Source organism: Malus domestica, chromosome 14 (assembly GCF_042453785.1).
Source record: "Malus domestica chromosome 14, GDT2T_hap1".
Classification (NCBI taxonomy): domain Eukaryota; kingdom Viridiplantae; phylum Streptophyta; class Magnoliopsida; order Rosales; family Rosaceae; genus Malus; species Malus domestica.
The window spans coordinates 26,258,424-26,315,135 of NC_091674.1; the positions used below are offsets into that span (position 1 = coordinate 26,258,424).

A 56,712-nucleotide genomic window follows, 5' to 3' on the forward strand; every position below is an offset into this window, starting at 1 on the left:
ACATCCGGGGAGTTTGTCTGGCCATTTTCCCTTCTTGTTGGTGAAGGATTTCTTGAGGCAATTGAGGATCGTCTTTTTGGATGTTTCGGCCCGCTTATTGCCTTGAGGATATCTCGGCGTGGACATATGAAACACCCCAACCCCCCCTTTTTATATTTTAAAATTTGTTTAGTCCTTAATTTGTGAGCCCGTGGGACCCACCTTGTTTTATTTTATGTTTTCTTGTCTCCCTCTCTCTTCTCTCAGTTCTCTCTTCTCCCTCACCTCTTCCGCAACTCTCTCTCCCTCACTCTCTCGGCCCTCTCTATCTCAACCCATCCGAGAGTTTTTACTACCAACAAACATCGCCATCGTCTTTATCTCGTCGCTACGAACTCAACCATAGTCTTGGCATCTTGAAAGTCAAACCATGAAGCCCCGTTCACGAGCTCCGGTGAGCACCGTCCCTTTCGAGGCCATTTTCGGCCAAACCACGGCGAGTTGGCCGGCGTGTAAGGTATCAATCTCTTCGTCTCCCTGAGTACTACAACTTTCGTTTCACTCAATTTCATTGAGTATTGAAGAAGTTATACTCATTTGAATCTTTCCAGTTTCCGGCGACCTCCGAGGCTTTCGAGGCATTTTCCGGCCAAACCACGGCGAGTTAGACGTCGTGTGAGGTATCATTCTCTTCGTCTCTTCCAGGGCTACAACTTTTGTTTTGTCTCGCTTGATTTCGTTGAGTAATAAAAAGTTATGGCCGTTTAAAGTCAGGTAGTTTTCCGGCTGAATTTCCGGCCTTCTCCTTCGACAAACCCAGGCCATCCAGGATTTTTCTCACCCACGGGCCTTAGCCCGTTTTGGACCAACCCAATCCCCTGGCCCGTTTCATTTTTATTTTTATTGTTTTAAAGACCCAAATGGCCTTGGGCCGGTTTATTTTAAAGGGCTTAAAGCCCTGTCCTTTTTAATAAGGCCTTAGGGCCTGTGTGTATATGTGTATGGGCTGTGTGTGTGTAGCCCGTGCATGTGTGTGTGTGTGTTAGTGGTGTATGTGTGTGTGTTTGGGCTTAAGCCCAAACCACAATTTTTCATCCTAACCCTTTTTAACCAAAAACCTTAGAAAACCCAAAACCCAATATATCCTAATCCTATTTAACCTAAACCCTAATCCGGATTTCAAGCCTAAAACCCGTTAGACCTAATTTGACCGTTGACCCCCGGTCAACGTTGACTTTAGGGTTGACTTTTCGGGTTTTCGTCCGAGACTCTTCTTAGGGTAATTCGACGTTCTGAATCCGTTTCCAATGTCCATTTTCCCAAATTCAATAGCTATTATATAGTTTTATTTATTGGGCTCTTTATGTGCTTAGGGGCAATTATTGTGACGTTTCCGTCTTCGCTAGTGGCGCAGCTTTTGGCAACTAAGTACTGTGAGTGGACCCCTTCTAAAATTACATGATTTGATAATTTAATTGCATAAATGATTAGCATGCCTACGGATTTATGATTTGATTTATGTGAAGCTTGTTGATTTAATATATTGATTTTCGTCTCGTGTTTTGGTGAGGAAATAATTGTTTGCCTATATTGAGCTATATTTTAATATATCATATTTTCTATGAAAACCATGAACTGGTAGACTATCTGATAGATGACGATAGGATGCTAGAACATGTTTTTGAACCCCTCTTTATAGTGTAAACAATGATCGGTAACCTATGCTATGAAGTGGTTATTTGTGAGAGACGTAAATATTTGTGCGTACCTAGTAGACACTATGCCGCCTGGGGCGAGGATCTGGTGTTGGCAGTTAGGCCGGGAGAAATAATCCCTAGCGAAAGGCTGAGGGACACGGTGACAGGCATTGGGCCGAGAGGGAGTTATCTCTGGCTATGGGCACAGAGACTTAGGTGCAGGCATTGGGCCGGGAGTTATGTTTATTCGGTGATCTTACTAGCAGCACACCGCGTTTACGAGACGATCTGTGAGACGATTCATGCTTTGGTTTTACGCGATGATATTCCGCGATATGGCTTTTGAGATATTTTGGCATGCTAGGATTTTTATTAAATCCATCACTTATTATGCTAGTAGTTTTCATTATATATAAACTTTGGGGGTTAGTACATTGATAATTGTTTTATTATTATTATATATATAAACTTGGTCCACTCACCTTTGTTTTGCGCCCCTATTCAGGACTTAGAATCAAGGCACCTAATCCCGGCGTGAAGGCACTTCCGCAGCAGCATCTTCGAATCCTCTCGATGTAGGACCCATTCCTTTATTCATTAAATTTTATCTTAATTCTTTTTAGTGATTAGGTTTAGTTGTATGTTCTGAACACGTTCCTAAATTGTTAATTCATTGTTTTTAAATTCATAACCCTTATTTATTTCTTATTTTTAGTTTTTGTATCAATTAATGGCTTTCGTCACCCTCGGGTGTCGGCCAGCACGTGTCGGTCCTGGTATTCGGGGAATATCAGGGTCGGGGCGTGTCCGTCTGAATCGTGGTCGTCATGGGCTCTACTTCTACCTATTTGGTGAAGTAGTCAGTTGCCACGATCATCATGCCTTTGCCCCTAATAGTATGACTGGTGATTAGTTGGGAATCAGAATGAATTGAAAGCTTTTTCACCGCCAAGTCTTTTTTCATTCGAAGGCCTGCTAGTGGAGCTTCGTACTCTGCTTCGTTGTTAGATGCTTTGAAACTTAGAGTGATCGCCTGCTCGAGCATTGAACCGTTTGGGGTGATAAGAACCACGGCTGCTCGCGAGCCTTTGTAGTTGGATGCGCCGTTGACATGCAAATGCCAGAAATCTCAATTGAGGGAGTAGGTGCGGCTAAAGTGTGCTCGACTGCCTTCGGGGCGTCATTAGGCTGCTCTGTTGCGTTGTCAAGGCTAGGCGTGAAGGCTCGGCAGGGAGCCGTGGAGCTAGGGCCATGTTACATGTAGCAGGAGATGCTTAACTTTCGATATTAGGCCACTCTAGAGCTGAATAATGGAGTAAGGGTTGGCTAGGGCCGTGTGACGCACGGCAGAAGATAGTGCTCAACTGCCGGTACATGTTGCTCTTATGTAGAATCTTCTGGGACGACGAGGATAAAACTTGCTTCTAAGTGTTCCTTCCAATGTTCTTCTGCCCTTGGCGTGTCTTTTAAGCTGAGTTGTTGTGTTCGTCAGAAAGCTTTGCATCCACTAAGGTCTACTCATTTATCGTCGCACGTCTGGATTCAGCAGAATGGTGCATCATGATGATGACTGCGTGCGTTTGAAGGTAAAACTTGAGCTTTTAGGTTACAACAACTATTGCCAAAGTTAGCTTTTGAATTTCTGATAACATCAATAAAAGCTTTTAAACTGTGGAATACAACTAATAGCATCGATGAGAGCTTTTAAATTGTGGAATATAGGTAGTCGGGCCCCCAGCTCTTTTCGTATGATGGTAGAGCTTATTTCTGCTTCAGATGTGACTACTTGTCCAGTCAGATTTTGAATCTCCTTCAGAGTAGTGGGGAACTTCATATTCAAGATCGTCGAACTTCGTCCCAAAGTGCATGCTTTTCTGCCAGAGCGAAAGAGTCTGCCAGAGTTAGATATTCTTTCATTATCAGTTTTCCGAATAGTAGGTGGTCCGCTGGAAGTCCTTTTTGGAAGGCTGCTCTAGCTATCGAGTCGTTACATCCGACTATTTTTGCCTTCTCTATTTTGAACCTCCTCACATAGTCTCGAAGCGACTCATTTGGGTTTTTCTTGACGTCGAACAAATGGTCGGACTTCTTTTTGATCGAGCGATAAGATGAATATTCTTTGGTGAAAACCAAAGAAAGTTCGTCAAAATTCCGGATAGATTGTGGCGGCAGGGTGTAAAACCAATCTTGCTCCTCGCCTTGTAGAGTGGTGGCAAATATCTTGCACATGAGACCGTCGTTGTTTCGATAGAGGATCATTGTGCTTCGGTAGTGCTTTAAGTGTCTATCCGGGTCTTCATCCCCTTTGAAAGATGTGAAATGTGGCATGCTAAACTTGCGTGGAGGCTCTGCCTGCTCGATCTTGTCCGTGAAGGGTGACCTGCTTATGTTGGTCATGTTCCGTCGTAGTGCCTCGTCGATGACCTCATTGCGTTGGAAATTGCGCAATCGCTTGGTCAAGAGTCTCTCTACTTCTTCCTGAATTTGTTTTTGTTGAGGTAGTGGAGCTCTCGGCTGCCCCCAACCGTGACTTGCTGGTCTAGGCTGCTCTTCCATGTGTTTGGCTTGTTTATGCCCCGGATGCAGTGCATGTAGCGCGTTCCTAGCAGGCGAGCGAGTTCTTCGCAGGCTGCCGGTTGCACTTAATCCGTATTGAGTGACTGTTTCTCTCCATCTGTCGGGCTGCCTACTCCGATGTGAGGTGGATGATGCTCCTTGAGGGCTTAACCGCAAACGAACACTTCGCCTGGAAGGCTGCTCATGTTGACTATCGGAGTGTGACCCTAACCGTGAATGTATGCTCGTCTGTGGGCCTAGTCGAGAGTGCACGCTCCTCCACGCTCTAAGACGGGAGTATACGCTATCTCGGGGGCCCAATCGGGAGTGCACACTGCCTGAACGCTCGGTTCGTGGCTGGTCGAGTGGCTGCTTACCGAGACGCTGCTGAAGAGGTTCTTTATCTGCCCTTGTCCTACTTCGGGACACCTCGTCTGGGGCACGTTGCATCTCGGTGCGCTGTAAGAGCCGATTCACCAAGGTCGTCTGCTGTGCGATGACGCTTGTCAACTCTATGACTTGTCGAGACAAGTGTTGTTCTCCATTTGGGTTGGAAGAGCTTGGAAGGAATCTGCCTTCTTGGGCAATGGAAGAGTGGTAGACTCCGGGCACGAGATTTGAGTTGGGAAATGTCAAATTCGTGAAAAAATGTGGTGAGAATGCCCCCGGCTCGATGGTAGGTCTGGATGGTTGAGATAGTCTTGGGCCGACTTGGGCTGCTTGGAAAGCCATGGGAGCAGACTGGGCCACATGAGCAGGCTGGGCCTCGAGAGCAAGCTGGGCTGCGAGAGTAGGCTGCTCGGCAGGAGCAGGCTGGGCCACGGGAGTGGGCTGCTCGACTGGAACAGGCTGGACCACGGGAGTAGGTTGCTCGTCGAGAGCAGGCTGGGCCACGAGAGCAGGCTGCTCGGCGGGAGCAGGTTGGGCCACGAGAGTGGGCTGCTCGATTGAAGCAGGTTGCTCGGAGTGTGATGCACATGGGTGCGAGGTTTGGGCTTGGCTTGGCAACGCGTTAAATTCACGTTGGGCTTGGAGTGACATGGCTTGGGTCGTGGCCTTGGTGCCGTGAGCCTTGGATGGCACGGCTCGGGCCGTGGTGAAAGCATCATGGACCTCACCACGGGTGACTACCGAGGTAGCCACCGCGGTGGTTCCCGTGGTGGAAACTCGTGGTGGTGGTGCCGCTCCACTTATTGTCGCATTTAGCCTCACAGATCTCCGCAATCCCATTTCTTGAATATTAGAATTTTCACTTGTGGAATTTTCTAAATTTCTAGCCATTATATTTTTCTTATACGTTTTATCAAAGAAACTTTGCAAGTAAAAAATTCTAATAATAAGAACGTATGAAAAATATTCAAATGGACTAGAAAATAAAGAAAAAACCTTTTTGTGCGAGAGTCTTCTACGAGTATGGATTTCAACTCTCAATGAAAGCACCAATTTGTGGATGCAAATTTTCTCCTCCTCGATCTTGGACGATTTTGCACCTACAAAACAACTAGCACCTTAGGTTAAGGCCAAAAGCCTCACGCGCCCACGATGAATGGGGGGGGCTTTGGCCGAAGAACCTCCGATGCCAAAGTTAGAATTTTAGAGAGAAATAGTGTTTAGAGTATTTGGGATTTTTTGCAAGAGGTTTGGAATGAGTGTTTGGTGAAAAAGGGTCCCTATTTATAGGATTAGGTTGGTCCACTTTTCAAAGGAAGTGGCCGGCCACTTTGTCCATTTTTTGGTGAATTTGTGGTTTAATTAGCCACTTTATTGGCTAATAAAATATGATAGAAATAAATGGGGGTTATCAAATTGAATGATTAGCTTTATTTAGGTAATAAAGTGGGAAAAGATAGGGAAGGTAGAAAGCTAAGGGGATGGCCGGCCATGTAGTGTTTTAGGGTTGAATTGGATGTATTTTGTGGTTATTTGGATATAATGGATAGTTTAATTGACAATTAATGGGTTAATTAGGCAATAAACCCATTAATTAGCCAATTAACATAATTTTAAAAGGAATGTGTTTGGGAATTACCTTGTAGAAAGGATTTGATGAGATGGACTTTGAATTGTTACCTATTTTGGGCACTTCTGTCTTGGTTGAAAGAGGGTTGCCCGCTGCTTGCGCGTAGGAACCTCGTTGTACTGCAAGGGTATTTTTGTCTTTTTTGTCCAAAAATCCACGTGTCGCCTTGTGAATATTTTTGGCTCCACAGCAGTAAGTCTAGGCAGAAAGATAATTTTGTCATATACTAAGTGAGAATTGCCACGCCCGCATGTCATTGATTTTACTAAATAATATTGAATTAGCATTTGAAATGGTAAAAAATCAAATAATATTGAATTAGCATTTTAAATAGTAAAAAATCAATCACATATTAATTTGATTGAACAACCAAAGATATGTGAAGAACCAACCACAAGAAAGGTTTAAACAATTGGCGAAAGAGACATGAGAATGGTAGGTGAGAAAATAAGAATTGTCGCAGATATGTAAGCTTCATTATAAAATATTCAAAAATCAAGATTAAAAAAATTGTAAATTACTCTACACCTCTAAGACTTTAAGAGTGCGTTTGTTGTAACAGATTATCTCGGACTGGACTAGCTTTAAGGACTAAGCTAGACTGGCTTAGATTAGATTAAGCTAGACTAAATTAATGAAGTGTTTGGTGTAGTGTCGGACTAAGAGGTAGAATAATGAAAAAAATATCTCAATTTGGTGTTTGCTCGGAAAATGACTAAATTAATTTTTATTTTAATTTCTTTCTGATTAAAACTGTTATGAAGATTAATATTATTGATTCCATATTTTTATGAAAAATTAATCTTGTTGATTCCAAGTCTTTTAATATCAAACTAAAAAAAAAAAAAAGTCTTTAATATCTATCTTGAAAATATCCAAATCCTTCTCCATCTTGGAAATATCAAAAACAAAAATAAAAGGGCACATCCCTCTTCTATGCGAAATAGTGCTATACAATTAAATCGTGTGCGGCGGGGCCAAAATCGACGACGGCTTCTAGAGGGTCTGCGGTGCCATTTTCGTGATGCTCAACCACACCGTGCTATTACAAGGCTTCTATTTCTCCGTCAAAGAGGGCAGAGGAAGGTCTCCGTACAACCACCTAGCATTTTGACGACTACCCACTTTCTATCTCTGTAATTACAGAGCCTTGAAAACCCTAGAGGGAAACTGAATCTTATGGATTGATGTGAATTTGGGCAGGTTTGATGGGGATTCGGTGGAAAATAAGAAGAGGATTTTTGGGGGAAATCGGTGAAATCAAGGTTTTGGGGTTCGAATTTGTGGCAAGATTTACATACTAAATGGGATTCTGAAGAGAAGGAGGGAAACAAAACTCAGTCAAGGAAGCAAAGAAGGAGGGAAACAAAACTCAGTCAAGGAAGCAAAGAAAGAGGCGCTTAGTGAGGTCCTTAGCAATCCCATGGTTTAGCAGGGGACTTATTTGACAACCTAACAAAGCTTTGAGTCCAAACGAGTGAAGGCTAGTCTCATTTAACTTAGTCTCCAAACATAACAAACATGGGATAATAGTCCTAGCTAGTCCACTCCAACTTAATGCTCATGAAACAAGAAAACTCAAACCCGGCTGACCATCTTCACCTAAGGGTGCGTTTGTTGCATCGAACTAAGTCGGACTGGACTAGCTTCATGGACTAAACTGAATTGGCTTGTCATGGACTAAGTAGTATAAGCATAATGAAACATTTGGTACAGTGTCGGACTAACCTACAGACTAAATTATTTTCATATAAAAATAATCCTTTTATTATTTTCTAATTAATTTATTAGTATTTTATTATTATTAATGTCACTGTTTTTTGGCTGAATACTCTCTTCCCCTCTCTCTACTTTCCTTTTCCTTTTCTTTATCTTCTTCGCATCCAGAGAATTCCTTTCCTTACTCTTCTTCGACAAGCTTCAACCCCCGCTCCGCCGTCATTTTCCTCCTTCAATCTTTCTTGGTTTGACAAAAATTCCAACTGTTTCGATCCCTCAAGTGCTATCCACAAACCATTCTTCCTATTCATGTCAGATACCAAAAGACCCTTCGTGCTTGACGAACTGGCACTGGGGGCGAGTTGTGTCTGGCGGCGGTGCGACCGATGAAGACGATGAACTCCTGAACCCTAAACCTTTGGAAGTAGCCGAAGTGGCTGATATCAGAGGTGTTGGTGATCAGGTCAGATTCGTCTGGATTTCACTTGAGGACCAGCAAGGCCGTGATTTTCATCTTCCTGATTTTCTATACGCAGGTGTAATCACATAGTCTGTACGCTGTCGGGGGAATTAGGGAAGAAACTAACCCGTTATTAGAAAGAAATGAAGCAGGTGTTGGGATGTGAAGGAGAGTAAGCGAATGTCTTAGTAGTACCAACATTTTCGGGGGGACTCGCTAAGACCTCTTAGTGAGCTACTTAGTCCACACGAGTCTTGTTTAGTACCATTAAACTTAGCCCATGTACAGAACAAATGCTGGACTAGACTAACAACTAGTCCAATCTAGTCCAGTGAAAGCTAACGAGGCCAAACAAACGCCCCATAGAAAATAAAATATTTAGATGAGATTGTCTTTGAGCAAAACATTCGAAAAGTTTTTCAGTATGACCGACACACAGCCTGCTACACCAAATATAATAGTACAATTTGTTGGAAACTTGAAAAGAAAATATTTCAATTAATTGTATTCTGACACTTGTATTGTACCTTGTATTTTACAATAATTTTCTAATAAAAAAGTTCGAATCTCGTTCTCTGCTGTATTAATGAAAAATATATTTACTGTAAAATATTTTTTAGAAAATAAATAAAACCAAAGAAAATTGGCATGGAGAGCAATGGAGGCTGCAAGTGCATATCTATCATTTTGTATCACAAGTTAAACCAGTCACACACCTCCACACCTGAAACGGAAAAAAAACTGAAAAAAACTAACTTCGTCTTCTTCAATTCTCTCTCTCCCGCCACTTATTCAATCCTCTGCAACTAAATCTCCGATGCCAAACTCGCTTCACAATCTGGTCTTTCCAACAACTGCGCTAAAGTCCATCGGAGCTCCACCTCCCAATCCAATCACAACCGTCGGTTCCTGTCAGGTCCACTCTCTCTCTATCTTTCTTTCCCTCTGAATTTCATAAATTTCGAACTCAAATTTATGATTCATTGACTTTCCAATGATTGATGGAGAGACGACTGCCGGGGCCTCCTCTCCGGATCCCTCAATCCCGCTTGATCCCAAATCGGACGGTGTTGGTGACGGCGGCAATTTCGATGGCGATGTTTCGCCCCGATCGCCTCCGTCGCGCTACTCCTCGTTCGGGGAGTCCGAGTACGAGCGCTATTGTAGCGCCAACTCGATGATGGGCAAGCCGAGCATGTGTAGCGCAATCACGGTTTTCAATGATTTCCCGGAGCCCAAATTCGGGTCGTTGAAAAGTTGGAGACTTGGGGAGGAGAGTGGTGGTTTGGATAATTTTAGTTTGGGAGGGAGGATTGAGAGGAATCGAGAGGATCGGAGAGTTTTGAGTAGTGGTAGGATTGAGTTTGGGAAGGAGGATGGTAGTATTGGAGGACGGCGGACTGCGAATTACGGGTCTAGTGGGTCGGAATTGTATGGCAATGAGGATGCTGGTGGAGCTCATGATGTGGATGAATTGATGTCTTGGAAGCTTGAGAGTGGATCGTCGGGTTTAAGGGGGGGTTTGGATGTGAAGTATGGTTCGGATAATAGTGACGAGGACAGTGAAAAAGGTACGGAAGTTTGGAGGGGAGTTGTGGGAAGTGATAGTGTTGGAGCTGGTGTAGCTGCCCAAGAGACCAATGATTCGAAAGGGGTTGGGATTGGGAACCAGTTTGTACCCAAAGTTGAAGAATTAGATGGAGGAGAGATAGGTAGGGAGGAAGGGACCTCTAATGAGTATTCAGAGGAAGAGGGGTCCATGTACAACTATGGTTCGGATGATGAGCGCAAGAGTGGATTTAGTCAGCAGAGGAATGTCCACCATTATCAGCAAGAAAAACCCCAGAATGAAAATCCGTTTCTTATTAACACATCTGTAGCCTTTGGCTCCGATGATTGGGATGATTTCATGGAAGAGACTGGAGGAAGTAATTTAGATTCTTTCACGAACATATTTGAGGACCGGAGAGGAGAGAAAGTTGAAACCAAAAGGAAAGTTTCGAATTCCACTTCCATCACTTCAGTTGAGCATCAGAATGCATGTCAAACTGAGCAAGGAAATGACTTGACAGATGTGCAGCCTGGATGCAAACAAGTTCAAGCTGATAGTAAATCGGTAGAAGATGTTAACAGTTCCATGAAGCTAGCTAGTTCTCCAAGTTTTCTTGAAACCGATAGAGTAGAAGATGTGAAGGACATTCCTATGGCCAGTTATCAAGTTCAAGCTGTTGCTGATTTGGTTGAGTTTACCAAAAGTTCTTGTACTACCCCGACTGGTTTTCAAAATGTTCAAGAACCAGGGCTAGAAGATTCAAGTGATATTCCTTTGACAAATAATCAAGTTCCAGGTTCTGATGAATCAGCAAAACATAATAAAGATTCCTTGGTTGGCAATGTCCTTGAACTTCAGCCGGATCCACAAGCAAAAGAAATTCCTGACAAAAAGGGTTTGAGCATTTTGGATAATGGTGTTTCTGATGTGCATACATATATGAATACCGGGGAGGTCCTTGGGACTGATCATGGCCAAGATTTAGAACAGAAAAAGTTGGGGACTTTAAAAGTTAAATTGGACCCCCTTTCGAATATCTCAACTAATCAAATTAGCATCTATTCAACCAGAACTTCTGGAAATATGAAGACAGAGTTCCTTGAGGACCATAAGCCAAGTACACTGCCATCAACTTTTGAAAATAATACCACGAAAAGTCCTGTTTCAGAAGATATCCTTGAAGAATATCCTATGCCAGTTAAGGTTAGTCATGCTCAATACACTTTTTTCTTTTGGGTGGCACTAAATTATTGTAATTCAACTTAACTATTTTTTGCATTTGATTGGTCTAAGCCACGTGCGATTTCATGTCTCTGTGAATATTGAATGCATATTGTGCTGCTTGTGATACTCTGAGAAGTATCTCTATTTTTATATTCTGTCCAGTTCTTCATACTCAGTAAACATATAGCAGTGTTTGTCTTCGAAGAATTTCAAGTCTTTACCCGGATGGTAGCTTATGTTATACTCTTATTTAATCGTGAGTGGAGCTTACCAGTGCTTGTTATAAGCAATGTGTGTATATTAGTTGTTGTACCACCTTTTGCAAGTGAATTGCTGGTTAATGACATTTGTAGTTATATGCTATGACGACCTGATTTTATCCGTATAAGAATATTTTTGTGTCTCTCTTTTAAGTTGTCTGTATCTCATTTTCTGTATTGTTAATGCTGCAGACGGATAATTTTGAGCTTAATGAATTCTATGATGAGTTTGTTAATGAAATGGAGGAAATTCTGCTCGACTCTGCTGAGTCCCCAGGGGCAAGGTTCACTCATAGCAACAGGTTCTTACAATCACAGCAATATCTACCAGTAAGAGATGGTGGGTCGACTGCTTCTACTTCTGGTACAGATGATGCTCATTTGTTCAATCAGCATTCGTTGAGAATTGATGGGGTCGAAGTGGTGGGTGCAAGGCAGAAGAAGGGAGATGTCTCATTTAGTGAAAGACTGGTGGGAGTTAAAGAATACACTGTGTATAAAATAAAAGTATTGAGTGGCGAGGATCAATGGGAGGTGGAACGTCGATATCGCGATTTCTTTACACTCTATCGTCGATTAAAAACATTTTTTTCTGACCACGGCTGGGATCTACCTTCTCCCTGGTCTGCTGTAGAAAAGGAATCCAGAAAGATTTTTGGAAATGCGTCTCCTGATGTTATTGCAGAGAGAAGTGTTCTCATCCAAGAATGTCTACGGTCCGTTCTCCATTACAGGTTCTTTTCCAGTCCGCCAAGTGCATTAGTATGGTTTCTCTCTCCTCAAGATTCAGTTCCTAGCTCCCTGGAATCATATACACCTGAGTCTCTAACTAGAAGAGCAGACACAGAAGATATATCCACTTTGGGAAAGACCATATCACTTATTGTTGAAATTCGACAATCCAAATCTTTGAAGCAGATGCTAGAAGCACAACACTATACTTGTGCTGGATGCCACAAGCATTTTGATGATGGAAGGACTTTGATACAGGATTTTGCACAGACACTAGGATGGGGCAAGCCTCGACTTTGTGAATATACTGGTCAATTATTTTGCTCTTCGTGCCATGCAAATGAAATTGCAATCATACCAGCAAGAGTGTTGCATAACTGGGATTTTACGCAATATCCTGTTTCGCAATATGCTAAATCTTATCTGGATTCTATACATGACCAGGTACCATGAAGACTAGCACACCTTCTTTGTGATTAAATTATGTATATGTTATGTCAGTGAATTGCAGCTGCATGAGTAAGCAATATACTGACATATTTTTAACATTTTACATCCAACTTAATCTTTATAGGATCATTTGTTTTGCAGCCCATGCTCTGCGTCAGTGCAGTTAATCCATTCCTTTTCTCGAAGGTTCCAGCATTGCTTAATGTTATGGGTGTGAGGAAGAAAATAGGAACCATTCTTCCTTATGTTCGTTGCCCATTCCGTAAGTCAATCAACAAAGGATTCGGGTCTCGAAGATATCTTCTAGAAAGCAATGATTTTTTTGCACTGAGAGACCTCATTGATCTTTCCAAAGGAGCCTTTGCAGGTTAGATTCTAATAACAAGCTTTATCTCATATCATGCATGTCTGTTTCTTTCTTATAACGGAAATAAGACAGATTTATGAATTTACATGTGATAGCCTGACCTGATATGTATGTGTGCGCATATATATTTTTTGACGTGCCATCTTTGTGGCAGTGCTGCCCGTGATTGTGGAGACTGCCTTGAGGAAAATTCTGGACCATATAACGGAGCAGTGTCTCATATGCTGTGATGTGGGAGTCCCCTGTGGAGCACGACAAGCATGCAGTGATCCTTCATCTCTCATTTTCCCCTTTCAGGTGGGCATCAGCAGTAATATTATACGATATATGGTTCCTGTTCATGTGGATAACAAGACCTTTCGTGTTTGTCTGTATTTCGGTTTTTATATGTTCCAAAATCTTTATTCTCTGGGCTTTTGGCCAATAATGTTAGTGGGCACCGTGCGACAAACCTTTATACCACTCCTTTTCTCCTCATCTTGCAAACCAACTGAACATTTTGTTTCCCTTACTAGGAACCCTTGAATTCCATATATTGCGTGATGAATTAGTAACCGTAGTTGTTATAATCTGACTAAAAGTTATTGGCAGGAGGATGAAATTGAAAGGTGTCCGTCTTGCGAATCAGTATTCCACAAGCCTTGCTTAAGAAAGGTCATGGACTGCACTTGCGGGGCACGCCTCAGGGAAGACGAACCAGCACAGCTTATCAAGAGGGCAAGCTCCGGGGTCAGTGCTGAGATCAGTGGACTTCTGGACTTGTTTGGGGGAGGGTCAGGTTCCGGATTACTCTCGGGTCTATTTTCGAAGGTGAAGCCAGAGAAGCCGAGGGAACATAAAGACAGCGACAACGTCATTTTAATGGGTTCGTTACCAAGCACTTCTTTATAATCACCTGCATCTGCATTGTATTATATATATATATATATTCATTTTGGCTTGATTTGAAATATGGAAATTTCATTGTTTGCACCTGGTATTGAATAATCATAAGATAGCGGCCCAACATTGTGTAGCTAAATCCTTAAGGTTGGACAAGAATATATTCTTGTTGGCTGGTCCTTGTATTGTAAATTTGAACTTTCAGCTCCATCGTTGTAATGTTAGCGGTAAAACCCGCCTTTTAAATATTGTCATTTGGGTGAGATTCTTCGGTTTCACTGACCATGATAGGCACATAATTGTATATAATTGGCACTATTCTAAAAATCTCTGCCTAGGCGCTAAGCGGATGACCATCGTCCCGATTAATGCCTAGACGTTTGAAATTAAGAAAGGGTGCTTAGGGGTGGTTTGGGAGTGAGGTGCTTAAAAAAAAAGCACCTATGAAAAAAAGCTGTGAGGGTTTTAGGTGTTTGGTAAACTAAAAAAAAAGGGTTTATTTTAGAAGCTGCTGTGAGAATAAGCTGAAATCAAAGGAAAAAGCTGAAGCTGCTATTTGCAGCTTTGGAAAACTGGTTTTTTTTCAAAGCACACAGAGCTACAGTTCTCCTTTAATGAAAAGAACCACTATCGGACTGTTTTTTTTTTCCAAAAGCACTTTTACAAAAAAATTTACCAAACACTCTGCTGATTTATTTCACAGCTGCTTATTCTCACAGCAACTTTTTTTCATAACACAGCAATACCAAACCAGCCCTTAGACTTGCTGAGGTGCCCGCCTAGACCATCTAGGCACCTGCCTAACTCGTCCAGACCTGCTTAGGTTGCGACTCACTTAGACAGAAAATAGATAACTTTTATTTTTTTTCAATAAATTATAAGAGACTTGTCGAATACTTAAATAAACGTACATTATATGTTTGTTCTCCATGTTTTCATCATGTTCCAATACTTTATAATAAATATGTCATTATATTTTGTAGTTTATGATGAAATTATATATATTTTAAGTATAAACAGACACTTATTTACACGAAATATAATAGATTTACTTAAATCCGCCTAGGCGCTAGGCCCCAGCCCGCCGCCCGACTAGCGCCTAGCGTCTTTTAGAATCTTAACAACTGATATTAGGGCATATTTTCTCTCTTATTTCATTGGGTTCCAACAACACATCGGAATTCTCATGGAACGAGAATATAAATAAAAGATTTATTAGTGGGGAATTAACAAAAGCAGATTAATTGAATGGTATTAAGGAATAAGATATATAGAGTATAATTTCTTTCTGATATGCCTAAGTATATGCAGTTGCAAGTTGCAACCTACAAGTATATGCCACTAATTAGGGTAATGCTTTGAGCATCCAAAACTTAATCACCAAACAAACGTTTTCCTTCAATCTGTTGAAGGCATTGAATCCATAATTCTAAAATCTCATCTCTGGACTTCTGTTTGCTCTCCTTCTACAAAGAATTTCGGCAGTATATTTTCTTTCGGGATACTGTACGGTGTCTGGCTTCAGCTTGCCGCCTGAACTACCTCGCGCATTGATACGATTCAGGCCACCACGTCGAAAACAGATGGTGTTTGAGCTTCATTATCAGAGCAAAAATGCTGTAGCATGGGATGTGCAGTAGACCGACGGACAAGTACCACACCGGAGCATATGGCGATGACAAGTCTAGAAATGGATACGGCCACCTGTTTTTGAGAGGCGAAAATCGTCACTACAAGTAGAAGCTTATGGCGCAGCAAAATGATACGAAAATAGTCTGCAATATGCGAAACCAAAGAGATGATGAATTTACCAGAACTTGACACAAGCATGGAAGAGCCACTGGAAAACTACGTAAAAGACTGTCCACAGGAAGAAATACCCAATTCGGAACCAGGGAAAGGGCTGAAAATCGAGAAATTTATGGATATTAATCGTCAATGTATTCATGATAAGAACTGGAAACCCTTACCCTGCAGTGAATTGGAAATTTGAGCTGAGAAGGGCAACTTACCAAGCTGTTCAAAGCGGTATCGCCGAGCAAGAAAACTGCATTGATCGAGTGCATATTTATAATGAACTGTCAAAGAAAGGATTAAACATGTTCGTTTAGTATCATAATCACTGCTTACGTAAACTAATCACGATATTATGAGATGATAGAAAATCTAAAACAGACAGAGAAGAGCAGGGCAGAGTATTATATGGCTTATTGCACTTACAAAATTCAAGTTGTAATCTTTGATTGCAAGAAATGGAACTAGTATGAACCAGAAGACGAAATCTGTGAGAAGAACAGCACCGGCGTTCATCTGTTTACATGTAAAAATGTGGCGATTAAGCGAATTAAATAATATTATGCTGCACATTCTTGAAGACCAAGTGATAATTACAAGTCCTAAAACATTTTAATAACCTGGAAAATTATTTGGAAGACATAACCCGAAAAGCCAGCAGGTTGGCGAGGTTGAGGTTGTTCAACATGGGGGGCTGAGGATTTCTCTGTGGTTGAAGTACTACAAGAAACTACGTGCGAAGGAGTCGCACGAGTAGAGCCTTGCTCTGTATCTGCCTCAAAACTATCAACCCTATCGCCGGCAGTTTTCTTATGGTAGCGGTAGCATCCCCGAATGGAGAGCAACGATCCAAGCTGCACATGAAAATCGACATCAGCAGAAATCGAAAAATACTTAAAAAAGGAGAACAAGAACATTCAAGCAGAAAAGGAACTTACCCCAAAATAAATTGTGATCAATGCAAAAGTCCATCTGTCGAAAACCAAAATAACATCACTAATCAGAAGCCAAATAATTCAAAGATTTGGAGAAGCACTTTTCGGAAAAGCTGGACTCGTATAATCACAGATAGACTAAAATGCTATTGTGTTCATCAAATGGCTTAAGAGATGACAACTTACTGTGTGTAGAAGAGAAAAATGCTGCCTCCATCCACGAAAGCGGTGACGATGAGCAGAATCAAGAGCACAAAGAAAGCGAAAACCCGAAAAGCCAGAAGCCAAGCTGGATGAATTCCCTTGAGGCAAGGTCTCCAGGTTTCATCCTCAAACAATGCTCCTGCAGGCGTTTGTTGCTGTGTTTCTCCGCTGCTACCGCGGTTTGAAATGCCCCTTCTTGCTTCGTATTTGCACACCACAAACACCGAAAGAGTCATCGCAATCGAAATCCACACGGTGCAGAGCAAGACCCGCCAGTTGAGCCAGTAACTTGGAGTTGTTGTGTCTGCAGTCATGTTTGGCTGCCAAGAAGAACCTTTTGGAACTCCTGTTGTTAAACTCATGATGTTATAACCCTTTTACTTAATTATCTGATCGTTTTTTCACTCAAACAATGATTTGGGTTGCCTGGAAATTTGTCTTCAAATCGTCAAATAGTAAGAAACTTGGTTAATAAACAAAATTTTAGTTTACAAAATAAAGAATTGTTGTAAATTATTTTACAGGGGAAACTTGCAGGGAAAGACAAAAAAAAGAGGGAAACTTGCAGGGAAAGAAAAGAGAGAGAGAGAGAGAGAAGAACAGCTGAGGAAATTAGAAATTCAATTAAATAATTTGAATTTTGAGATATCTACAAAAACCCAAAAGGCAGAAGATGTTTTCGAAATCAAAGAACTTCAAAAATCACAAGAAAATTAAAAAAATAAAATAAAATAAAAGAATAAAGTGGAGGAATAAATAAGGTGATGAAAAAGTTAAAGTCGAAATACTCAAAGGAACAACCAAATGACAAACAAATTTACGAAAATCCAGATCCAGAGAGGAAGAAGAGAGAAGCAAGATAATACAGTACTAATGCAAAGAAACCACATTTGCAGATGAACTTGGTTGTTGATGGGATTAAATGCAAACTCAAAAGCCAGAAAACAAAACCCTACTCATATATGAACACATTAAGGCTTGAGATTAAGCAGAGATTCCAAACTTTAGGTAGATTTTTGCAGAGAAAGGCACACAAAACAGACATTTTTTTGATAATTTTACTATAATTATACATAAAAATGGGATGAAAAGAAGCAGCAGCAGCAAAATTCTAAGCAAAGGAAGGTTGATACTTACAAGCGAAAGCAAAGAAAACTTGGAGGTGTTTGAGAGGTATTAGAGATGCTTTGCTTCTTTGCTGTGGAGGGAGAGAAGTCTAGAGAGAGAATGGAGGGGGGGGGGGTGGGGGGAGAGAGAGGAAAAGGATGGAATGCTTTGAGCAGAAGGCACAAGGCTTTCACTTTCCTAATATATATATATATTCAGCAAAATCTTCCGAAAAAGACCAAAGTCCTCTGGAGTCTCTCTCTCTCTCTCTCTCTCTCTCTACATTTCCATGCAGATATTAAATTACTGATAAAATGTAAGCTTTCATCAACTTTCTTGGATAATTATATTTTTATTAATATTAAATCTTTAATATTTAATAAGAGACCAACCAGGGAACAATTGTCTGAATTTTTTATTGGAATTTGGCATTAATGCTTGAGGATATGCTTTTTGAGTACCAAGACTGGTTTTTTGATCAAGGAATAAAGCAAACTGTATTTGGGTCGATTTGAGTCAGTTAACCCATTCAAAAGCAACTTATAAAAAAACATAAAAAAGTAACCGTCCCTAAGTTCTATAGGGTGCATTTTTGTTCCCCACTCTCGAGAAAAATTTTCAATGTGCTGAGAATATTAGTTTAACCAATTGTATTATGATATTTGTTGTACATGATTGTGCTATCCGCACATTAGCACCTTCAAATGGTGGAATGTACACCATCCTTATCAGGTGATGGGCAAAAATATTCCCTTTTCCGAAGCAATATAAATGTTTTCAAAAAAAAAAAAAAACACTTTTAAGTACTTTTAAAAAACCACTTAGATTTAAAATAAGCATTATTATAAAGAAAAAAAAAACTTTAACAAAAGCACATACAAGTGTTTTTTACCTAACAATTTCAAACCAGCTCTAATGTATCTGGATTAATAAATGTATGTCAAAAGGAATTGGGTTAATTGATTTGCCATGATTTGTGATTTCAACTTAGTTTTTGACCAATGATTTGGGACCCATGAAGTCATGATTATTTCGATCAAATTAGATATCATAAAATTGGGAACTAGGACCCATTAATTTCAGAAACTTGCATGGCTTGTTGAATCCTTAATGGGTGGGGTCTCTAATGTGTAAAGAGTAATGATTGTGTTAGCTTTCAGTTAAAGCATGAGATTCATAGCCTCACAGATTGTGTGACCTACCTGACTTGCCTGTTAGACCAGAAAATGCCACCTATTTTAATCACTATATCTCATCTTATTGGTTATTGGTTATGCATTATATATCATCCCGTGCCGGAGTAAACATTCTCTTACTTCTAAATTTTCCACTTTTAGTTTTTTTATTTATTTGAACGCTCATGATTAAGAAACATCAACATATTTTGTTAACTTTTTATAGAGAGAAAAAAAAAAAAGCAAGGTGAGAGAGGAGGTGGGGGAATGGAATTTGGAGAGAAGAGAATTATACTCTTACGAGAAAATCTTCGATCAAGTTGTCTAATCATGTGAATTGTCCGACTAACATTACAAAAGAATGAGAATTTCAACATTTCAATCTTATCCGAGTTCATGCTAGTCCCACCCCTTCATTCTGTCCTATTCCAACCAATATCACAAAACCGATAAGAAACTACACCACTACATATTTATTTTCATTCGATCTCACGCTAGTATTGCCCATAAAACTATCCTATGCGGCAGCCCTACTTAAGAATGTGGTGTCTACTAGTTGACGGATTGTTATGTTTTATAAAAGTGGAACACAAATTTCACCGCCCTGAATGGCTTTATAGCTTTCATCACAAGTTATAGAACAAAAAAAAAGGAAAGAAAAAGACACCGAAGAAACAAAATACAAAAGAAAAATAAAAATAAAATTGAGAAAATTAAGACTGGTAATTAAATTAATTAGTTAATATCCCATCGATATCCCAAAACGAGTGAAAGTTTTGCAGAACAGTTCTTTTTAGTTTTTATTATATATATATATATATATATATATTGGCTTTTGATTAACGCGTTACGTAATATGAAGGTGAAATTGACAGGTGCATTGCAAAGAAGGTGCAGAAAATAGTCGTTTAGTTAAGACGGTGACAAGCGTGGTCGCCAAGCAAGCAGAAATCTTAGGCGGACACCACTAATTGCTTGGACAATGGGCAACCATAAATCAGGGGATTTCACTCATATATTGTCATAAAATCACAATCTGAGGGACTGAAAGACATTCACGTAGTATTAAACTATGATTGGACAACAGGCTACAAATTCAGATCATTTAATGTTTGTAGCGTTTGAAACTACGTAACATGAAAAAGTTTTCCAACTTTTAAGCGCCCACAAAAAGATAAATTCTAGCATCTAGACCACGTGTACCAAAGTGTCAAAAACACAAAACACCACACATACTCCACCCTCCTAATTTTAAGGCTCACACACCTGTCCCAAACTGTTATCGCACTCTCTCTCTCTTTCTCATTGTCCTTAGTCTGATTTTCAGACAGAAGAACGTTTCTCACACAAAGTAGGATTCTCTCCCCTTTTATTCTCATCCCCTTCTCTCTCCCCTCCTCTCACACTCTCCTTTTTATCTTACTGTCTTTATATAAAAATTATATAAGATGTTGATGTGACTTAATTATAGCCATTTAAGTAGGAGAAGAGAAAATGAGAGAGAGAGAGATTAGGAGGGAAGATAATCCTCCTCCCTCTGGCACAAGGGTTAGAGAATAGGATGAGGAGTGAGAACATGTTGGTCTCTAACAACTAAGTATGGTAGTTAACATTATAATTAAAGTACTAATTAAGTACTTATTACAGACTATAAAAAATGATTAGATGCCGCACCTCAAGACCCATTATCGTCACCGCTGGCTAATTGGTTTATTATTCGAAATGAAAACACTGAATAGTTCAAATCTGTTTTGTTTTTGGTGGATCGTGAAATATAAAAATTTGTTAATTATGCTAATGAAGTTTTAGAATATGATTTAGGTGGCAAACAAATCATTCATTCTCCACACGTCACAGCTAGTTTTGTTCAAACAGAAGATTCCTCTTCAGTTAGTTCATGCCAAAAAGATGTTTTAGATTTTGGCCATTACCATTCATGATTTCTAAATAAAAACTCATCTACATATAAACGTCCAATAAAAGCCTAAATTTAAAATCTGCAGCCACATCGAAACACTATTGACCTACTAATACAATTTATTTACACCCATGCCACTTTCCCAAATCCCTAAATTTATTCCAAATTAAAAGTTGTAGAAAAAGTGAAATAAAATATATAAACTGTTGTATTGCATTAATTGTATCCATATCATACCAAAAATTTACCTTTTTGTGATATGTATATTTTGCATTAATTGGGAAGTAAATTAATTTGTTCCAATTATTAAAAAAAATATACTAAATCCATATTATATATTTTGAATCAAATAACACTTCTCTAACTTGTAGGTAAATTATTTTTCATGTATTGTTATATATATTAGGCACGTTTTATTCTTGTATAAATATAGGTATGACACAATATTTTTCAATGTAATACATCAAATTACAGTTCTTCTTGTTATGGGTAAATTATTCTCCATGTATTAGTGAAAAAAATATATTATATTACACACGGGGTATAATTTTTTCGTAAGTAAATTATTGGAAATTAATTTGTTCCAATTATATAAAAAATATATATACTACATCTTGATTATATATATATATATTTTTTTTTTTTTGAGAAAACCTAGATTATATATTTTGAATCAAATAACATTTTTGTATACATGATAGGTAAATTATTTTTCATGTATTATTACATATATATTAGCCTATTAGGGACATTTTTTGATAAAAATATATAAAGTAATATGTATATGATTGTTTGTAGGTAAAAAGTTACAATCAAAAGCATGATCCAATTCCTAAGTTTATGCAATAATTTGTTGTTGGTATACAATATTTTGCATCATTGGAAATGAACATTTCAAATAGTAGGTAGGTAAATTAATATGGTCTAATTATATAAAGACACACACACACACACACACATATATATATATACAGAGAGCTTAAGGGGAGGGATCCCCATTTTTTGAAAAAAATGGGGATTAGGTGTGGGGCCCACTTCACATCAAATTTCAACGATCCGAACCATCTATTTTGTTAGTCTCGATTCATAGACCATCCTTGCAAAAATTCAATTCAATCCGAAACCATTTGCCTATTTAATTATCAATATCAAATTTCATATTTTCTTATATGACAAAGTATTCGTTCATTTCCTTGAACCCAATTAGATGTCTTAAACATTTCCAATTTAGCTAATATTTTGTAAGGATGATCTATGAATAGACACTAACAAAATAGACGGTTCGGATCGTTGAAATTAGATGTGAAGTGGGCCCCACACCTAATCCCCATTTTTTTCAAAAAATGGGGATCCCTCCCCTTAAGCTCTCTGTGTTATATATATATATATATATATATAATTTATACACATTTTGAATCAAATATATTCTTTTTACAAAATCATTAACTCTCTCCTTACAATCTGCATAGAATTAATTGTGCACATCAAATATGCAATAGGGGTATTTTAGGCATCTAAAAATGTAAAATGTGTAAATTAATATGTAATTAATGAATTCACTTAGGTGGATCCTAGTCACAGTTTTTTTTTTAGTAAAAAAATTATGTTGGGTTTTATAAGGAAAAAAATTGAAGGGAGTATTCTAAACTACTCTTAGTCTATGGAGAGAGAGATTCGAATACGGGGTTAAAAAAGCATGCATACGGATGATGCCCGAGCCAACTAAGCTAATTCATAAATGTGGCCTTTTTAAGCATTTTTTATATTCTACACTACTCTTAATCTGCCAAAGTGAGAGATTCAAACTTAGGTGCAATGAGGCAAGCAAACAGCCCAAACCAACTAGCATAACTCATTTATTTGCTAGTTTTCGAATTTCATAGCGCCATACAACCTCAAAACAAACTTCAAATATAACAGATAATAGTTCAATAAATCTAACAAAAATCTTCTTTTCCAACCTAGTTTTTGTCCTTAATGGGTGCAAGTGCAAATGATTCAATACCAGACCCATGATCAAAACATGATGAATATTCCAACCAAAGAACAATGAGAGAGAGAGAGAGAGAGAGAGAGAGAGAGAGAGAAGCAGACCGATTATGAAGCTTCTCATGGTGACGAGGGATCCCAAAAGTGCTTTTGTAGAGGCAGCAGCCGATGAGTTAATCACTTGAAACGAGTGACTACTATTACAGAGATTACAGAATGGTCATGGAAAGTGTAGTGGTATTTGTAGAAGGAAGGCTAGCAAAATGATTGGTTAGAGAAATTTTTTAGTGTGCCGAAAACATGATCCGATACACCAAATATAATAATACAAATGGTTGATAACTTAAAAAATTTCTCGATTGGTTAGGTGTACATGCTGTTATAAATACAATCTACATGATCATGAAAAAGGGGCGGAAATTAATAACAATAATTGTTGAGTATAAGAATGTTAAAAGACAGAAGATGGGACTTCCAGACACTTGTCTATCCCTCTTTTATGGGAAATTTCGTGTTTCAAAAGCCTCCTCACACTACACTTATTAAAACCTAACCAATGTGCCGAGAAAACCTAGCATGTCCCGAGGTGTATATTCTTTTAATGTAGCACTCATCACGTAACTTGAGCCTTACGTGAAGAAGAGGTATGCACCCTCGTGTAGGTAAGTTGTTCTCCTATATGCCCCCATCCACCTTGTCCAAATAACGATATTCGTTGCTTTGTTTGATTTACTCAATTTGATGGTCAAAAATAAAGAGGAACGAGTATAAGGAGAAATAAAGTGTGATTATCATTTCCCAATATTTTCATTTTCGACACGAATATTTTAAAAAAAAATGGAGCTAAAAATATGAATGGTGAAAACTTATCATTTGACTCCAAAGGACACATGAGCTCCCCAAAAGCCAGTAAATACATGGTGACTTATTGTCACTGGTCATGAATATATTGAGGAAGGTCCTATTTTTACCTCCCTCACATCCTTGTTGATTTTTAGCCGTTTATCTTCTTCAATACATTCCATCTGACAGCCGAAAATTGAGAGGAGTGTGAGAAGTAAAAATGGGTATGTGGATAACACTACCCTACATTGCAAGGACATAACTAATAAGCGCGAGGCAACACAACATCACACCAGCAACAGCATCATAGGATAGAAGTCAAAGAAATTAACAGATTAGAACTAACAACTTAAACACATACGTGATACCAGATGAACAACTAAATTCGACATTGCATAAACAACAAACCTGATTCTTCATCCTGCAATTCACCGAACATACTCGGCACTTTCTGTGTTCACATCATGCACCATGCCACCGAAACATTAAGAACGATCGAGCGTACGATGCCAATGAAGAATGACTGTCATATAAGCCTACTAGATACCTAAGCTTGGATTTCAAACTACTTGTATCCATCCAACCTCTAGGCTACTGAGAATCTTACACAAACATATTCCCTTACAAAATTGTCACAAAACCTATATACTTTCATCTTTACCAATGAATCATTTTCCTAAATCTGCTACGTAGAACTTTACTTGTTTATGTACCAATTCCTCAGGAACAGAAATGATTTTTACACTTAAATTACTGAATACAATATGGAATAAAATTCCGCTGTCCTCCGTAGGGATGCCACAACTTACTTCTCACAATTCAAAAGGTGTCAATGTCATCTTCCAATATCGAGAGGGCAAAGGGAGCAATTGCCACATTAAACGATTGTGAACTTACCCTATTGATGTGTTTCATCTCAAACTCACCTTCCTGCATTGTATGAAAACAAAATATGTATCAATTTCTTTAAAGTTGCATTTGGATTTGTGGATTTAAAACAAAGGATATCGATGTATGTATGTTTAATTTAAGTTTGTCTGCATCAAAAGTTCAAAACATAAAATGAAAACATTGAAGCTTCGGCTAATAATTGAGAAGAAAAACTCTATTGAATGATTTGAAATAGCACTTTTTCCATGAGTAAATTCTCAGCCATTTCAAACATCATATTCATATCCGTCACAAACACACCAAACAACAGTTAAATTCATATCCGTCACAAACACACCAAACAACAGTTCTAGGGTCTCTAGCACATTTGCACTACGAAATCAAATCCCAATACCTTTCTCTAAATCCACAAATCCAAAAGCAACATAAGAGTATTTTAGTTCAACGAAGAAGAAAATCAAATCATTTGGAAACCACAGTAAAAAGAAAATTGATCAAATGAACTATCAAACTTTTCTCCAACAATGGAAGTACGTGAACACAGGTTTTAACCCAAGACTTTTCCTCCTAGGTGCATTCACTGCTCATAGAGCTTATAGCGATATATAAATTTCCATGATCACTAGCTTTAGACAAAGAAACCTTTACTATAAGAAAAACCGGGGGCCAGCCTCACGACACAGCATTGCTGGAGGCGACTCGTAAGTGCAACATGCCAGGTGACTTTTGATGGGGTTCACACCTATAGGTTACTCAATTATGAATGGATGGATTCATACTCCATCATACATATGCCCAAAAGATAGGCAAATCAGTGAACGCTGTAATTGGAATGTGATAATGTGATTGATAAAAAACTAGGTACCATCTTGAAATTCTTTCTAATCGTATTTATGCACTGTTGGAAGCATTTTGAAAAAGAAAAAAAAAACTCAAAAAGAAAATAACATTTTCGTTTTAATTTCTCAATGTTCCAGCTATAGAGATGCCTTATTTGAAATATTCATAAATGTAAAGCTTCACCGTAGATATGCCGTAATCTGCAACTGAAAAGGGTATCTCACCACACAAGCCACATTAAATAAAGCTTGAGCCCTTCTATTTCGGATTGTATCAAAGTACAAAACCAATTAAATGTATTTTATAAATATGATTTCATGCTTACCATTCTGCCACTGGGAGTGCTTAATGGGCAAGCTGATGAGTATTCAAAACTCGTTTGAGGAAGAATAACTGGCTGTTCACCAATAACACCAATCCCCCTACGATGAGCAAAAGTAATACACAATATATTTGGTAAAAGAAGAAGAAATATCCTACCATTAACTGCGAGCAGGAAACCGAAAATAAGATAATCCAGAAGAGGTAAGAGATATCACAGAAAAGAAAACTAACTCACCAGACATTTTCGGATTTTCCGTTGGCATCCGTGATAATCCAATGCCTTCTAAGAAGTTGAACAGGACGATCTGAGTTATTGGTAATTCGTATTCTATATGCAAAAAAGTGTTGCCCCTTCGAAGGCTGACTTCTGCCCTCTATGAATACACTCCTAACTTGGACCCGAATACCCTGAAGAAACAAAGATTTCATTTCAAATTCATCCAATTAAATTAGCATGTGAACTTTTCCATCAAAATTATTTTTCTTTTGCTCACATTCTACCAAAATTCGCGTTATCCGCTCTAAAAATATCTTATTTCCCAATTGAATTAATGCGTGCAGTAACGATAACTACAGATCTCAAAAGTTAAAGAAACAAATTAAATCAAAACAGCAATGTAATTATGTGATGAAATACTGCATATTCTCATACCAAAGTTGTTGCATCACTTGAACATTTCAAGAAAGAGTAAGGGGCAATTTCCTTTAGCTCATCTCGATATTTCGCGGCGTCCTGGGCACATCAAATCAAGACTTTTAATGAATTTGGTGTTGCATTTTTCAGCTCAACGCTAATTAGCAATAAACACCCTCCAAATTAACTCAATTTATTTACCTCAAATCTCTCTTCAGCAATTGCCTCCTTTATCCTTCTTCGGAGCCACAAAACCGGCTCCTCCTCTTCTAACAACTTCAACGAGTCCCGGATCCTCGCCGCCTCCTCGTAATCCTACAATTTCAAGCTTAAAAACCATAATCCTCTGTTTGGATTCCGAGCAAACGAAGGAAAGTGCGAGAAAGTTTAAAATTTACAATTTACTCACCTCAGATTTCGACGCGACCTCCATTTGCTGCTTCAACAAAGCCCAGCTCTGACTCCGAGACAGAAATGAACTCGGTTTCTGACCCGCACCAGAACTCGGACTCGAACTCCGACTTCCACTCCACTCATTCCCCCCGCTCCTCTCCACGGCGCACGCCACGACCCGACACGATTTCCCGAAATCCCCATGCCCCGACCCGACTCTCAAGTTCCGGACCTCCGAATTCGCGACGCCGAAGCTCCCCCGCCCCGGCGAACACGTCCTCGTCGTCCCCGGACAGCAATTACTGCAGACTTTGAGGCTTAATGAATGCATTATCTTCTTCTACCTCCGATTCTCCCTCACTTTCTTTCTCTCTTGGAAAATTTGAAAGATTTTCTCGGGAAAATTTTTATAGTGAGCAATTTGGGTTGGAGGGTTCCGAATTGGAGCGAAAACTGAGGGGAATTGGAGCGGTGCTACATTCCCACTGCTCGCACGTGTTTTTCAGGATATGCTTAATATCCTAATTAATTTTCATTAAAAAAATCGTAATTAATTTCTATATTAGCTAATTCGTTTTATCCATAATCCTATTTTTGGACTTCAAACTACTAAACTAGCCCTACTAAAATATGCTGACGGCCGTACCTTGGACAGCTTATAGGGGTATTTTGGAAAATTTGAAATTAGGGGATATTTTAGGTTTTGCCACGTGTGGTATTTGAGGTGTAGTGTGTATGGGAATTGGATGGATCCCTCCTGAGCAAATAGTGGGGATCCTCATGACCACACAACATGGACTGTTAAATTTTGATCCAACGGCTACAAACAAGGGTCCCTCTAAAAATTATAATAATTGTAGTCATTGGATCAAAATTCAACGACCCGTGTTATTTGGTCATGAGGATCCTCACCATTTGCTAAGAAGGGGATCCAATTTCGTGTGTATGGACCTCAGATTGAGGGGTTGGGGATTTTTTTGCTAATTATGAAGGAGGCCCACTGAATGTATTATATCCTTCATGATGTATGTATTCTGCTTCTTATAAATGAACATCGTATTTTTTCCTAAATAAAAAAATTATAGAAGAAATGTTACATGTGTGTTCAATTGGTGTATCTTCTTATTTGGGTTTCACACTACTTCCCTCGCACGTGCTCTATCAATATGGCACGGGTAAGTTATTATTAGAACATTTTATGTCAACGATACAATCTATTTAAAAGAAACTTATATATTTCATTGTATAATTGCCACAAACTATTACGTTAGTGGCAATAATCATGTTGAGTAAGTCATTATCTTGCAAGATGAGGGACTTATTTACGCCTCTAGAATACCGGTACATTAATATGGAGATACTTTAAATAGTAACGTGGCAATACTTTAAATGTCTAGCACAATGCCACTTATTTCCATATAAGAATGTATTTAGTTTAAGATATTGTCACAATGATTGACCTAATGCATATAATGTGGAGCTAAAAAAAATCCCAAAAATTGTAGAGGTGACACGTGAATTTTTTGACAAGAATGAAAAAATTACGCTTGAGTCACATTAGTATTTCCACGCGTTTGCAACGGACAATAACAGTTCAATCAAGAAAGAGTCAAAGGTGATCAATATGGTATTTATTCAAATCCATCTCATCACCCCTCATCAATCCCTTATTGATTTTATTCAAAATGTAACTCTCAAAACTTTCTATTTAATTTATAAATAATTACCATGTTAATTGCAAGATATTATTTCACATAATATCTTGCAATTATTCACCCAATTACACCATATATGGCTGGTCATTCTCCACCAATAAGGCCAGCCACCTTCCTATAAATACCCCACTTATCCCACTAAAATGCTAGGTCATTTGCTACCCACAAACTCCTAGACACATTCTTTCCAAAATTCTAAATTTTGCATCGGAGATTCTTCGGCCAAAGCACCGTCCAATTCATCGTGAGCGAGTGAGGCTTTTGACCTTAATCCTAGTTGTTATTATTTTGCAAGTGCATTTTTGTCAAGGGAGAAGATGACGGAAATTTGCATCCACAAATTGGTGTTTTCATTGAGAGTTTGATTCACACGCTCGAAGAAGACTCCCGCATTCAAAGTTTCTCATTTCTTGTTCATTCATAGATTTTTCGTACGTTCATATTCCTATAATTTTTTTTATAAAATTCTTTTAATAAACGTAAAAGAAAAGTACAATGATGGAAATTTTGGAAACCACGACGAACAGAATTTCCTGCGTTTTGAGATCCGGAACAAGTGATAGAGATCGCTACATAGCCGCACCACGACGATCCACGATGGCTAGAGGATCGGCACTACCCTCACGGGGCACCACTATGGCAGACCATGGCGAGCCCTCTGTCTACGGTGAGCAGGCAACCATGCAGCAGCAAGCCCAGGCCTGCTCAACCTTGCATCAGATGACCCAGCCCATACCATAAGGTAGCCAGCCTAGCGTGAAGCAACACAAATCGTTATGCCCTAGCAAGCCCAGAAACTGTAGGCCCAAGGCAGCAGCACCCAATGCCAGTCCAGCCCATGCCTATGGTAAACTAGTCCAAGCCGTGCCAAAAGCAGTCGGAGTTGCGACTCAGCATAAGCCCAACGCGAGCCTAATACACCCTTGGCCTAAAGCCAAGTAGGCTAGACTGCACTGCACCCACATACCTCGCACGTGGCTCGGCCCACTTCTTTGGCCTAACCTGCTCCCGCCGTCCACCTAGCAATCCCGATTGGTCCAAGATTGATTTAACTTCCCCAGCTTCAGATTTCTGGATCGACAATTGAACCATGGGTATTTTCACCCTGATTTTCTGCAGATTTAACATATCCCAACTTAAATCTCGTACCTGGAGTCCATTACTTTTCCACTACTCAAAAAGACGCATATCATCCAAGCTTTTGCATCTCGTATGGCAAATAACACTTATCTCGACAAGTCATAGAGTTGACAAGCACCCTTACATAGCAGATGACCTTAGTGAATCAGCTTTTGTAGCGCATCGAGATGTAGTGTGCCCCATACAAGGTGTCCTGAAATAGGACAAAGTCAAACGACGACTTTTTCTAGCAATCCTGGCAACCCACCTCTCGACCAGCCATGATCCGAGCGTTTTAGCGGTGTACACTCCTGCCTGGGTTCCCGAGATAGCATATACTCTCATCTTAGTGCGTGGAGGAGCGTACACTCCAAGTTAGGCTCCCACGGACAAATGCATTCACGGTTGGGCCAACACTCTGAAAATCAACATGAACAACCTTCCAAGCGAAGTGTTTATTCGTGGCTAGGCCAGCAATGAGCATCATCCACCTTACATCGGAGTGGGTAGCACATCGCATGGAGAGAAGCAGTTACTCAATCTGACTCAAGTTTATTTGGCAGTTTATGAGTAACCCGTTCGCCTGCTAGGAACATACCACATACATTGCAATTACAACATTGACGAGCCAAGTACAGGGAAAATCAGACTAGACTAACAGGTCACAACCGGAGGGAGTCGGAAACTCTGATGTCCTAGCAGAGGCAAATTCATGAAAAAGTTTTTGACCAAACGATTACGCGATTTCCAGCTCAACGAAGTTACTGACGCGGCGCTCCAACAAGATATGACTAACATAAGTAGGTCACCTTTTATTCATAAGATCGAGTAGACGAAACCATTTCACATACACTGGTAGCTACAAAGATTACTTTTGTCGCAACAACTCAGCCTAATGAAATGGTACTAGAAGGACACACCAACCCAACCACCAAGAACTAGTGGCATATCTTTTTTTCATCTCAAAACGATTCAATACTGGAGTAACACATCCCTAGTAGCCGAGCACCGCATACTTAGTGGTCCAATTGCAAACAACCTAGCCCAAGCTGACCTCAGTTCTGCGCTCACAGCAGTGCTGATCTTACACCACAGCTCCAATCCATGTCGATCTTGCCCTGCAACTTCTAATCGCGCCGACCATGCCCACGATACTTCAAATTTTAAAGCATCCAACGACGAAGTAAAATATGAGGCTTTACTATCATCACCTCTAGTGAAAGACTTAACGATGAAGAAGCTTGCAATCCATTTAGATTCTCAACTGACTACCAACCAAGCCTCAGAAGAACACACGATGAAACATGTAAAGATGACACAAAACTTGGAGAATGTCCGTGAGCAGCTCATTGCGCTTCCCATTTACACCCTTACACGAGTTCCACAAGCAATTTGAAATCGCAAGCAGATCGCCGAACAAGACCGTACAGACTGATAACTATTTTAGTTGTCTAGTAGTCCAGTTTTCTTCAGTTGCACTCATAACAATGACTTCTATGCTCTTCAGTACGATAGGGTAAACCAATCTTCCGACACCCATTTGGGTTAGCTCTCTAGTGCGAGAGGGTAAACTAATTCCCCAACACCCATTTGGGTCTGCTCTCCAATGTGAGGATAAACTAATTGCTCTCCAGTGTGAGAGAGTAAACTAATTGTTCTACAATGCGAGAAGGTAAACTGCTCTCCAGTGCGAGAGGATAAACTAATTGTTCTACAATGCGAGAAGGTAAACTAATCCCCTGACACCTATCTGGGTATGCTCTTTAGTGCGAGAGGATAAACTAATTGATCACTAGTGTGAGAGGGTAAACCAATCCCCCGACACCTATCTGGGTAAACTCTCCAATATGAGAAAATAAAATAATTGCTTTCCAATGTGAGAAGGTAAACCAATCTCCAGACACCCATCTGGGTAAGCTCTCTTGTACAAGAGGATAAATTAATAGATCTCCAATGTGAGATGGTAAACTAATTTCTCTCAAGTGCGAGAGGGTAAACTAATTCCCCGATGCCCATCTGGGTTTGCTCTCCAGTGCAAGAGGATAAACTAATTGCTATCTAGAGGGAGATGGTAAACCAATCCCCAACACCCATCTGGGTAAGCTCTTTAGTGTGAGCGGATAAACTAATTACTCTTCAGTGTGAGAAGGTAAACCAATTTCCCGACACCCATCTGGATTTGCTCTCTAGTGCAAGATGATAAACTAATTCTTTGACACCCATCTAGGTCTACTCTTCAATGGAAGGGGGCAAACTTCCCATGAATTTCCACACTACTCATTTTGATGTGATTAGTTAAAGATTTTCATATTCCACATATCTTTATTATGTTGTGATGCAGGCTATACAACTCCAATGATCAAACTCGAAGACCAACTAAGCATCAAATGGTCATAGAGTAGTAGTCGACGACGAACTCAACAACTTGAAGCCCAATAAGGCAAAACTCACTACCATTGTGACTCTATAGGATTGTCTACTTTTTCGAAGCAGCGTGCCTAACCGATAGTTCTATGGCTAAAAGTTTTGTAAAACACTTCAAGCAAACAAAGTTTCAAGGAAAATGAAGATTGAGTAAGGCGAAGAAAGCAGTTTATTTCTAGCAAATTGGTAAACTTATACGAAGGTCGATAAAATCCGACACAAGCTAAATAGAGTAAACTACTCATTTAGCAACTTGGATGACCTTAGGCTCTCCAACATCCATCTTGTCCTCAGCATCCACTTCGCACTCAGCACTTTACTCATGCAATACTCAATCTTCAACATCTCTGATCTTGGCAGCTCCATCATTGATTGCTCCATCAATGGCAGCTGAGAAATCAAACTCAATTAGTTTCCTCCTTCTTAGCAAGTAGTACAGACATGGCAGCTCAAACCATGGGCCATGCAATGCTACTTCATCGGCCTATGCCGAGCCAGTCCTTGGCTCCAGCCCAAGTTGTGGCCCCTACCACACCACATTCTCGGCCCATGCCGAGTCGACTGCTGGCCCCTGCCAGCCAACATGCTGCACAACCCCGACTGTTGCCCCGCTGTAGCACCACCTAAGAATAAAACAAAGAAAATTAAGTTGTTCTTACCTTGGTGTGACACGGAGAAGACAAAGAAATCAACAGAAAACAGCTCTTTGTATGGACAAATGAAGAAGAATGCTAGAAGAATGGGAACAAATACCTCTATCTTTCTCTCTTTCTTATAGGGATAAATAATTACCCTCACAAGTTGATTTAATCCCCTACTTAAGGTAGGCTTAAATAGGCTTTGGTGGTGATTTATTTCCATTTCCTAGAATAATCTAGTTACAAGTCCAAGTGGGAATCTGCATCAAGGTTGGAGATCTCTACACCTACTGCATTTTCCTACGAGCAGCCCAGCAGGTGTAGGGGCATTTGTGGAGCAAAAAATAATCCCAAAAATTATGGAGGTAACACGTGGATTTTTAGACAAGAAGGACAAAATTACTCTCGAGGCACACTGGGATTCCTACGCGCATGCAACAGACAATAACGACTCAATCAAGGAATAGTCAAAGGTGATCAATATGGTATTTATTCAAATCTCTCTCATCACTCCTCATCAATCCCTTATTGATTTTATTCAAAAGGTAACTCCCAAAACTTCCTATTTAATTTATGAATAATTGCCATATATGTAATTATTCACCCAAAACTTCCTATGTAATTATTCACCCAATTACACCATATATGAATGGCCACTCTCCACCAATAGGGTCGGCCACCCTCCTATAAATGCTCCACTTATCTTACTAAAATACTAAGTCATTGCTACCCACAAACTCTTAAAAACATTCTTTTCATAATTCTAAATTTGGCATCGGAGATTCTTCGGCCAAATCTCCCCCATTTCATCGTGAACGCGTGAGGCTTTTGGCCTTAATCTTAGGTGTTATTATTTTGCAAGTGCATTTTCGTCAAATGAGAAGACGAAAATTTGCATCCACATATGAGTCTTACTATTACTTGAAACTACACAACGATAATTTCAAATCTTGAAACTCAATGACCCATTTGGTGAGTTAGATGGGATGAGTTATGTCCAATTAAATTCATGTCTCTTTCCTTTTTTATTCGAAAATTGCTAATTTCTCTTTATAGATTTGATTCAACTAAGTAATTTTTCTTTGTCAACCAATTTTCGACTGAACAATTTCATTGAAAGTAGTGAGCCGGGGCTTGAAGGTGGATTTGGATTTGGTTTGTTATATATATATATATGCTAATAACAATTCCCAACTGTTATTAGCACTCCAAAAATTTTATTCCACACTCCTTACAAGTGTATTTTTCTTTCTAATTATAGATAGTTTGGAGTGCAAAATGAGATTTTTGGAGTGTTACTACAATTCCCTTATATATTTATACAGGCAGATGAAAACACTCTTCTTGAACGCATGCGTCGAGCTGCATAACTCATCCATCTCAATGCGCTAGTTCCACGGAAATCATGTAGAATTTTGATGAGGAAGTGCGCTTTCCTTATCGAATGAGGTGTTCCATCCGTCAAGAGAAAAAAATAGTATGCAGCTTTGTGCTTGACATCAGTCTGCTTAAGTTGTTTGACTGCATCACGAACTGCCACTACATTTTCAGCAACACTTTGCGTACGGAACAACCCGAGCGCAAAGTCCATAGCAATATCCTGCCAAATGTCATTGGGAACAGGCAAAGGCATGTAGAGGCAAGTGTTTTGAACTTGTCTTTTAGAAACTTGACAAGTATAAGATTTCCGCACAATTGCTCCAGCATTGAATCCGAAATATTTATAAGATATCTTTCAGAATTGTCTCGTTGTTGAATTCAGATAGTCCCACATCAAGATTTGTGCATCCGATAGCTGGAATCACTCGGTAACGTAAAAAGCACTTCTTCGTATAAGTTCATGTTTGTCCAATATTGTGCTTACCTTTTATCATGTAAGCAAATACTTTCCTCATGTCCCTTGAACACCCGATAAGTTTGTGTATGTTATCGGAAGGCATGTAATTGTGCATAAAGTTTGTTTAATATTTGTTTGTCTTCACATGTGTTGACACTTGATTTCCTCATGTAAACATTTGAGGTACGTTATGAAAGCAATGAAAGAAACTATGTGCTACAACAGCTAGCTACAAAGCAATAGGTGAGTTTTTGGTAAATTACATATTGGATCTAATTTGTTGTAATTACACCAACACTGCTCTTATTGTTTTACCGGCGTGGTGATTTGACTAAGCAAGGGAAAGAGGTTGTTGCTAACTTGCTAGTTTGGAGATCTCAGATTTTACCGAGGACTAAGTTGCGCCACTATTTACTGTCCAAAAATGCTACTCTTCTTACCATTTTTTTAATATCACAATTTTTTTCATTTCGTTAATAGAGATTGGACCCATGTGATATTCTTCAATTCTGCAAAGACAAACAAAACAAGGATATGAGCTTTAATCTTGGGCAATTTTTTTATCCATTTGATATTGCTCCTTGACTGAATTCCTTATATATAAATGTAATCACATTAGGATCAACGCACTGTACAATAGAACAATAAAATAAAGGAAACTTTCATGAAAATGGCTTGAACTAAGTTTATTTTAATAAAAATGATGCTATAACTTCATTTAATGAAAAAGACTTAAATTTTAATGAAAAACTCTTAAATTTTAATAAAAATGACAAAAAAACTTAAATTTTAATAAAAAAAGACATAATTTTTATATTTAAAAAAAATTTGACCCGCAGACCCACACGCTCTCACACAAACTATTTATGAAACTTACTACACTGTTTATGAAACTTATTACATTGTTTATGAAACTTTCTACACTATTTATGAAACTTAACGATATTACACTGTTTATAAAATTTAATAGTAGATGCTCATCCTAGATTTTCAAGTTCTTTTACCGTAATGTAATAAAAAAATTAAAAAAACTTGATAGATATCTACGTCCATGCCGTTAAAGTCATGCATGGCTAATAGCTCAATACCATTACTAGAAAAATGGGTGATGAGTCCAACGATGTTGTCAATGATGTTGCCCCACCCCTAACCCAACAATCCCAACCCACACTTAACCGACTCCCTCCCAACCATACCACCCCATATGTGGTTCTGAATCGAAAGAAACCCACTTCAATTTGAAATTTTAATTTTAGAGGAATAAAATATGCTTGGATTATATCAAAGGGTTATGCAAGTGAATGATTGGTTGAGTGCTCTTTGCACGCACCTTTAGTTAGGTTTTTTTTTTGTTTTTTGTTTTTTTATCTTTCTCTTGTCCTTATCATTAAAAAAAATTATAGGATGATTTTTGGTTAAAACTCAAAGTTTGAAACCTTTTTCATTAATTTTACTTAAAATAAACTGAATGAGAAAACTGACTTTTAAGTACTAGCTTGCTACAAAAAGTAATGTTGCCTTTTCAGATTAATCATCAGACATTCAAATTAAAAATTACGTAAAGGTTGTATCCTTTGGGAATTTGGAAAACTATACAAATATTAAACCATGAATAGAATTCTAATCAAATCATTATAACTTTATATAATTCCAACCAAAAGTTGAAATAAAAATACTATAATGTCTTTTCTTATTTAAAATAAGGTTTATTAATTGAAATATCCTATGAAACTGCCATTTAATCTCAGTTTACTCTTTGAAATTGGTTTTGTCTCATTTTCCCCTTGAATTGTAATTTTCAACTCTTTTGGTTTCACTTCACCCTATTCCGCTAAACAATTGTTATATTCAAGGGTATTTTAGACTTTCTACACATCTATTTACTTCTAACCTACCTACTAAACCAATCTAAATTCTATTTTTGACAACCCTATTTCAAATCCCATGAATTAGGGTATTTTTAAAAAAATATATTATTCAATTTGTCACATCCCGGTCCGGGCCCCCACCACATCCCGGGCTTGACTCCATCGTACCACGATATTGTCCGCTTTGGGCCCCAACCACGCCCTCACGGTTTTGTTTCTGGGAACTCACACGAGAACTTCTTAGTGGGTCACCCATCATGGGATTGCTCTCGCACGAACTCGCTTAACTTCGGAGTTTCGATGGAACTCGAAGCCAGTGAGCTCCCAAAAAGCCTCGTATTAGGTAGAGATGAGAATATATATAAGGCTTAGAGGATCCACTCCCCTGGGCGATGTGGGATGTTACAATCCACCTCCTTTAGGGGCCCAATGTCCTCGTCGGCACCCTTCCGGCCAGGGATTAACTTTAATACCAACTTGTCACATCTCGGGCTTGACTCTAACGTAGCACGATATTGTCCGCTTTAGGCCCCGACCACGCCATCACGATTTTGTTTTTGGGAACTCACACAAGAACTTCCCAGTAGATCACCCATCATGGGATTGCTCTCGCATGAACTTGCTTAAGTTTGAAGTTTCGATGGAACCCGAAGCCAATGAGCTCCCAGAAGGCCTTGTGCTAGGTAAAGATGAGAATATACATATAAGGCTTAGAGGATCCACTTCCCTGGACGATGTGGGATGTTACACAATTAATAGAAAAATTCCGAGCAACAATTGAAATTTATGCAACTGATGTTAATGAAGCTCGGAATGGGGAGAAGAGATTCGTACCAAAAAGAGGTCGAGTCGTGGTCAGAGTTGGTCGGAAAACACTTGCAAAAATAGTGATCCTCGCTGGAAAACTGGGAAATGGCTTCCCGAGTTGTTTATGCGTCCAACACGTGATTATCACTTTAAAAACTATTCTAATCTAACATTAAAATACGATCTAAAGGGTTCTAGGGACTTACCTGGAGATGGCGAAAACTCCTTGAGGGTTCATCAGGAAGAGGATGAACAGTGGCCTCTGTCATTGTCAGAGTCCCAAGGCCTTGGCTTGGGTTGTTGGAGTTTTTGAGCTCCTTTAGTCCCACATCAGGAAACTCAAGGGAACTTGAGGTTCTTATATTAAGTTAGTCACCTTTATTAGTGATTAGGTGTTGGACCATTTAGAATGAGGATTGAGGTTTGAGCCACTAATTGTGTGGATTAAGCTTGATGATTATACCATAATATTAATATAAATTAATATTAATTAATCAAGACAAGGGCCCTAAACCATGGGCCTTGGGGCCTAAGAATTAAAATTAATCAGATCATTAATTTTAAATTCGAATTAAGTTTTTAATGAAAATTAATTCAAAATGTTTTGATTAATAGACACAACTCTTTGGAAAGAGTTGTGTAGCTTCAAATACATCCAAAAGGTATTTGAAGAGGTATGAAATAGCCTATATAACTAGAGTCTCAGTTCCATCATAGATCATCTTTTCTTCCTCCTTCACCTCCTTACAAACTTTCTAGAGAGTAAACACACAAAGCAAATTCGCTAGAATTCTATAATCCAGTGTGGGTTGTAGAATTAGGTAGTTGTTTCCTGGTCGAGCAGACCTTGTAGAACTACAAGCACAAGAGTGGGACGGAAATACTGTTTGAAGGACATAGCTTTTGCGCTAGCCTCTACCTGTGTTTAATCAAGTTAGTACCATTTTAATTCTTATATTAATTTTTGCGTTTCATTATGTATAGCAAGTATTTGTGGTTAATAAAGTATTAGACTTTCAAGTTATGTTATTTCTGTTATTTTTATTTATTTCTGAATTGTTCTCCAACATGGGTTTGAGATGACGAGATTCAAATGGTGGTGGTGGTCTGGTGGGGTGGCTCGCCAACATAAGTAGTGGTGTTGGAAGTCTTGTCGTTGTTGTGTGTGAGTTCAGAGAGAGTTGCAGAGAGATGAAAATGAGAGAAAAGGAGAGAGAAAGTGAAGGGAGAGATAGATAGTGACAGGGAGAGAGGTCTGAGGACAAGGAACATGTGGGCCCTAGTGGCCACAAAACAAGGTCCAATGAAACATAAAAATATCTCTTAAAGGTAAAATTACCAAAACACCCTCAAAGTTTCGAATTCTGTAAAATCCTCGATCTAGCTCCAAATTCAATTCCGCTTGTACCCACACGTTCGTAGTAGGGATGGCAATTTAACTCGTCAAATCCAATCTCCACAAGTAACCGATCCGAACAGTTCGGGTTAACGGATCAAATTTCGGGTATTTTACGGTTATGAATAACCATCGGGTAAATGATTCGGTTTCGGATTCGGTTATGGTTATTAGGGTATCTACTCCAAACCCATACTAGAAACTGCCCCGTTTGCATTCTTTAATGAAATAAATATAAATATATTTTTTTTTTCTCCAGCAACTTTATCAATTGATTCTAGGAAACTTCAAAGGTCACCAACAACTTTATGAAAAAAAAAATCAATCCTTTCAATCAATGATGGAATGTGGGAGAGCTCAAAGGCCAGGATATATGGTTCAATAATTCAAATTTCAAAGAAACCCTATTCATTTTTTTCTTACAAATTGACAGCAGCAGCCATTTGCTTCCTTGCGTTGGCTAAAACAAAACTCCAAGTCTCTGAATCCATCAGTAGGTATGCTTTCTTCAAACTCTTCTTCTTTGGAGAATCCATCAATAGACAATAAGTGAGCTTTCTCCAAACTCTTTTGTGTGATCAAAATGCATTTGGTTCTTTGTATTCAACAAGTAGCGCATGACCGAATATTTGGAGGAAAGGAAATATTTTTCTTGCATTAAATTACCTTAGGTGAATATGATTACATTAGTTTGAGCAAATTCTGCTAATTAGATAATTTTATTGTGTTATTACTTACTGTTTGAGTAGATTCTGTTGTGCATTGAATTTTACAAACTAATTTAAGCTGTTGTTTTATAAACAACTTCTTCAGATGATAAAGAACATATTGGTTGCTGCTCAAACTTTGAGGATATGTATGTGGATAAGGAACATCATGAAGATGGTCGTAAGGGAGGAACATTATAAAGCATTGCTTCTTGTTTTGTGGACGCGAGGAATATTAGATGTTAATATGTTATAGTTGAATATCAGAGTGCGCAACGAACAATACTACAAAATAATAGGAATATTATTAAACTAATGAAAATGCCGGAATGGCTACAAAATCCTAGAAGGCTACATTGTAACTAACTTACTTCACAAACTAAATTACAAACAATATTTATAGAGAATTAAACCTAAGAAACCCTAACTCAGATGGGCTAGGCCCAAATCCTAAACTAACATGGAAAACTCAAATACTAAAATAAACCTAAATACTAATATCTAACACCCCCGTCAAACTCATGGCGGAACATAGACATGAGTTTGCCAAAGTAGATGTGGATGCAAGACTCCAAATTCCAGTGCTAATGCCAATGCCAATGCAGATGCGGATGCCGATGTCAATGCCGATGTCAATACAAATACCAATACCAACTTCCAAACAAACAATAAAAAAATCCAACCAAACATACCATATTTCTTTTTTACCTTTTTTTTCCTTATTCTTTTTTCCTTCAAACAGCATGTCTTTTTTTTTTTTTTTTTTGGTATCCTTCTTCCTGTATTCTTCTTCCATCCTCTGTTGTACAAACAAACATCAGCTTTCAAGGGTGCAGCAGCTGGTTCGTGCAGATGGTGGTGGTGTTGTACTGGTGCAGGAGTGGTCCAGGCAGGCCTAGATGCGGTGATGCAACGATGGGGCTGGAGGGATTCAAATATGCAGGGAAGCAGCGGATTCAACTGGTGGTGGAGTGGACAAATAAATTGCAGCAGTGGGTGCATGCAGATGCGGATGGTGGTTCAACTGTCCATATGCAGAAACGTTGTGGGATGCGAGTCAGGTGCAAGTTCATAAGCCTTAGTCTAGGACAAGAACGAACGACGACAAAGGCAAACGAATTGATACCAACGAGAATGGATTGAACCCTAAGGATCAAACTTGCTCTGATACCAAGTTGAATATCAGAGTGCGTAACGAACAATACTACAAAATAATATGAATATTATTAAATTAATGAGAATGCCGGAACGGCTACAAAACCTTAGAAGGCTACATTGTGACTAACTTACTTCACAAACTAAATTACAAGCAATATTTATAGAGAATTAAACCTACGAAATCCTAACTCAGATGGGCTAGACCCAAATCCTAAACTAACAAGGAAAACCCAAATACTAAAATAAACCTAAATACTAATATTTTCCAACAGTTATGTGGGCAATGCATTAGCTGGAGCATTTTGGTTTTTTTTTTTCCTAATGAATTTCCTTTTTTTCTCTGAAGTACTTTGGATTATGATGAACTTTTCTAGAATAGCTAAGTAATGTTGTTTAAGAATCACTATTTTATTAGTTGAATTTTAGAAAGTGTTACAAACATTTGCTTAATTTTTCACAAGAAAGAAATATCATAATGGAGAAAACCGTTACCCGATGGGGAATCCGAACCCAATGGGTTCGGTTACGGGAAATCCCTATTCGGGGATTTTATGATTTCGGGTTCGGGGAAATTAAACGGGTTCGGTTATGGGGATGGCACATCCGAACCTAATCCGCCTCGTTGCCAACCCTAGTTCTTAGTTCCCAGACCCTGCGTAAAGCGGGAGCCTTGTGCACTGGGTACGACCTTTTACACTAATACAATGGTTTATACGTCTCCCGATATGAGGGTCAACGAAAGTCTATGATTTCTCCTCAAAAGGCATTTTGATAAAATCACTCATTTAAAATTATAAAAATCGTAAAATCAGGAAGGAGCTGTTACATTAACTGTAATGAGTCATAAACCCAAACTTTGGGATCCAAACTGGGCTTGAGAGGTCCCTTTTGTCCCGACAGATCTATCGGCCCATCCACATTGTTTCATCGCACCGCACCAAGTAAAAGAAATGGTTTCGACAAAACAAAAAAAAAAGTAAAAGAAATGGCCCAAACTATTTGAAAAACGAGGCCCGTTAATACAACAAGCACAAAAGAACGCAGGCCCTAAAAATACATGTCCATGTCTTCCACTCGATGAGGGTCATTCGCGAAAAGTTCTTCAAAAATTGCTTCAACTTGTTCAAATTCCCTGAGATTGTATCGTGCCTTTGAAATTTGAGCCTGAATGTAATTACTGAAAACAAAAGCGCCCTTAAGATATATTTTCTTTAAGGATTCACCGTGCTTCCTCGGTTCTTGATAAGCACCGGCGAGAAAGAAGTCCTCCATCCAACGGTTATTGAGCTTCAGGCTGTTCAAGACGTCAGCTGTAGTGCACAGCGACTGCAGCTCCGACGAGGCATTCCACAAGAACCGTAAGAGCAAGACTCTTGGTGTCTTTGTCTTTGAAGTAGAGTCCAAAAGGATCAATAATTCCCTCTCGAGAGAAACCAGTTCACCATTCACAAGATCGCTCTTTCCTAGGGCCCCTCAACCTCTATCATTTCTCCCTCTTGTAAGATTGTTTCGTGAGTGAGTTTACCGCATCATTTTATTTGTCTTATATTAAATAAGAAATAGAATTATACATGTATTAAGAAATAAATATTATTATTATTATTATTATTTATATTTTAGTGGGAGTAGAACTCGTGAATAGTGGTTTTTAAATCACTCACATCGTGGATGACAGTTTCCTTAATAGGATGAAAATGTCAACTGTTGTAGATATATATGTTTTGGTCTCTCCTCTCACAATCTATCGTTCATACTGAGAAGTTCGTCCTATTGAGAACTGAACACAAGATTGCAGAGAGAAGAAGATTGACTCTAACTCGAAATGATGAATTCTTCAAGTAAGTTTTACTGATTGTTTTCATAAAACAATTATATATACGGCTATGGTATTAATTGTAGTTACTTGTATTTAATTGGTTTAGATCCTTTAATGGAAAACATTCACACATCTTTCCGCTTTTCTCCAGCCTTCATCAAGCGGTGGTTAGGTTTTGTACCATTCACAATGGTAGTGTAAGAGGTTAGGGTTTGTGGTGTTAGGTGGTAGTTGTAGTTATTTTCTTTTTCAAGGGTAAATAATGTTAATTATTTTTTCTTTCCAAATTTATGCATTATTCTGTTGAACTAAGACATGCACTTGCTTATTGTGCTGACAATTTCATCAACGAACTTATTTCATCGCTTAAGATCTGATGCACCATTTATTTAAGCATTTATACACCAAAATTTGATGTGAAAATTATGTTGACACACAAATTAAACCTTCTTGTTGACAATTGTAGTATGGATAAGTAGGGATCGTTCTTAAACCGGGGATTAGGAGGGATTGCTAAAACACTCTTAACTGACTCAAATATGTAAAACAAGGTTTAAAACACTCAACTAGACTCAAAGAATGCAAAACTAAACTCTAAAACACTAAAACAAATCAAAAGACTCAAAACAGCACCAAAAACACTCAAAACTGCCTTAAAACACTTTCTGGGCAGTTTTGGGACTCTAATGCAAACTTGAACGAATTTTGGTTTCCTAATGACCTAAAACACTTAAAAACATAATATAAGACAAGTTCTAACTAATATGACTCAAAGAAATAAAGTGGGGTTGATTTTGGACGAATTTAAATTAAATGGCAGATTGTAAAGAAAACAAATTGTAAGACAAAATTGTGATGAATCAATGGATGGTGGAATAGCTAAGGGGTTCTTCTCCACACATGAAATATATGCAACGTAAATCAATTTCCAGTTATCAATTCAATAAGTTATGAACCTCGACACTCCAAGTTAATTAGGTCCGCTTAAATTAACCTTCAGATTTCCCTAGAATCATTGAATTGGATGAATATGCATCGCAAACAAATTATTCCTAACAAGTTCTCTATATGAACAGCATGATAAAGATACAAGTTAGAATCATTACGTTCTTTGGAAATCATAAGCATCGACAAGGCATTCGTAACTATGAAAAGCATGATACTCTTGCCAGGAATCTACTTAACACGATCGTGACTAGCGATCTTCACTACTTGCGAATATAAATTCATAACGATTAGGTGAAACAAACTTATATCCTAGCACCATATTCAAGCATGCAAATTAAGCGTGCACTCTCAATCAACATACAAGAATAAGTTCTAAATCAAACGGTTAAGCCAATTGTATTCACGACTTATGCAACGATAACTGAAAGGAATCAACTTATTTCACATATATAATCATGGTTTTGAATCCCCCCCTAGCCAAGGGGGGTTTTAGTTCCTCATACTCGCAAAGCAAAGATACATAAAATTAGAAATTAAAATCCAAAGAAAGAAAACACCTAGAACGCTCCCTACTTACATACTTACTACAATTGATAAAAAGAGGGTTAATTTGAGTGCTAGTTAATATCATATCAAATTTTGGCGCCGTTGCCGGGGATTAGCAATTTTGCTAATCCCTCGTTGTTTCTTTTTATTTTTATTTTCGTTTGTTTTCTATCTTAGTTACTGATTTTGTTTTGCTTTGTTTTATTTACTTTTGATATTTGATATAGTTTTGTTTCTTTGATTTTAGGTACTAGAGAAGTAGGACATGGATTTTGCTAGCATTCAAGCTCAATTGGCAAATCTTACTTCTCAATTGTCGCAGTATGCCGAAAGGACCACAATGCAAAGTGTCCCTACATTTGGTGCGTCTTATGCGCAAGGATATCAAACCAATCAATGTCCACAAAGAGATTGGAGTGATCATTCAACTTCTATGTGGTGGGAATCTCAACAAGCTCAACACGAAGGATATTGGCAGCCATATGAGGAGTTCTATTCAAGACCTATGCACTATGCTCAATCAAACTCAGGTTCGTCAATAGATTATAATCAAATTCTTAACAAATTAAATTCTTTGGTGCAGGGCTCACAAAATCAAGCCAAAGAGGCTCAACAAGATTCATATTGGCAGCCATATGAGGAGTTTTACACCACGCCTATGCAGCCACCACCACCTCCCCCACAACAAATCCAATCGAATTCAAGTATGCCCATGAGTTATGATGAAATTCTTGATGTACTAACCTCTTTGACGCAGGGCTCACAACAAGAAGAATGCTCGCAGCCATCTGAGGAGTTCTATCAGTGGCCATATGCACCACCACAATCTTCCCAAACGAATTCAGGTACGTCAATGGATAATGACCAAATTGTTCAATTACTCACCTCTTTGACACATGAAGCAGAAAATCAAGCCAACAAGATGGATGAATTAGAGAAGCACGTTGGGCAGATTGTGGAGTTCATGGCACAAATTCAAGAACAAAGTGAATTCTCCAACGCAAACATTGTAAATTCAATGGAAGATTTTGAAATTACTAAAGCCATCACTTTGGGAAGTGCCATGGAGGTCAGCGCTGAACCAAGGGCGTCCAAACAAAGCCAAGAGGAGGACGAACATCTACTAATTGAGGAGGAGGAAGAAGACACACCCACGGCAAGGGTAGAACAACCCTTGTCGCAGCCTCCTAGAGTCCCTATGCCGTCCAACTCAGGTAAGTTGGTTCCAAATTCAATTCTTTCTTACCCCATTCCACCAAATGTCCCTTTTCCTCGTAGGTTTTTGATTCCCAAGGAAGAAGAGAGTGAAAAAGACATCGTGGAAGCCCTTCCCAAGGTGCAAAGTGATATCCCAATTCTTGGTACACCAAAACAAGTTCCAGATTGTGTTGAAATCCCTGAAGAGAATTGTACACCAAGAAGAAGGATTCAAGAGAAGAAAGTGGCTGGGGAGTATCTAGAATTCATCAAAGAGCATGTACTTGAGACAACCATCCACAAAGAAGTTGAATTTGATGACACGGGACAAATCACAACCATCGTAGTAAATCTGGCCAAATTCAAAGTCCCTGAAACTGTCAAAGAAGTGGTGTTTGTCATTAAGTTCTTGTCGGACAAAGCAAGTAAGTCACCTTCTCCAATTTCCATTACGTTTTATACTTACATGTTGTTAATAATTCAGGAACCCACTCTCGAATTTAAACCATTACCGGATCACTTCAAGTATCACCTTCCGTTCAAGGATCAATTCCATGCTATGGGACCTACGGGAGCTTAAAGAGAAGTATCGTCCGGCTGCAAGACGTTAAAGCAAGCGCTACGTGGGAGGCAACCCATGCATTCAACAAAGGAAGACTTAGGAATCACTCCAATTCCATATTTGCGTTCCTAAAACCCTTCTCTTTGTTGATTCTTTCTAATCTGCCAGTTTATTTGTTTAGTTGCTGTTTATGTGTTTACTTTTATTTGGTGTGATTTTATGCTTGAAACATTGAGGACAATGTTTGATTTAAGTGTGGGGGGGTAACTAAGTGTTTTTTATGCAAATTCGTGGGATTGTACCACCCATTACTTAGAGACTTGTTCTTTGCTGTTTTTAAGTGTTTTAAGCAGTTTTGGTGTGTTAACATAAAACTCCGAAAATCACATAAAAATTTGAAAAAAATGTTTTGAAAAACCTAAAAAGAGTGTTTTGAGTCGTTTTTGTGTGTTTGTGTCTAGGGTACCTTCCAACACAATGATGAGGATTCGGTTTGTAATTGCATGGCTGTTAAAGAAAGTTATTAACATGATGAAAGTTTGAATTACTCTTTGCTTATGCTTGGTTGTGGTTATAGCTTATGAATTCACATGCAATCATAAAGAAAAAAAATTAGTTTTTGTAACATGCTTGAAGGAAGGAACTCAAAGAAACGCTACAACCTTGTGAGACTTGAGCCTAAACGTTTATTTGGAGAGTTAAAATCTGTGCATTATTGTTTTCTAAGTCGTTGCATGATCTCATTATTCTTTGCTTGGTTACTACTTAGAAGGCGTTTCATCATTTAGTTCCAAATGCTAGAACTCATGCCCATTTCATTCAAAGCATGTTATTGATTTGCATAACACATATTCAAGATGAAGTTGTGTAGTTACCACCACCAAAGCCAAATTGTCGTATATCCCATATCATTTTATGTTTAAGTTTAACCCCGTCGAGCCTTGTTTAGCCTATGTTGTTTGTTAACCCACATTATCCTCACCTAACCTAGATTAGGACCATCCATACCCTTGTTCTTGAAGCATAGTAAAGCATAATCAAATTGAATTCCTTTTGATTTATATTTGGCAGAAAACAAGTGTGGGGGGAAAGGTTTCAATTTGGGTATTTTGGGTACCATAGAACACGGCAAGAAAAGAAGAAAAAAAAAAATGAAATTCGTGGAAAAAGAAAAAGAAAAAGAAACAGTGTGTGAAAAGAATGAAAAGGAGTTGCAAAAATGTGAAAAAGAGTCCCAAAGTATTGTTTGTTGAAGAAAGGGTCTAAAACTTTGAATTCGGCCCTAAATATTGCTTGAATCTTCCCCTTATGTCTAAAAGTGATTTCTGCATTCTAAAGTGAATTCTAAGTCTAGATTTCATTGCTCTGCTTACTATTGCTTTAAGAACGGTTGTTTTCCCTTACCATTCTTTGTTAACCAATACCCCAAGCCCCATTACAACCCTTGACTTCCATCTTGAGTGTTATGTGTTTCAATTTGTGGAGTTTGAATTTGGTATGAGCATATGGTGTCCCTGGTTCTCGCATCTAAGTAGTAGCATTCCATTCATGAGGTCATATCTAAACATGCTTATTAACTCCAGAAATTGCTTTCTTGGTAATACATATATGTGAGCATTCGTTTTCATATCTACATCAATCTTCTCACATATGACTAGTGTAGGGTGTGTAGTTAGAAAATCTAAGTGAAAATTGAGTGCATATCTTGTAAGGAATTGAGTGAATTCTCTAAGGCATGTTACTACATCAAAAACATTGTTTTAAATGGTTAAATGTGAAATAGTAAGTAGTAACTATGATTAAGTATGTGCTTAAGTGTGAAGATGACTAAAATCCTTGGGAGTGATGATTTTTAACATGTCATGTGCATTGGAAATCCCTGAGGCAATTGTTGGAAGGTTTAGATTGTGTTTTGTTTTGTTTTGTTTCTTTGTTTTGCTCGAGGACTAGTAAAAGCTAAGTGTGGGGGAATTTGATAGGAGCATATTTATGCACCTTAGTTAACTAGTTCTTATGCATTTTCGTTATGTTTTCTTAGTTTAAAGTAGTCTTTTAAGCTAGTTTCATATGTTTTCAGGTTTAAGGGCATATTACATAAAAGGATGCAAATTGGAGCCTTTTGGAGCAAAATGGAGCTTAGATTGGAAAGTACATGCTTGGAGCACAAGGAATGGACGAGTTTGAAGGTCAAAGGAGCTTAAGAAATGAAGAAATGAAAGTGAAGAACAAAGAATTCAGAATTGGAAACCAAAGTTTCTAAAGTTGGAAGTTTCTATTCTTGGAGGTTTCCATTTTTGAGAGTTTCTATCCTTGGCTTTGGGCTTTTAGATGACCTATCCTTTTCCCCTAACCCTAGCCGCACCTAGGCCTCTAGAATATCTGATTTCCTTGCCTTGCAAGGCATTCTAGAAGGCCCATCTCTAACCCTAACCCTAGCCGCACCTTAGGCCTTATTCCCACTAAAAATCTGATTGTTTTAACCTAATTTCTAATGGGTTTGGGTTTTAGAGGCCCTAATCTGATTGCCCTAGGGTTTTGGATGCCTATTTATACACATTCTAAACCCTTGGCCGAATATCACCTCCCCTATACATCATTCACGTCAGAAACAAAGAGGCTCTCTTTGCCGCACCTTTCCACCACCATATTCCATATTTTCTGCCCAAAATCATCCCTAGCCGCACCACCCATCAACCCTACACCTTTCCATACCATTCCCCATCCATTCTACACCATAAATACCACCCAAAACCTGTTCTAAAGTTCTCTGCCGTAGCAATGAGGAAGGAGAATTCTTGGATGCGCTTGCTGCCAAGTTGGAGCGTTCTAGGTGTTTTCTTTCTTTGGATTTTAATTTCTAAATTTATGTATCTTTGCTTTGCGAGTATGAGGAACTAAACCCCCCCTTGGCTAGGGGGGATTCGAAACCATGTTTATGCTTGCTATATGATTTGATTACTTCTAATTGCGTTTCATAAGTTGTGAATTCAATTTACTTATCTACAAGAATTAAAACTGATTTGTGTATGTTGGTTGAGGGTCGACACTTAATTTGCATGCATGAATTTGATGCTAGGATATAAGGAAATTTCACCTAATCGTTATGGACTTATATTCATAAGTAGTAAAGGTTGATGATCTCAATCGCGTTAAGTAAATTCTTGGCATAAGTTTCATGCAATCATAGTAACAAGTGCTTCGTCAATGCTTATGGTTTTCATAGAACTTAATGATTCTTGCTTGTATCTCTATTATGCAATCATGTAGGGGACTTGTGGGGAATGCTTTGGGTTGTCGTATGCAATCATTTAATTCAATAACGTTAGGAAAATCTGAAGGTTAATTTAAGCGGACCTAATTAACTTGGGGCGTTGAGAATTCATGAGTTATTGAAAAGCAATTGGAAATCGTTTTGAATGCAAGTATAACATGTGTGGAGATGAATCCCTTAGCTAGCTTTCTATCCATTCAATTCAATCAAATTCGTTTTAAAATCTGTTTTGATTTACAAGTTTATGTTTTGTTTTCAATTTCGTAAAAACCAAATCCCCCTTTGTTTTCAAGTGTCAAATTAGTTAGAGAGTGTGTTAGTTTGTGTTTTTAAGTGTTTTGAGTCAAGTTAAAACCTATTTTCGTCAAAATCTTGTTTAGAGTTCAAAACTGCCCAGAAAGTGGTTTTAAGGCAGTTTTGAGTGTTTTTGTGTTATTTTGAGTCTTTTGGTTTGTTTTGGTGTTTTAAGTTATAGTTTTACATTCTTTGAGTCTAGTTTAGTGTTTTAAACTTTGTTTTTACGTTTTTGAGTCAGTTTTCAAGTGATTTAGCAATCCCTCCTAATCCCCGGCCTAGAACGATCCCTACTTACATACTTACTACAATTGATAAAAAGAGGGTTAATTTGAGTGCTAGTTAATATCATATCAAATTTTGGAGGAGTGTTACAATCTTGATTATGTTAGGAATATAATTGTGTAAATACATATTTATTTGATATAAAATTTACCTCCTGCCGATAAGGTGATAAATCACACCACAGAAATTCATCCAATTTTCTCTTTCTCGCCGCATCTAGTCAAATCTAATTTTCCAATCGCCTACCTACCCCCGCCAAAATGTCAATACACCCCGTTATTTTTTCTTAAAGCAAACCAACAACACCATGAACAAGGAAAAAAAAAACCACATATAAGAAAGAAAAAACATAAAAATTCAAAACATTTATAAGCATAAGCCCCTCACCAGTTCACCTACCAAGAAACCTAATTTCCATAGAAATTAAAAATCTCAATAAATAATTAAAAATAAAATTCAAACAGTCTGCCGCATAGAATATTCGAGTTCGACAATTAAGAACTTCGGATTCGGCATAAATTATTAATATTAATTCAATTTCTAATTTCCATAGAAATTAAAAATCTTAATAAATTATTTCCTAATCCGACATTTTCAGAAGCCTCCATTTTGCATCACACTGCGGTCCAGCTCCTGTATAAACAAACGCCAACCAAAAACCTCGATCCATCGACGGACTCCTCGAGGCCTTCCCTCTCCCCTTCTCTCTCTCTCTGCGTCTCGCTCTCAGATCTCCATTTCTGAGCTTCGAAAATGCAGAGCGCTGCCTTCACTCTCACGCCCTCTCTCCGCCTTCCGAAGCCTCGGAGGCCGTCAGTGAGCTCCGCCGTGAAACCTAGATTCGATCCGATACGTGTTTCGGCCTCCTCGAAGCCGAGCAATTTCAATGATGCGGTCTCCGCTTCTTTGCCGCGCCGATCCTGGTCTCTCTCTTCGTCTTCCTCTGATTTCAAGCTCAGGCCGTGGACTTCCGTGCCGTTATTCGATTCCAATGAAGTAACGAAGCGTTTTGAGGTACGCGCCACTGCGGAAACCGCCGGCGAGAGCTCTGAGTCTGGCAGCAGCATATTCAAAACGCTTGAGCTCGGGGCGTTGTTCGGCCTCTGGTACCTCTTCAACATCTGGTTCAATATCTACAACAAACAGGTAGCTTTTGTGTATTTTGCTTCTGCTTGTTTGATTTCTTGTGTTCTTATTTGCTTAATGTGCTATTGCTGTAGATTTGTTTGATTTTAGTGAAAATGCATTGTTAGAATCCATATTTTTTTGGGTAGATTCTGATTGGTTTGGCGGAAAGTTTTCTTGAAATCGGAGTTTCATTTTTTGAATAGAAAGTGAAAGAAGATGTAAAAGCTGGATCCATTATTCATTTAGTGAATAGAAGGAGATTTAGTTTAAGGTGGTAAAAAGGGAATATGTAGCTTTTAGCATGCAATTTATTCCAATTCAACAAAAAATTGAACAAGTCTGAAATATAACGATCGAGATAAGAGTACATTATGTTTGATTACATGCAATTTCGGAGCATTTGCTTAAGGAAACTTCTTCTTTACAGGTCTTGAAGGTGTTCCCATACCCAGTAACTGTCACCGGAATACAATTTACTGTTGGGACTGTAGTTGTTCTGCTTATGTGGGGTTTGAATCTGTACAAGAAGCCGAAAGTTAGCAGTGCACAGGTACATATTAGTTTGATCAAGTGAGTGTCTGATATATGGGTTATTGATTTTTGGTTACGTGTTTCTTATTTTAAGCAACTTGTCAACAGCTTGCAGCAATTCTTCCACTGGCGATTGTGCACACTTTGGGTAACCTTTTTACTAATATGAGTCTTGGGAAAGTGGCTGTCTCGTTTACCCACACGATCAAAGCTAGTGAACCCTTTTTCTCAGTTATCCTCTCTGCCATGTTCCTCGGGGAGGTAAGGATTTCATAAAGTTTTGCCCCATTAACTGTCTATATGCTCTTTTAAAATTCTTCATTGTGTGTACGTTGAGCAGTTTTTAACTTTTTTGTTTAGTGCAAATGCTAAATTAAAAAAATTGTATGAATTGTGATGACTTTGTATCCAAGCATAATCAACCATAAGAATCCAATTGTAGGATTTTATGGCTTCTATTTTTCAATTGATAGGCAATTGGGTTGTCCAATTTATCTTATATGTCTTGATGCTCATATAGATACCTACTCCATGGGTGGTTGCTTCCTTGATACCAATCGTTGGTGGAGTGGGACTTGCATCAATTACTGAGGCCTCATTTAATTGGTAAGAAATTATAGTATACTCAAAATAATGCCAAAAAAAGAGAGAGAACCACAACGTCTAGATTTGATTGATGAACCAATAATTTTGCGCATGCATTAATATTTATTTAATATAATTATTGTTTTGTTTGTGAACAGGGCTGGATTTTGGAGTGCTATGGCTTCCAACTTGACAAACCAATCTCGTAACGTGCTTAGCAAAAAGGTCATGGTTAAGAAAGAGGTAATATACATTTCCATATTTTATGTCAGAAGTACTGTTGTGTTGGTTATTGTTGTAGTGGTAGTGATGTGGTAATTTATGATTGGTAAGAAAATGGACTGAAAAGAAATGTTCTCCTGGTCACCTAGCGACCAAGGAATGCATGGTTACTCACCCTTGGATTTGATATCAAGGGTGAAGACTAAATGGATATGCTTTTAATGTTTTAATCCCATTTCTTGATATCAAATCTTAGGGTGGCTGACCATGAATCCTTGGTCACTTGAGAACTGGACTCATTGACTGAATGGATTCACATGTCTGCCTTGCATTCTTCTTTTATTTCTTTACTTCTTTTGTGTTTCTTATTTGTCTTCAATTGGCATCGTAACCATCAGTTTGTTTTGAGCAGGCAAATATGGACAACATTACACTCTTCTCAATTATAACAGTCATGTCCTTTTTCTTGTTAACTCCTGTGGCTATCTTCATGGAAGGGGTGAAATTTACGCCAACTGTCATGCAATCCGCTGTGAGTATCTTTTTATGAGCTAAAGCTTGCATTGCAACAGAGTTGTTGTAGATTATACTCAAAACTAATTAGCTCTCTCTCTCTCTCTCTCCAATTACAGGGTCTGAATGTAAAACAAGTATATATTAGGTCTCTCATTGCTGCACTCTGCTTCCATGCGTATCAGCAGGTTAGACTTTTTTCTAGTTCTGTGGTTTAATATCCTTTTCGTTTATTTATCAGTTTTCCTGGGCTTCTCATGAGCTTTTGTTTATAGCATTGAGTTCATTGTTGATGTTCAGCATACTTGTAGTAAAGTACTGAAAAAGTATTTTTAGGTAACAGAAAGTCACTAATCCATGATGTTTCTGAGCAAACATTCTAGTAATTTTTCTAATTGGTCACTTTATTCAATATCGCTTAACAGCATGTGCACTGTGCATTTCTTTTCAATCTCTTGTCAAGTCAAATTGACCCAAAATTTCTTCGTAACTGCTTACCTTTTATGCTTTCTTCAAGGATTGTTTATGAACTATCTTGAAATACTGTCAGAAATGTGCTCGTGCTGACTTCAGATTTTGATTCCTTTTGGGGCTGCTAAAATTGGGAATGGGATGGGGTTGAGGAGCCACCCTTAGCATAAGAACTTAGATATTTTGTACTCTGGATTAGAATAGAGTAAAAATATGAAATCAGATCGAAAAAATTCTGGGTGCAAAAAATGCAAGGGATAGTTATAAGTGTATTAACTGTATTTGAAAGCTTCCTGTTTGATGCTCGATTTTCATAAACATTGATGCTTTCGTCTTGTCATCAGCATTGTACTCTCATGTAAGTTGCTGACAATTGGTGAGGTGAACAATGCAGGTTTCATACATGATATTGCAGAGGGTATCACCTGTTACCCATTCTGTGGGTAATTGCGTGAAGCGTGTGGTGGTTATCGTGAGCTCGGTTCTCTTCTTCAAGACACCCGTTTCAGCTGTTAACTCTTTTGGTAAAATGCTTGCTTGGTTTTCGTTAGGATTTAAATATTGGTGTTGCATCTTGGATATCGAGTTTAATTACGAGTAAGTTTTTCTTGGTACATAAGTGTATAATCTTGTTTCAATGTAATGCAGGCACTGGATTGGCGCTTGCCGGAGTTTTCCTGTATTCAAGGGTGAAGCGTATTAAAGCAAAGCCGAAGAGCGCTTAAAGTAGTGCGATGAGATTTTGCTCTTTGATGATGGAGTTAGATGAAAATTTCCAATTTAATTGTAGGTCAGGCAGGAACCTAATTAAGTGGTTTGGCCCTTAATATTTTCATGTTGGTTTCTTCTTGTATTCTGTTTTTGTTTAAGAATTTCATATTTTCTGGACCGCGTGATGTGACGAGAAGTATCCTATCCTCGGTTGTCTTCTGGTTTCAAGTTGTAATTGAATTTTTCCAGGGGTTCACGATTTGAGTGTAGAACGTAATCAACAACAATAATGACAACAACAACAAAGCCATTTCTCACTAAGTGGGGTCGGCTATATGAATCCTAGAACGCCATTGCGCTCGGTTTTGTGTCATGTCCTTCGTTAGATCCAAGTACTCTAAGTCTTTTCTTAGGGTTTTTTCCAAAGTTTTTCTAGGTTTTCCTCTACCCCTTCGGCCCTGAACTTCTATCCCGTAGTCACATCTTCGAACTGGAGCGTCAGTAGGCCTTCTTTGCACATGTTCAAACCACCGTAACCGATTTTCTCTCATCTTTCCTTCAATTTCAGCTACTCCTACTTTACCTCGGATATCCTCATTCCTAATCTTATCCTTTCTCGTGTGCCCACACATCCAACGAAGCATCCTCATCTCCGTTACACCCATTTTGTGTACGTGTTAATGCTTCACCGCCCAACATTCTGTGTCATACAGCATCGCCGGCCTTATTGCCGTCCTATAAAATTTTCCCTTAAGCTTCAGTGGCATACGGCGGTCACACAACACGCCGGATGCACTCTTCCACTTCATCCATCCAGCTTGTATTCTATGGTTGAGATCTCCATCTAATTCTCCGTTCTTTTGCAAGATAGATCCTAGGTAGCGAAAATGGTCGCTCTTTGGTATTTCTTGATCTCCGATCCTCACCCCTAACTCATTTTGGCCTCCATTTGCACTGAACTTGCACTCCATATATTTTGTATTTGATCGGCTTAAGCGAAGACCTTTAGATTCCAACACTTCTCTCCAAAGGTTAAGCTTCGCATTTACCCATTCTTGAGTTTCATCTATAAACACTATATCGTTTGCGAAAAGCATACACTAAGGAATATTATCTTGAATATGTCCTGTTAACTCATCCATTACCAACGTAAAAAGGTAAGGACTTAAGGATTGTTGATGCACAAAATCAGTGAGGACTTTGGTGCAACATAAAGTATTAAGTTTGTGATCTTCACTAGATTGCTCTGGTCATTAGTGTGGATAAGTATGTAAACGGATAGAGACAGGAAAACAAACACAAGATGTACGTGGTTCACCCAGATTGGCTACGTCCACGGAGTAGAGGAGTTCTCATTAATTGTGAAAGGTTTACACAAGTACATAGGTTCAAGCTCTCCTTTAGTGAGTACAAGTGAATGATTGAGTACAAATGACATTAGGAAATATTGTGGGAGAATGATCTCATAATCACGAAACTTCTAAGTACCGAAATGTGATATCGTCTTCACTTGCCTTATCTGTCTCATAGGTAGATGTGGCATCTTCTCTGGAAGTACTCTTCCTCCATCCAGAGGTGGTATCTTTAACTGGTGGAGATGCACAAGGTAATGTATCAATTTCACTTGAAGCTTACTTGTAGTTTCAGGCTTGGTCAAACACGATACAAACCCTGTAGTAGGAGTCCCCCAAGTCGCCGAGCTAGGGGATCTGCTAAAAGAGGTGACAGACAAGGTAAGCAATCAGAGCTCCAATCAATCAGTCCCGGATCAGAAGTTTGATTTCAAGTTCCGGCTGATTGTTCTCATTCTCCCTATCTTGCAGGCAGCATGAAGGATAAAAAGAAGAAAAAAGAGATATAAGATACTTTTGCTTTTGAAGAAGTAACTTTCCACAGTCTTATTCTTGAACTGGGCTGGAGGGTTTTCTGGTTTCCTCCAGAGTATAAGGCCAACTGAAGAATTTGAGGGTCAAAACAAGTCCATCAAATCTAGAGTACGTTCGACCTTGCTGATATGAGATACTTTTGCTGTTGACAAAGTAGTGGATGCATCGGCTCGTGTTCTGTTACGCTTGTCTCCACATGCTTCCTTGTATCCTTCTCACTTGCCCTATCTGTTCCTCAGACAGATGTGGTATCTTCTTTGGAAGCATAAGATGTTGAAGATGAGTACTCGAGAGCAATGCCAGGTAAGTAATCAGGTAAGGGGTTCCAGGCAGTCAGTTCCTGACTGGAAGCTTGATTCCAAGTGCTGACTGATTGCTCTCTTTCTCATTGTCTTGCAGGTAAGAACAAGGCCAAAGGAAAAGACAGGGGAAAAGCATGATATGTGATACTCTTGCTTTTAACCCTGATGATATGAGATATTCTTGCTCTGGTGTAGCTTGTTTGCAGATGTATTATCGGGGGGGGGAAAAGAAAGCTGAGTATTTCGAGAGGCTTCGTTGGGAGTGCCCTCTCATATATGAGGAAGGGTTGAGCATTTTTACAGGTCTGCCTGTCCGTTGAGGATGGAGGTAGACATATATAGGAGTCTCCCTAATAACAAGTAGTAATGATATTCCTTTACCCTGCTTGGTCATAGCACGGTAGTGGAAGCTGCCAGCTTCACGTGTTTTAACTCTGTCAGAGCACTTTGAAAAAGTGGTCTGTGGTATCTGGAAAGCTGATGTTGCGTGTGAAGATTACAGACAAACTTTATCCAAGGAGATTTGGCTCTCGAAGTTGAGAAAGCGGTGCCTTTTCGGTTTTCGAACAAGCAATCCTGTCGGGGATCTGACTCTTGAGATTCGGAGAACGGTGCCTCTTCGATTTTTGAGAAAGCAATCCTGCTGAGAGTCTGGCTCTCGAGATTCGGATAGCGGTGTCTCTTTGATTTTTGAGAAAGTAATCATGTTGGGAGTCTGGCTCTCGAGATTTGGAGGGCGGTGCCTCTTCGATTTTAAAGCAAGCAATCTTATTGGGAGTGTTTTCTCGAATGTGAGTAAAGGTTGGGCATGTTTGCTAGTCTACCTTGCC

General features: G+C 38.7%; 4 protein-coding genes and 1 long non-coding RNA gene across 8 annotated transcripts; 3 read left to right on the forward strand and 2 right to left on the reverse strand.

The window, feature by feature from the left end:
* The first annotated feature begins 272 nt into the window (after positions 1-272).
* LOC139191425 (uncharacterized) lies at positions 273-2,360 on the forward strand. Its single transcript, XR_011575480.1, has 4 exons — positions 273-496; positions 591-659; positions 1,353-1,412; positions 2,182-2,360. It is a non-coding gene; the product is annotated as an uncharacterized lncRNA (long non-coding RNA).
* A 6,686-nt stretch (positions 2,361-9,046) lies between these two features.
* On the forward strand, positions 9,047-14,163 carry LOC103431153 (uncharacterized). Its single transcript, XM_008369299.4, has 5 exons — positions 9,047-11,186; positions 11,660-12,643; positions 12,791-13,016; positions 13,171-13,313; positions 13,608-14,163. The coding sequence occupies exons 1-5, from the start codon at positions 9,426-9,428 to the stop codon at positions 13,905-13,907; spliced, it is 3,414 nt and encodes a 1,137-aa protein (XP_008367521.3). The 5' UTR covers positions 9,047-9,425; the 3' UTR covers positions 13,908-14,163.
* Positions 14,164-15,124: 961 nt separating this feature from the next.
* Positions 15,125-23,369, reverse strand: LOC103455207 (uncharacterized). Of its 3 annotated transcripts, none has more exons than XM_070812276.1 (8): positions 23,126-23,369; positions 16,814-17,177; positions 16,631-16,664; positions 16,313-16,546; positions 16,119-16,208; positions 15,911-15,976; positions 15,710-15,801; positions 15,125-15,602 (listed from the first exon to the last, which is right to left on the reverse strand). In XM_070812276.1, exons 1-8 carry the CDS (start codon positions 23,142-23,144, stop codon positions 15,437-15,439), a joined length of 1,065 nt encoding a protein of 354 aa, XP_070668377.1. In that variant the 5' UTR covers positions 23,145-23,369; the 3' UTR covers positions 15,125-15,436. The 3 variants fall into 3 exon arrangements, with proteins under 3 accessions (XP_070668377.1, XP_070668379.1, XP_070668378.1); XM_070812278.1 differs by lacking the exon at positions 23,126-23,369 and adding an exon at positions 17,969-18,207; XM_070812277.1 differs by lacking the exon at positions 23,126-23,369 and adding an exon at positions 17,969-18,092 and having other exon boundaries at positions 16,814-17,269.
* Positions 23,370-24,228: 859 nt separating this feature from the next.
* On the reverse strand, positions 24,229-27,479 carry LOC103455209 (uncharacterized). Of its 2 annotated transcripts, none has more exons than XM_008394801.4 (6): positions 26,962-27,479; positions 26,754-26,867; positions 26,571-26,651; positions 26,154-26,326; positions 25,920-25,991; positions 24,229-24,793 (listed from the first exon to the last, which is right to left on the reverse strand). In XM_008394801.4, exons 1-5 carry the CDS (start codon positions 27,274-27,276, stop codon positions 25,940-25,942), a joined length of 735 nt encoding a protein of 244 aa, XP_008393023.2. In that variant the 5' UTR covers positions 27,277-27,479; the 3' UTR covers positions 24,229-24,793; positions 25,920-25,939. The 2 variants fall into 2 exon arrangements, with proteins under 2 accessions (XP_008393023.2, XP_008393022.2); XM_008394800.4 differs by having other exon boundaries at positions 25,920-26,016; positions 26,962-27,449.
* A 22,510-nt stretch (positions 27,480-49,989) lies between these two features.
* Positions 49,990-53,950, forward strand: LOC103455208 (triose phosphate/phosphate translocator, non-green plastid, chloroplastic-like). Its single transcript, XM_008394799.4, has 9 exons — positions 49,990-50,679; positions 51,089-51,211; positions 51,301-51,453; positions 51,713-51,798; positions 51,936-52,020; positions 52,412-52,531; positions 52,632-52,700; positions 53,378-53,507; positions 53,632-53,950. The coding sequence occupies exons 1-9, from the start codon at positions 50,287-50,289 to the stop codon at positions 53,706-53,708; spliced, it is 1,236 nt and encodes a 411-aa protein (XP_008393021.2). The 5' UTR covers positions 49,990-50,286; the 3' UTR covers positions 53,709-53,950.
* The last annotated feature ends 2,762 nt before the right edge of the window (positions 53,951-56,712 follow it).

Excerpts from the sequence above, each read along its gene's own strand:
- LOC103455209 (XM_008394800.4), bottom strand. The coding sequence starts at position 27,276 with ATGCATTCATTAAGCCTCAAAGTCTGCAGTAATTGCTGTCCGGGGACG. Across the intron at positions 26,868-26,961 it reads AGGTCGCGTCGAAATCTGAG|GATTACGAGGAGGCGGCGAG; the intron begins GTGAGTAAATTG and ends TTGAAATTGTAG. Across the intron at positions 26,652-26,753 it reads TTGCTGAAGAGAGATTTGAG|GACGCCGCGAAATATCGAGA; the intron begins GTAAATAAATTG and ends TGATGTGCCCAG.
- LOC103431153 (XM_008369299.4), top strand. The coding sequence starts at position 9,426 with ATGATTGATGGAGAGACGACTGCCGGGGCCTCCTCTCCGGATCCCTCA. Across the intron at positions 13,017-13,170 it reads TTCCAAAGGAGCCTTTGCAG|TGCTGCCCGTGATTGTGGAG; the intron begins GTTAGATTCTAA and ends TCTTTGTGGCAG. Across the intron at positions 13,314-13,607 it reads CTCTCATTTTCCCCTTTCAG|GAGGATGAAATTGAAAGGTG; the intron begins GTGGGCATCAGC and ends AGTTATTGGCAG.
- LOC103455208 (XM_008394799.4), top strand. The coding sequence starts at position 50,287 with ATGCAGAGCGCTGCCTTCACTCTCACGCCCTCTCTCCGCCTTCCGAAG. Across the intron at positions 51,212-51,300 it reads CGAAAGTTAGCAGTGCACAG|CTTGCAGCAATTCTTCCACT; the intron begins GTACATATTAGT and ends ACTTGTCAACAG. Across the intron at positions 52,701-53,377 it reads GCTTCCATGCGTATCAGCAG|GTTTCATACATGATATTGCA; the intron begins GTTAGACTTTTT and ends TGAACAATGCAG.
- LOC103455207 (XM_070812276.1), bottom strand. Across the intron at positions 16,665-16,813 it reads ATTTTTCTCTTCTACACACA|ATGGACTTTTGCATTGATCA; the intron begins GTAAGTTGTCAT and ends GGTTTTCGACAG. Across the intron at positions 15,802-15,910 it reads ATACCGCTTTGAACAGCTTG|CCCTTTCCCTGGTTCCGAAT; the intron begins GTAAGTTGCCCT and ends CTCGATTTTCAG.